Consider the following 60948-nt stretch of genomic DNA (forward strand, 5'->3'; position numbering starts at 1 on the left):
AAATTGACAAATTTGCTGTTTTATGTTCCAAAATTTTATAATTTGATAATAGTATCTTATGTAAATTTATGACTGCTTTGTTGAATTTTTGATTGAACACATATTTGTTACATTTGGTGATTTTATTAACTTTAACACGCTTATTGACGATGCCAAAATAGAAAATTGTTGAAAAAAGAGCAGCAATTTTGTAAAATTTGTTTTTGGGAGATTCAAAATTTTCTCATGTTTTGCACTAAAATACTCTTAATAATAATACTTAAAATTTAGGTAATAAAATAGCGAAATTTGGGGGTTTTACTGACTTCTACCCGTTTATTAATCTACCAAATTATAAAATAAATATTTAAATAAATTTTTATTTTGAGGACGAATCAAAATTAGGTAACATATGTAATTATAATTTTGATGATACAATAGTGAAATTTGGATGTTTTACGAATTTGAAAACCCTCATTAACCCTGCGAAGTTTTGGAATTTTAGGACAAAAACAGCAATTTTGGAAATTTTTATTTTTTGAACGAACCAAATTTTTTTAATATTTTTTATTAGATACCGTAAATCCTATAATTGTGATGATACGTTAGGGAAATTTGGGATTTATACAAATTTTAACACATTTATTAACCCTGCCAAGTTATAAAATTTTAGGAAAAAAACAGCAGTTTTGGAAATTTTTATTTGCAGGACGAACCAAAATTCTGTATTGTCTGTTATTTGATACTGTAAATCTTCTAACTTTGATGGTACAAAATGATATTTAGGGGTTTTACAAAACTTAACACGCCTATTAACCTTGCCAAGTTACAAAATTTTTAATACAAAAACCCGCAGTTTTGGAATTTTTTATCATCAAAACAAACCAAAATTTTCCAATATTTTTTATTAGGTACCGTAATTCGTATAATTTTAACCGTACAATAGTGAAATTTGGAGATTTTTACAAATTTTAACACGCTTATTAATCCTGTGAAGTTATGGAATTTTAAGACAAGAAAGCAACAATTTTGGAAAATTTTATTTTATGAGAAAACCAAATTTTTTTAATAATTCTGATAATTTTGATAGTAACAATAGTAAAATTTAGGATTTAAACAAATTTTAACACGCTTATCAGCTTTCTCAAGTTATCAAATTTTAGGACAAAAAATAGCAATTTTGGAAATTTTCAATCAAATCAAAATTTTTGAATATTTTTTTAAAAAAGCTTCTTATAATTTTGATGATGCAATAGAGAAATTTATGAGTTTATTGTTTTGAATCCTTTTATTACCTCTGTCAAATTATAAAATTTTAGAAACAAGAACTGCAATTTTGGAAATTTTATTTTTAAGTCGAACCAACATTTTCTTATGTTTTGCATTACACACTATAACTCTTGTAGTTTTGATGAAACAATAGTGAAATTTGGGGGTTTTATAAATCTCAAGACGCCTATTAACCTTGCCTCGTTACAAAATTTTAATACAAAAAACAGCAATTTTGGAAATTTTTTATTAGGTATCAGGACAAACCAAAATTTTCCAATATTTTCTATTAAATACCGTCATTCTTGTAATTTTGATGATGAAATAGTAAAATTTGGATGTTTTAGAAATTTTATAGCGCTTGTTAACCCTGCCAACTTTTGGAATTTTACGACAAAAAAAACAGCAATTTTAAAAAGTTTTATTTTTAGAACGAACAAAATTTTGTGAATATTTTCTATTAGATACTGTAATTCCTATAATTTTGATGATACAATTGTGAAATTTGGGGGTTTTACAAATTTCAACACGCCTAATAACCTTGCCAAGTTACAAAATTTTAATACAAAAAACAGTAATTTTGGAATTTTTTATTATCAGAACAAACTAAAATTTTCCAATATTTTCTATTAGATACCGTAATTCGTACAATTTTGAGCGTTCAATAGTGATATTTGAAGATTTTACAAATTTTTACACGCTTATTAACCCTGCAAAGTTATAGAATTTTAAGACCAAAAAACAGTAATTTTGCAATTTTTATTATCAAAACAAACTAAAATTTTTCAATATTTTTTATTAGATACCGTAATTCTTATAATTTTGATGATACAATTGTGAAATTTGGGGGTTTTACAAATTTCAACACGCCTAATAACCTTGCCAAGTTACAAAATTTTAATACAAAAAACAGTAATTTTGGAATTTTTTATTATCAGAACAAACTAAAATTTTCCAATATTTTCTATTAGATACCGTAATTCGTACAATTTTGAGCGTACAATAGTGATATTTGGAGATTTTACAAATTTTTACACGCTTATTAACCCTGCAAAGTTATAGAATTTTAAGACCAAAAAACAGTAATTTTGCAATTTTTATTATCAAAACAAACTAAAATTTTTCAATATTTTTTATTAGATACCGTAATTCTTATAATTTTGATGATACAATTGTGAAATTTGGGGGTTTTACAAATTTCAACACGCCTAATAACCTTGCCAAGTTACAAAATTTTAATACAAAAAACAGTAATTTTGGAATTTTTTATTATCAGAACAAACTAAAATTTTCCAATATTTTCTATTAGATACCGTAATTCGTACAATTTTGAGCGTACAATAGTGATATTTGAAGATTTTACAAATTTTTACACGCTTATTAACCCTGCAAAGTTATAGAATTTTAAGACCAAAAAACAGTAATTTTGCAATTTTTATTATCAAAACAAACTAAAATTTTCAATATTTTTTATTAGATACCGTAATTCGTATAATTTTGAGCGTACAATAGTGAAATTTGGAGATTTTACAAATTTTAACACGGTTATTAACCCTGCAAAGTTATGGAATTTTAAGACAACAAAAAAACAGTAATTTTGAAACTTTTTATTATCAAAACAAGTTAAAATTTTCCAATATTTTCTAGTAGATACCGTAATTGGTATAATTTTAAGCGTACAATAGTGAAATTTGGAGATTTTACAAAGTTTAACACGCTTATTAACCCTGCGAAGTTATGAAATTTTAAGACAAAAAAAACAGCAATTTTGGAAATTTTTATTTTTAGAGCAAACCAAAATTTTTTAATATTTTCTAAAAAAAAACTTCGTATAATTTTGATGATGCAATAGAGAACTTTATGGGTTTTATTACCTTGAAACCTTTTAGTATCTCTGTAAAATTATAAAATTTTAGGAAAAAGAACTGCAATTTTGTAAATTTTGATTTTTAATTCTAACCAACTTTTTGTTATATTTTGAAAATTCTCATTATTGAAACTAATAGATAAATAAAAAATTTCGAACTTTTTATGAGCACCAACTACTTACTAAGTACTGTAATTTTGATGTAACATTATTGAAATTTAGGTGTTTTACTAACTTGTAGTCTCTTATTAACTCTGCCATCAAATTTTAGAACATAGAACAACAATTTTAGAAATTTTTAATTTTAGCACGAACAAGTAATAATTTTTGTTTTAGAACAAAAACAATTTTGCGAGTTTTATTTTTCGCGCATCTTCAAAATACAACAAATTTTATAAATGTAGTCTCTGAAATCGTCCACTAATATAAATTCCCGCTACTACCTATTTTACATCTTTTCATTTCCTTATAAAGATCCTTTGCAATTTCTCAGACTCTTTGTAACCGAGCTGAAAGGGAGTGACATTCAATTACGTGATTATGATTAATTGCCACCAATCGTTAAAGTTATTGGCAAATATTTGTCCCTTAATTAATAACATTTCTAAACAATTCCATTAGACAAAAAACATTTCCTGACCACCCATTCATCATAGAAATACAAATTGCATAACCGACCACATGAATATTTTATCACATAGAAAAACTTCTCCCCCAATTTTTCTGATTGCTTTTATCTATTGAATTTTTCATGCCGTTGTTAATACAAAACGTGCAGCAATAGTTTGGTTTCCATCTCACTTAATTGCTACTAATCAGTTTGGTTTGAACGAGTCAATTGCACTGTATATTATGCAAATTTGCTGCTATATTGCTGTGGGTTTGAATGGGTTTGATGTGGTTTTATCCTTCCTAGTATTGCTTTTAACTAAAAAGTAGATGTGAAACGGTTTTAACGTAATTAAATTTTCTTCTTTACCAGTAATTGAACATTAAATAAACGCCTTACTCGGATTTTCCTGTTTATTTTGAAAGCTTTCTATCATAACTTCAGTAATAATTTACCCCACGTGTTGAACCCTTTCCTGCTGTGAATCTCATCAATGCTAAATTAATTCCAAGGTTTCCAGGAAAATAGTTGATTAGAAATTAATTTTGAATGCTGTCTTTTGAACGAAATATTTATAGTCATTTTGTATCAAGGGAGAGAAGATGGTTTTTTGACCCGAGCGTTATCATTTCCCGAGATCCGAAGGATCGAGGGAAATTAGAACGCGAGTATTTATTGAATTCAAATTTCTGACCGAAAACCAATAATTATAATCATTTTTATTTGGTTTAATGTAGGCAACCCACAATCCGCATATCTTTGTTTAGTTGTAGGAGCGAAATTTAGTTTCACAGTTTATTTAAACATAAAAACTTTGAACGAGTCTGTGCATACAAATCGTCAGAAATGCGAATCTCGCCATGTCAACAAACCCAAAATCCAAATAACTTTATTAATAGACCCATGAATTTAATATTAACATTTCTCTCTGTATTTCTCTTATTTCGCATCGTAAAAACTAACACCGAATTTACTGTTTGTCTTATCAATGATTTACGTCCACCACATTCTGACTATCGTAATCTTTTCCTTCTTTTAGATCATAAGATGATAACAACTGATCGTGAAATGAGAATGTTCGATGAAAGCGGAGATCCCACTAATATATTTGTTGTGAGGACATTTTCAGGAGTAATGTAAAATTAATTGATAAATCTTCATGGAATGTGGAAAATATATCTCTGAAACGTGAGCGAGGGGGATAAAATCGGCGTGGACGTGCTTAGTAGAGCCTGAAGTAGTGTAAAAGTAAAATTGTGTTGAAAAAAATGTGAGGGAGAAGTGCGCTGAATAATTTGTACGAGGCGGATATGGTAAAAATCAATGAGTTGTTACGATTTATTAGGTTTTAATTTTATTGTAAGATCAATTCCGGTTTAATAAAAATGGACTGGTGGAAGAAAAAATTAAGAAGGGATTTTCTTTTCTTTGTTTACTCGTCTAGAAAGTTTACTGAACAATTTTCTTCTTAAAAGTGAGCGCCTTATCACATTTACTTCTGAATCAAGCCTTTTATTTTCTTAGATTTCCTAAAGGAATAAACTTTTGGAAGATCTAAAATTAAAAAAAAAAGATTATTTACAGGAGTTTTGAATTCTTGCAAAGCTCTGCTTTTCTCCGCTGTCAAGATTTGTTTTCAGATATTTTTGATTTTATTATTTGATTTTATTTTTGCGCAATCAAATTATCAATGTGCAGAAAATTTCATTCGGATTTTTTCAAGATTTTCTATTTTCCAATTTTAAAATACGACCATTTGTCTCATTTTTGTTGCCATTGCAATACATTTTTTTTTAATTTGGCTGCACGGAAAAAATAACGACAGTTTTAGATTTCTTAAATAATAATTTATCTATAAGTTATCTAAATATAGTTTAAATTTAATTCTCTTAAAAACGTCCAAAGCCAAATATCAATTTTTCAAGAGCCGATTTTTATTTTTTTTTTGTTTTTTTTTAAGTGATTGAGTTTTTTTCTGCTTAAGTACCTTAAAATATACAAGTAGAGAAATTTGGATTCTAGTGTCTCCACTATTTTCCATAATTTTGGAGTTTGTTTCCCTTTGGTTTGGTAAAATCAGAAATTAATGGAAATTATTATAAATAGTTTTAAATGTGGTCTTCAATATCTTTTAAATACGAAAAAAATAAAGTCAATTCTAAATTCTTTGAATAATACTGTATAAAATTGTATCGTTTTATTAAAGCAAAACCTAAATTTATTTGATTTAGAATAATCAGAGCAAAATATCAATTTTTCAATGCCTTATTTTTAAAAAAGTTTTCTGTTTTTGTTTTTCTTTAAAAGCAATTAATCTTTTCTTACTGGAAAACGATTGAGCACGTGAAAATGTACATTTGGAAAAATGTTCACTCTAATTTTTCCCCTATTTTGGAAAATACAAGAGTTTGCCTATGTTCTGTAAAGTTTCAAAAATCGATAAAAATTGTAATATTTTTTTTAGTTTAACGTTCAATATTTTTTAAAGTAGTGATCGCACGAAAAAGATGGAAACCGCTCTGGATTCAGTAAATAGTTTGCTATGAAATGGTGTCATTTTATTAAAACAGGGTCTAAATTTAATTGATTTAGAACGACTAGAGCTAGATATCAATTTTGCAAAACATCACTTTTAATTTTTTTTTGAGTTTTGTTTAAAACGATTGCGTTTTTTCAGACGGAAATCGAATAAGCATATCAAAATTTACATGTGTAGATATTTTCAATCAGTTTTTCTCTATTTTCTAAAATGCAAGAATTTGTTCAATTTGACACAACTTTTTTGAAATTTGACTTTTATTATATTCTAAATTAGTGGTCGTACCGAGAAATTAAACCTAGTTCTGAATTTCTTGACTAATTCTCTATAAAATGGAGTCATGTTATTAATATGGAGTCTAAGTTTAGTTGATTTAGAACGATCTAGAGGCAAATTTCCGTTTTTTGCAGCTTTAATTTTAAAACGATTTCTCTGGTTTGACTTTAAAAGCCATTGAATTCTTCCTGCTGGAAATAGAAAGCGCACATTTAGATCTACAAGTGCGAAATTGTTTATTCTAATGTTTTCTCTATTTTCTATTTTTATATTGCCGCAGTTTTATATAATATCAGAAATAGATAGAATTTTTTTTTCTCAAACTTAGTGTTCAATATCTTTGAAACTAGTAGTCGTACAGAAACAAAAAAGGCAGTTCTAGATTCCTTGAACAATTTTTTTTATAAAATGGTGTTATTTTGTGAAAATAGAGCATACATTTGATTAATTTATAACCATTACATTAGCTAAACATCAATTTTTCAAAGTTTTATTTTTAATTTTTTTTTTTTAGTTTTTTTTTATAAGTAAATAAGTTTTATTTTCTGAAAATCAATAGAACACATCAAAATCTACATGTTTAGCAATTTTCATTAGAATATTTTTACCATTTTCCAAAACCCAAAAATTTGTGTCAGTTTTGTAAAATATCAGAAATTGATGGCAATTGTCAAACTTTTTTCAAATTTGGTCTTCAATATCTTCGAAACTAGTGGGCCTACAAAAAAATAAAAACAGTTCTAAATTTCTTAGAAAATTCTCTATAAACTGGGCCATTTTAACAAAATGGAAAATTTAATTAATTTAGGACGATCTAGAGCTAGATATCAATTTTTCAAAGCTCGACTATTAAAACTTTCTCTGTTTTTTATGCGATTTATTTTTTCTTGCTGGAAATCAAAGCAGCACATAAAAATCTGCATGTGCTAAAATGTTCACTCTGATTTTTCCACAATTTTCCATAGTACAAAAGATTATCTGATTTTTAACATATCAGAATATTGACGAAAATTTTAAAAGTAGTTTCAAAAATTAATATCTTGGAAAATATGACTAAGACAAAAAATAAAGACAGTTCTAAATTCCTTGAATAATTCTGTATTAAATAGTTTTATTTCAACAAAATGGAGTCTAAATTTATTTGATTTGCGACGATCTAAAGCTAGATATCAATTATTCAAAGCTCCACTTTAAAAATATTTCTATAGTTTTTTATTACAAACAATTGCATTGTTTCTGCTGGAAATAAGAGAAACAAATCTAAATCTACAGGTGCAGGAATTTGTTTTTGGATTTTTGTTATTATCCAACGTACGACAATTTAATTCAATTTTTTAAAATATCAAAAACCTATGGACATTTTATTTTCAATATTTTTAAAAATTGTGATCGTACGGAAAAATAAATACATTCGAATTCCTTCAATAATTCTTTATATAAAAGTGTAATTTCATCAAAATAGAGGCTAAACTTAATTGATTTAGAACGATATAGAGCTAGATATCAACTTTTCAAAGCTCGACTATTAAAACTTTCTATGTTTTTTAAACGATTTATTTTTTCCTGCTGGAAATCAAAGCTTATAAAAATTTAGATTTGCTGAAGTTTTCACTCTGCTTTTCCACAATTTTCTAAAATACATGAGTTTGTCTGATTTTTAACATATTTGAATATTGAAGAAAATGTTAAAATTAGTTTTAAATTTAAATATCTTGGAAAATAGGACTAGGACGAAAAAAGTAAATACAGTTCTAAATTCCTTGAATAATTTTCTATAAAATAGTCTTATTTCAACAAAATGGAAACAAAATGCATTTTATTTGCAACGGTCTAAAGCTCCACTTCAAAAAAATCTATAGTTTTTTATTACAAACAATTGCATTGTTTCTAGTGGGAATAAAAAAACAGATCAAAATCTAGAAGTGCAGGAATTTGTTTTTGGATTTTTTGTTATTTTCTAAAGTACGACAATTTAATTCAATTTTTTATCAAAATATCAAAAATTTGTGGAAATTATAATAGTTTTTTGCCTATTTTATTTTTAATATTTTTGAAAATTGTGATCGTACGGAAAATTAAGTACAGTCGAATTCCTTCAATAATTCTTTATAAAAAAGTGCAATTTCATCAAAATAGAGGCTAAACTTAATTGATTTAGAACGATACAGAGCCAAAGATCGATTTTTAAGGCACCCATTTCGCACATTTTTTTCTGCGTGTGCAAACATTTTCACTCGATTTTTTCATTATTTTACAAAATATGTACATACATCAAATTTTAATATATTTTTTTAAATTTAGTTTTCAATATTTGTACTTTCGAACTCTGTATTTTTCTCGCCAAACTGCTCAAAAGTAAAGTAAAAAAAATATAAAATAGTAAAATACATACAGAACAGAACCTCTTGAAGTAATTGGATTCTCTAAAATGTGATGATGCTGCTGTAATTTTTAAATCTTACACCTTAACAGACACTTTCAGTTGCGTGTGCACTTTTCAAGAAATGAATTACACGCCCGATATAAAAGCACAACGGCCGATGTACCACAACTCTTTTATATCAGATAGTAACTTGTGTTTAGCTCCTCCATTTCTAATAAATTCTGATAGGTTATATGAACGGAGGCTGTAAGATGAGATTCCTACAGCAAATGCGGCTATTTCATGTTAGAGAATGAACGATATTCCGTGCGACACGCGTTACATTTCCAAACATGAGTACACCCAAAGGACATTGCTTTTAGCGTTTTTACAAATTACTCTAATTAATTGCGTGGTTTTGCGTGTGCTGATTTGGTTACGGGAGTGTTAAAACGAGTGGATTTGAAAAATTTAGAGAAAATTAGAAAGCGTTTTAATGACCGGCTAAAAACTTTCTATGTTTTTTAAACGATTTATTTTTTCCTGCTGGAAATCAAAGCTTATAAAAATTTAGATTTGCTGAAATTTTCACTCTGCTTTTTCAAAATTTTCTAAAATACAAGAGTTTGTCTAATTTTTAACATCAGAATATTGAAGAAAATTTTAAAACTAGTTTCAAATTTAAATATCTTGGAAAATAGGACCAGGACAAAAAAGTAAAGACTGTTCTAAATTCCTTGAATAATTTTCTATAAAATAGTCTTACCTATTTTAACAAAATGGAAACTAAATGTATTTTATTTGCAAGGGTCTAAAGTAGATATCAATTACTCAAAGCTCCACTTAAAAAAAAATTTTCTAGTTTTTTTAGTACAAACAATTGCATTGTTTCTGCTGGAAATAAAAAAAAACAGATTAAAATCTACAAGTGCAGAATTTGTTTTTGGATTTTTTGTTATTTTGCAAGGTACGACAATTTTATTCCTCTTTTTAAAATATTAAAAATCTATGGAAATTATAATGCTTTTTTGCCAATTTTATTTTCAATATTTTTGAAAACTGTGATCGTACGGAAAAATAAATAAAGTCGAATTCCTTCAATAATTTTTATAAAAAAGTGTGATTTTATCAAAATAAAGGCTAAACTTAATTTATTTAGATCGATATAGAGCTAGATATCAATTTTTTAAAGCTCGACTATTAATTTCTATGTTTTTTAAGCGATTTATTTTTTTCTGCTGGAAATCAAAGAAGCGCATAAAAATTTGGATTTGCTGAAATTTTCACTTTGCTTTTCCACAATTTTCTAAAATACAGGAGTTTGTCTGATTTTTATTTAACATATCAGAATATTAAAGAAAATTTTAAAACTAGTTTTAAATTCAAATATCTTGGAAAATAGAACTAAGACGAAAAAAGTAAAGACAGTTCTAAATTCCTTGAATAATTTTCTATAAAATAGTCTTATTTCAACGAAATGGAGACAAAATGTATTTTATATGCAACAGTCTAAAGTTGATATCAATTATTCACAACTCCACTTGCAAAATTTTTTTATAGTTTTTTATTACAAACAATTGCATTGTTCTTGCTGGAACTCAAAATTGCAGATCAAAGTCTACAAGTGCATGAATTGGTTTTTGGATTTTTTGTTATTTTCCAAAGTACGACAATTTAATAAATTTTTTAAAATATCAAAAATGGATAGAAATTATTCCAATTTTATTTTCAATATTTTTGAAAATTGTGACCGTACGGAAAAATAAATACAGTCGAATTCCTTCAATAATTCTTTATAAAAAAGTGCAATTTCATCAAAATAGAGGCTAAACTTCGATTTTTTCATTATTTTACAAAATGTGTACATAACATTTTTTTTTAAATTTAGTTTTCAATATTTGTACTTTCGAACTCTGTATTCTCTTCGCCAAACTGCTGAAAAGTAAAGTAAAAAAAATGTAAAATAGTAAAATACATACAGAACAAAACCTCTTGAAGTAATTGGATTCTCTAAAATGTAGTAATTTTTAAATTTTACACCTTAACAGACACTTTCAGTTGCGTGTGCACTTTTTAAGAAATTAGAAAGATAATAATAATTTAGAAGAAATTAGAAAGAAGTTCGCGTTTTAATGACCGGCGAAGCTCGAATTTTTTAGAATGAATTGGATTTTCTGAAGATTCCACTCTCTTTTTGTGTTAACTTTTATTTCTAATATCTTTCTGAATTAAATAAAATCTCGCAATCTTAGCAAATTACTCCGCTTAGAGTCCCCGACAGATCTCTCTTGTTGCCAATGAAAAAATATTGTTTCTTTGTTCCAAAAACTGAAGAGCGCTATTGAATTTTTCCATTTCAATCTCCTAAATGCACCCTTTGTTGTATTTGAGTATATTTAGGGCATATTTCCAAACATCCGTTCCGCCATGTTTCACTAATAAAGAAGGGAAATTTGTGCCGACGTATCGATCCGGTTAATTATGTGAGGCTGAAGTAAGTTCTCGAAGCAAATGGCAGGATCATACTTGGCATTATCTCTGGTCTGCGGATGCGGATATCTATAATAAAACAACGTTCCGTCATCTCGGGCGAAATTGAACACGCTATGCTACGTGTGCAGAATTTACTGAGGGAGGTCCTCATGATATGGGAGCATCATCGAGCGCCAACTTACAATAAACCTCGATATGTGTTCAATAAACCCAATAAATTAAACGGATAAACGGATAGCTTTCTCTTATAAAATCATGAGGGAGCTGGCTGGGAATTTAAGTAAAGTTTGATTTTAATGCGAATTTATGGAGTTTGAAACTGCATCGTTTTTATTATTCGGATTTTATTTTATACGTTTGTGCCACATTAGGTGCTCAATACTTTTAAGCCGATTTGGCCGGGCGAAGAAACTGTCTTAGTTCAGCGGCTACTGCAAATATAAACTCTTAAGTGGCTCAAAGTGAATTCTAGAATTTTGAAAGTGATGGGTTGGAAATTAACACTTGTTGCATAGTGTGGATTTGACAGGATTTGCAGATTCAGAATCTTCAGGTTCTTCAAATTAATACCAACTTTTTGGAGAAATCAATTTAAAAAAACAAGAGATTTTTTTTGAAAAGAGGTGAAGCGCCTACAATTATACTTATCGTACACGAAGAAAGAATTTTGTATCCAAACAAGAAATTTTGAAAATTTTATGCCGAAGGCCAACCAAAATTTTTCATTAAATTGTAGCGCTGGTAATTTTAACGCTATAGCAATAACATTTTGAGAGATTAGTTGGATTAGCTTATTAACAGTGTTAAATTTCTAAAAATTTATGAGAAAAACAGAAAATATTTTGGAATTTTTATTTTGAAAATTAAAAAAATTAAAAAAATGTTTATTAAAGTTAGTAACTCTGATAATTTTAACGTTACAGTAATCAAATTTAAGCGGATTAGCAACTTCAGGTTACTTATTAATTGTGTCAAATTCCAAAATCGTAGATCTAACAAAATAAATTTTTGATTTTTTTATTTTGAAAAATCAATACAGCTTGCAGTTTTGGAAATTTTTATGTAATTACAATTAAAATTTTGAAAGTTACTGATTTGAATTAGTTACTAACTGTGCTAAGTTTCTAAATTATAGAGCTGAAGTGACAGAATTTAAATTTTCTTATTTTTTGGAAGAATCAAAATCTGGAAAATTTGTTAATAGAGGTTATAACTTGGATAATTTTAACGTCACATCAGTCAAATTTAGGGAGATAACTAGTTGTAGTTAACTGTGTCAAATTTCGACAGAATGGAAAAATAGAACAAATTTTGGAATTTTTATTTTAAAAATTAAAAAAAAACTCGAAAAATGTTTATTTAAAGCATGTCACTGGTAATTCTATCGCTACAGTAATCAAATTTAAGAAAGTTAGCAACTCCAGGTTATTTATTAATTGTGTCAAATTCTAAAATTGAAGGTCAAACAAGTTAAATTTTGGAATTTTCTTGTTTTGAAGATGAACGAAAAATTTACAAAAAATTGTTAACGCTTGTAACTTTGGTTATTTTCACGCCAGAGGAATAAAATTTGAAGAACTAACAAATTAATACTGATATTATCGATATTATCTGTACTAAATTTCGAGATTATAGAGCAAAAATTACAAAATTTATTTTTTTTTATTTCTTTTCAAAATTATTGAGCGGAAATTTAATTTTGGAAGAATCAAAACCAGCAATAATTGTATTAGGGGTTGTAACTTGGGTAAGTTCAACGCCACAGCAGTCAAATTTTGGAAGGTTACAAAGTTGGATTTGGTTATTAACTGCGTCAAATTTCAAAAGTATAGAAAATTTGAACAAATTCTGGAATTTTTATTATGTAGATGGAAAACAATTTTGAAAAATGGTTGTTTAAAGCTTGTAACTGTAGTAATTCTAACACTACAGTAACCAGATTTGGTGAAGTTAGCAACCTTGGGTTAATTATTAGTTGTGTCAAATTTCAAAATTTTAAATTTAACAAAATTAATTTTGGATTCCTTTGTTTTCAATTTGAAAAAAAAACTTGTAAAAAATTGTTAAACCTGGTAGTTTTGTAAATTTTAACGCCATGATAATGAAAATTTGGAAGATTACTGATTTGGACTTAGTTACTGACTGTGCTAAATTTCAAAATTAAACAGCAAAAGTTACAAATTTCAGAATTTTTTGTTTTTTGGAAAAATCGATATTTGCGATAAATAGTATTAAGGGTTGTAACTAAGGAAATTTCAACTCCACATTATTTAAATTCAGGGAGATTAGTAACTCGAGCTTACTTATTAATTATGACAAATTTTAATATTGTGAATATAATAAACATTTTGAAATTTTTTATTCTGAAAATAAACTGAAAATTTACAAAAAATAAACGTTAACGCTTGTAACTTTGTCAATTTTAAGGCCACCATGATGAAATTCAAGGAGGTAACTGACTAATGCTTGTACATTAACTGTACCAAATTTCGAAAATATAGAGCGGAAATGACATTTATTTTTTTTGAAGAATCAAAACCTGCAAAAATTGTGTTAGGATTGTAACTTGGGTAATTTCAACGCCACATCAGTCAAATTTGAAGAGATTACTGAGTTGGTGATTTTTATTAAGTGTGTCAAATTTCAAAGTTATGCATAAAATAAGACAAATTTTGAAATTGGTTATTTCAACTCAAAGGAGACTTTCTAAAAAAATATTAAATTGGCAAATTAAGCGGCACAAAAACAAATTTGAAAAAGTCAGCAACTTTGGACCGCTTATTAGTTGTGTTCAATAACAAACTTGTAGGTCAAATCAAATATTTTTTAAAACTTTCAAAAATTTTATTAATGCTTGTAGCTCAGGAAATTTTAATGCTACAGTAAATAAACTTATGAATGTTAGTAATTTAGATTTAGTTACTATTTGTGCTTAATTTTAAAATAGTAGACAACTGATGACAGATTTAAAAAAAATTGAAAGAACTAAAATTTGCAATAATTTTATATTAAGTGCTGTAACTCTGGTAATTTTAGCATAAAAGCAACTAAGTTTGGGCAAATTACGCACTTGGACTTGAGACTTAAAAGCAATCATAACAAATTTTTGAATATTTTATTATTTTGATATTACATAAAAGTTTTCAAAATAAAAGTTAACTGCTTTATCTCTGGTAATTTTGTTACCATAGTAGGCAAATTTATGAACATTAGTATTTTGGACTGGCTCATTAATTGTACGAAATTGTAGAATTTTACGTCAAACAAAAAAATTTGGAAAATTGTAATCTGAAGATAAAACCAAAATTTCCCAAAAAGGTTTATTAAAGCTTGTAACTTTGGTAATTTAAGCGCCACAGCAATCGAATTTGGAGAGATTAGCAAGTTTAAGCTGCTTATCAACTGTGTCAATTACAAAATTGTTGGTCAAACAAAATCAGTTTTAAAATTTTATGTTTTGAAAATAAAGGAAAATTTTCCAAAAAAAGTATTAAAGCTTGTTGCTCTAAAAATTTTAACGCCATATTTGCAAAATTTAAGGAGGTTAGTAATTCAGACTCAGTTAAAAACTGTATCAAATTTCAAAATTATTTAGCCGAAGTGATAGATTTTATTTTTTGCCACAGCAGAAATCGGCGATAATTTTTAAGCGTTGTGATTGGTAATTTAACATCAAAGTAACTAAATTTAGAGTGGTTTTAATTTAAACTTGGTTAAAAATTTTGCTAACTGGCAAAACTAGAGTGAACGCGACAAATTTTGAAATTTTTTACTTTGACGATAAACAAAAATTTTCTAAAAAATTTTATTAAAGCTTGTGACTGCGGTAATTCTAACGCCACAGCAATAACATTTGGGGAGATTAGTAACTTTGAGTTGCCTATTAATCCTGTCTAATTTCAAAATTATAGATCAAACTAGATAAATTATGGATTTTTTTGTTTTGAGATGAAGGTAAAATCTCCAAAAATCTTGCTAATGCCTGTAACTTTGGAAATTTTAACCTTGCAGCAATGAAATTTTGGGAGGTTAGTAACTTAAAGTTGCCAATTACCTCAGTCAAATTTCAAAATTATAAATCGAAGAGAACAAATTTTAGAAATTTTGGTTTCAAATTCTCAATGCCTTTTATTAAATCCTGCAAATTTATTGTTAAACTTCCGTAAATTTTAATAAAATTTACGCAAAATCTGTTTAAGCTTGTACACAATATTCTATTTTTAGATTACCTGATAACAAGTTCAGCTTAACGACAGTGCTCTACTTCCATTCAAATTTGATCTCCTTGTATTATACAGCATGTACATCTGCATTACCCAAATGTACAACAACGTATCCCGCAGAGAGTACTCTCTAAGTTATTGTAATTCGCAAAGATGGGATTATAATTCAGCAACAATGTACGAGTATGTCACAGTGTCTCTACAAGCTCCTGAATATTTAACACAACTTTTCGCCACCTAAACTCACAAAAGTGAAATTCTTCCTAAAAGAATTTTTTCTTCCGAATTAAATAAATTCAGCTGAAGTCTTCCGAGCCGATTTAATTTACATAAAATTTATTCCTTTCCTTCTATAAAGAAGATCGCCGAATTTACAACACCATTTACGACTCGCCTATTGGCAAAAAATCATCCCAAACATTTACCAGATTAAAAGTTCGATTTTCCCGATAATTTATAACGAATCAGCAGGAAGCGGGCCCTCGTATTACAAACATGCGGGAAAAACAGTTTTGTGTATTAATTATACACAAGTCTCCGAAGGAAAATTGCTTGGGCAAGCGTACATCAAATTAATTTTTGTATAAAAAAGAGAGCGATTAAAAACACCCGTGATGCAGTCAGTTCAGTCAGGCAATTTAATTAGGAACGCAGTCAACAGTAAACAAAACGTAAAGCTAATGTTGGTTGAAACAACACGTTTTTTCGGTTCACTACGTTGAAAAAACAAATGTGCAATATGGAAAGGGAGTGTTGATCTTTCTTGGAAAAATGTTGCTTTGAGGTGAAAAACTAAAGAAAATTGGGGGCGGATGCGACGGTGAAATTGTCTGACTAAATCTATTCCGGGAAAACGTGGCAGAGTCAAACTGTTTTATTATTTTTTGATAATGTAAAAGAAGCAAAATGTTTCTAAACTTCTGCAATTCAAACATTTTTTGAAAGAAATTTTTACATTTTACATTGGGCAGTAATTTCTGTCATTTTCATGTGGAAGCGATAAAATTAGAGAATGATACAACATTAGAATTGTTTTTGAGCTGTGTCAAATTAGAAAATTGTAAAGCGTCGGATACAAATTTTAGAAATCTTTGTTTTTGGGCAAATTATAACTTTTTTTTTACACTAGAGCCACTAAATCCTGTAGTTTTTATGTTAGAGCAATGAAGTTTAGTGATGCTTTTACTTTAAATTTTTTATCCATATCTGCTTACATAAAGTATTTAAAAAAAAATTAATTTTGCTTTTCAGCACAAACCAAAAAATTCTAACTTTTTACCTAAGAGCTTGTAAATTCTGTAATTTTTATGCTGAAAAGTAAAGTTAAGTTAAGTATGTTTTTATTTTTGATGTTTTATTCAACTGGGTTAAATGAGAAAAATTTAGAGCATAAAAGAAAATTTTTTTTTTCTCGGACGGACCAAAAATATGAAACATAGTTATGAAACTTACATCATTGCTTAAAATGTTTGTTTTAACTGGGTCAAATTTTAGAACAAGTTAGAAAATTTAAAAAAAAATTTTTGTCACGAATCAAGAAACTCCAATTTCTTTACTTAATAGTCTGCAAAGTCTGTAAATTGCATGCTACACTTATAAAATTTAAGCATTATATTGTCTTAGATCTTTTATTTGATTGGGTTAAATTTGAAAATTTCAGAGCGAAAAAGAGAAATTGTAGAATTTTTTTTTTTAGGACAGAACAAAACATTTCTAAATTTTACATAAGAGCTTGAAACATCTATAAATTGTATGTTGGATTTATGAAATTTAACAATGTCATTGTCTTAGATTTTCTCTTTAACTTGGCCTAGTTAGGAAATTTTAGAGCTAAAAGAAAAAAAATTGAAATTCATCGCTTCAACATGAACCAAGAAATTTCAATTTTTTTCATAAGAGCCTGTAATTCTATAATTTTTATGCTGGAATGATAAGATTTAAAGATGTTATTATTAATTGGGCCAAGTTAGTAGATTTTAGTGCAAAAATAAAAAAAATTAAAAATTCTAAAATAATTTAAATTTTTACATAATAGCCTGTAATTTTTTTGCTAGAGTAATACAATTTAAGGATATTATTATCTTATATTCGTTTTGTAACTGGGTTAAGTTAAAAAAATTTAGACCAAGAAAAAAAATTTTTAAATTTTTTTTAACAAACTAAAAAAATTCAACTTTTTACATAAGAATCTGTAAATTTTGTAATTTGTATGCTAGAATAATAGGATCTAAAGATGTCATTATCTCAGATTCGTTCTCTAACTGAGTCAAATTAAAAAAAAATTAGAGCAAAAAGAAAAATTTTAGGATTTTTTTTTAACACGAATCAAGAAATTTAAGCTTTTTACATAAGAATCAGTAAATTCTGTAATTTTTATGCTAGAATAATAAGATTTAAAGATGTCATTATTTCAGATCCGTTTTCTGACTGAATTAAATTAGAAAATTTTAAAGCAAAATAAAAATTTTAAAAATTTATAACATATGACATGAACCAAAAAAAAATTAACTTTATAGGTAAGAGCTTGCAGTTTCTGTAATTTTTATGCTAGAGTAATACAATTTAAGGATGTTATTATCTAATATTTGTTTTCTAACTGGGTCAAGTTAGAAAATTTTAGAGCAAAATAAAAAAATTTAGAAATCCTTTTTTAGCACGAACCAGAAATTTCAACTTTTTACATAAGGACCTGTAAATTATATAATTTTTATGCTAGAATAATAAGTTTTGAGAATATTATTACCTTAGATCCGGTCTCTAACTGAGTTAGTTAAAGTTAGAAAATTTTAGAACAAAAAGAAAAAAAAATCGAATTTTTTTTTACACGAACCAAAAATTGAAATTCTATATTTTTAATGTTAGATTAATACAGTTTACAGATGTCATTATATTAGATATTTTCTTTAAGTGGACCTAGTAAGAATTTTTTTGAACAAAACAAAAAAATTTTAGAAATTTTTGTTTTCAACACGAATCAATAAATTTATAATAAATAAAAAAAATAAAAATAAAAAAAAAATTATAATAAATAAAATAATGTAATTTAAGTACGACATTGTTTTAAATCTTTTATTTAACTGGGTTAAATTTGAAAATTTTAGAGCAAAAAAGAAAAATTGTAGAAATCCTTTCTTTTAGGACAGACAAAAAAATTTGAATTCTTTACATAAGAGCCTGTAATTTTTATGGTAAAATAATGAAATTTAAAAATGTTATTATTTTAGATCCTTTCTCTAACCGGCAAAAAAAGCAAAAAAAATGTAGAGCGAGAAAAAGGAAATTTTTATTTTAAAGACAAAGCAAGAATTTTTACTTTTATATTATAGTCTGTAATTCCTAGAATTTTTGTGTTAGAATAAAAAAAAATAGTAGTGTTACTATTGCAAAGTAGCTTTATAACTGTTCTAAAAGTCAAAATGATAGAACCAAAAACACAAATATAAAAAATTAGCTAAAACATTTAAATTGACATTTAAGTCTGAAATTTAAGAGCAGTAAAATTATGGCAAAGTAAAACATCAAATCTCAAATTTTTAAAGTATTTTTAGAATCCGAACTATTTAAATTATTTATTCAAGCATGCAATTTTGGATATTAAAACAATAAAATTTTGGAAGAATGCGGTCCCCCAAAGTCCGAAGTTTAAACAAAGAAAAAATGATTCTACTAAAAGCAATTTTAAAAATTCATCTGCAATTGTCACAGTATAAAACCAAAAGTTCCCGAACTTTCCTTTCAAGACATTAAATAATCAAGCTAAACTTAGCACGTAAGTGGACATTTTACATTTGACTGCCTGTCCTAATTGATTGGATTTAGGTAGATAGTCCGGGACAACGAATGAAACTTACTTTATTGCCACTTTCACGTAATTTAAATCGAATCGCAAAAGCTTTTAAACTGGAGGACTCTTCAAAACCAATTAAAAGCCTTGATCTTGATCAGATACAAATAAATCTCGCCAATAAATGGCGAAGTCGAGCAAAATTAGAGATGCTGCAGGAATATTGAAAAAAGGACGATCTTTGCTCTTCCTGTTGAACTTAGTTTAGAGATTTATTTTAATCCAAGTATTAATGTCGAGTCTCGGGAATTCCGGGCACAGTTTTATAAAATATTCAGATTTTTCCTAAAGCTTGTGTAAACAGTTGATATTTTTCTTTAATTCGCCTTTGGAAAAGCAATAATTACCGCATAACCGATCAATCTTCCATAACAGCCTCTTATCGTTTTCTCCACATTGTCGCCGAACCGATCGATGGCTTAGATCGGGATCAGTTGCTCATTTTGTGAGCCATTAGTCGGACACAACCTATGTCCTTGTTTTTGCCCCCACGTCCTGTTCCAGGACTAATCTCCGGGTCCCGGACCCACCAATTCCGGGTTGTTAATACGTGTATTCCGTTTTCTTGCTCTCCGGAAAAAAACTATCGATTTTATAATAAACACAACCTTGTCACTCATATTCATACACGTTTTTCTCATCTCTGATTCGAACGCCACTTTGTTTTTATTAAATAGAAAAAAACTGAACACAAAACAAATTGCTTTCTTTGAAATGAAGTCTTTTTTCGCTCCTCCGATTCCAATAAAGATGCTTGAAGTGGAAAAGTGTAGTTAACTATATTCGAAATTTGGTGCAAGTCGTGTTTAAAACGCTGGAAAGTTTTAATGATGGAAATTCGGCATTGCACTGGGATGTAAACATGTGCAATTTTAAACTCTTTAAAAATCGTTTGGTAATGAAGAAGTCACCCCGGAAAAAAGGGCGATCGTTGAGCATTAAATAATATAATTACATTACAACGAACCCACCCTAACGTCATGAAACAGAACACTCCCTAATTAAGCGGAGTGATAACAGCAATTATAATATAAAATGTGTCGGGGGATGCTATTAGGTCGGTGGAGTCACTCCAGGGCGTGGTGCTGTTCTGTTCTGTAAAGTCACATGTGACACGAACTTGGAAATTGCTGACCTTTATTGTTAATGAAACAAAGGATTTGAACACGAAAAAATCTTTTATTTACATTCGTTCATTATCATAAATGGTTTTTCAACTTTTATAGAGGGGCTTAACAAATTTGCTAAATTTTGTGTCTGAATTTCAGACTGTTAAGGGCTAAAAGTTAAGAAAATGAAGTTAGATATTTTTATTTTTGCAATGATGAATACGAAACTATTAACGCATCTCTTAAACCGAATCTGTTGAAATAGGAAATTCTATTTTTCAAAATCGCTGATTTAATTATCATGCAATTTTGGACGTTTTGCAGTAAAACCTGGATAAATTGCTAATTATGTCTTGTTAATTAACTTTCTCTTATTTTAAAAATTTACACTATGTTTAGAAATTTTCAGTTTTAATTCAAGACAAAAACTTCTAAAATATTATATTCATGCATGTAACTGCGTTAGGTTTGATACTGAGGCTATCAAATTAGGTCAAATTGCTAATATCGACTTGTTAATTAACTGTCCTAAATCTCAAAGAAATAGATCAATGTACAAAATATTAAAGAATAAATAATTTATTTTTTTTTGTGGAAATGGTTAAATTTTTTTAATTTTTTTTATTTAAGCCATCAATTTTCGTAGTTTTTATACTAAGGCAGTCAAAATTGGAGAGAATATTTATTTTAAGCTGACAATTTGCAGATATTTTTACATTTTATGCGAGCCAAAAATTTCCAAAATTTTTGATTTAAGCTCGTAACTTTATTAGTTTTGAAACTCAGACAATCAAATTTGAAAGGATTGCTAATCTTGACTTGTTAATTAACTGTCTTAATAATTAATTTAACTTTTAAGAAATTTTTATATTTATGACGTTAACATTTTCTATTCAAACCTGTAATTTAAGTAATTTTTATACAAAAACAATAAAAGTTTACATTATTACTTACTAACATAAATTTGACAAGTCTAGATATACAAAAACAAAATTCAAATTTTAATTTTTAGGACATGGTCAAAATTTTCCAGTTTTTTTGTTTGTAAATTTTGTATGCAGTCAAATTTAAAGAAATTGCTTGTTTTAACTTATTAATTAACTGATCTAAATTCTAAAATTTTTAACTTACCCAGATAGGCGTATTTTGTTGGAATTTTTAATTTCAACACGAACTGAATATTTAAAAAAAAAATTATTCAAGCTTGTAACTTTAACAATTTTAATACTAAACCAATCAAAATTAAAGAGAATGTTAATCTTGACTTGTTAACTGTCTTAAATCTTAAAAATCAGAAAAATAATGACTATTTTAAGAAATTTTATGTTTTAGACCATAGTAAATATTTCTAAGATCGTCTATTCAAACAATTTTTGAAGTTTTGATACTATGGCAGTTAATTATTGTGAATTTACTACTTTTGACTTGTCAACTAACTGCCCCAAATTCTAAATATTTAGACTAACAAATTATAATAAAAACAATTTCTTGTAAAACATGTTAAAAATTTAATAAAATTTTCTATTTGAGTCTGATATGTTTGTAGGGTTTATGCTTATTCATTTTTACTTATTAATGATTTGACCAAAATTCCAAAAATTAAAATCAGCGCAATCAATTTGTAATTTTTTTTATTTATACTACGACCTAAAACTTTCCAAAATTTTCTATTTAAACTTGTAACTTTATTAGTTTTAATACTAAGACAATCAAATTGGCAGGGATTACTAATCTTGACTTGTTAATGGACTGTTTCAAAATCCAAAAATGTAATGCAATGCAGTCAATTTCTAGAAATTTTTAGTTTTATTACGAGCTAACAATTTTCAAAATTTTTTATTTTAACTTGTAATGTTGGTAATTTTGATACTAGAGTAACACAATTTTGCAACAATATCACTTTTGACTTGTCTTACTACATTAAATTCTAAAAATTCTCTAATTTTAAGTCTCTAATTTTAGTATTTTTGATATTAGGGCAGTAAAGCATAGAGTGATAAATTATTTTGACTTTATAATGAATTGGACTAAATCCTTAAATCTTAGAGAAACCTAGAAAATTTTTTAGAAACTTTTATTTTCAACACCTGCTAAAGAATTCTAAAATTTTCTATTCAAGCTTGTAATTTTCTTATTTTTTACACTAAGACATTGAAATTTAGAGCGTTTACAAATTTTGACTTGTTAATTATCAGTACTAAATCCTAAAACTTCAGAGCAATGCAGATAATTTTTGGAAAATTTAATTTTTAGATCATGGTCAAAATTTCCAAAATTTTTAATTTAAGTCTGTAATGAAAGTAGTTTTAATTCTAAAACAGTCACATTTGGAGAGATTAATTATTTTGTTTTGGTAATTAATTGTTCCAAATTTCAAAAATTTAGAGCAACACAAACAATTTTTAACATTTTTTAGTTTTAGAACGAAACTAAAAGATCCAATATTTTGTACTTAAGTTTGTAATTTAGTGCTAAAACTATTTAAAAAAATTAGAAAAAATAGTCAGTCTGTCTTATTAAACGAGTGCTTTAAATTTAGAAAATTTACAGCAATAAAGATTTTTTTAATTCGAGCTAAAATTTTTAATATTTTGCCTGTAAAATTGGTAGATTTGATGTTAGGGCAATAAAATTTGAAAAAATTAGTCACTCTAACTTAGTAATTAAGTGTTCTAAATTTCGAAACTATAGAGCAACAAAAATAATCTTAATTTTCTCTTTATTGTTTTCATTTAGATCTTTTGATTATAGAGTAACACAATTTTGCAACATTATTACTTTTGACTTGTCTACTTACTACATTAAATGCTAAAAATTTAGTTGTAGCAAAGATAATAAAAATTTTTAGAACGTGTAAAAAAAGTGCAATAAATATCTTCTAATAAAGTCCGTAATTTTAGTAGTTTTGATACTAGAGCAGTAAAGCATAGAGAGATAACTTATTTTGACTTTTTAAAAAATTGTACTAATTCCCTAAATCTTAGAGAAACGTAGAACATTTTTAGAAACTCAACACCTGCTAAAGAATTCCAGAATTTTCTATTCAAGCTTGCACTTTTCTCATTTTTTACACTAAAGCAATTAAATTTAAAGCAGTTACTAATTTTGATTTGTTAATTATCTGTATTAAATCCCAAATATTTAAAGCAATGCAGACAATTTTTGGAAAATTTAGTTTTTAGAACATTGTCAAAATTTCCAAAATATTTAATTTAAGTCTCTAATAAAAGTAGTTTTAATACTAAAACAATCATATTTGAAGAGATTAATCATTTTGTTTTGGTAATTAATTGTTAAAATTTAGAGCAATACAAACAATTTTCAGAAATTTTCGGTACGAAATGAAAATATCCATTATTTTGTATTTAAGTTTGTAATTTGGTGCTAGAACTATAAAATTTAGAAAGAATAGTCAATTTATCTTATTAAATAAGTGCCTTAAATTTGAAAAATTTAGAGTAATCAAGAATTTTTTTTAAAGATTTTTTTAATTCGATCTAAAATTTGAATATTTTGCAAATAAAATTGGTAGATTTGATGTTAGGGCAATAAAATTTGACAAAATAGTCATTCCAACTTAGTAATTACGTGTTTTAAATTTTGAAACTTAAGAGCAACAAACATAATTTTTAGAAAATGGTATTTTGAAACTAACTTATCTTTTTATATTCTAGAAATTTTACTTACTTTTTGATTTTTGTTATCTCGATTTTCTCTTTATTGTTTTCTTTTAGATCTTATTTCAATATTATTTTTAAAAAGAAAAATAAAGATCAGGTCAGTCGGAATATTAAAGACAGAATTGAAATAAAGACTAAAATAATAATAACAATGACAACTAATAAATTTGATAAAAACGCAGACGCCCTTAATCGTCGAATTAAAAATCTCCACCTCAGCCCAGCAAAAACCATTTTCCAGATCAATCCCTTGTTAACCCCGAGCTCGCTCTTACATTAGCCACCATAAAACTCAAACCAGAACCCACCTTTAAGATCCCTACTTTCTCTCCACCCTCGTATTACCCGATAATCCCTCGTCGCCCTACGCGCTCATCCCTTCCGCAAAGGTGGTGACACGATAAAAACTCCGTTAACATAAAGATCCCGAGGGCGGCGGCTTCCCTGAATTGAACAAATTCACTGTTGCTCGTTCTGGTCCCGATGCAATACGGTCTTTTTGATTTGCACCAGTGATAGGTCTCCCTAGGGTCGGCCGTCTTCGTGCCCATATCGTCCCAATATTCCAGGATACAGCCACGATGGGATTAAGGCTTGTCGTAATTTGTTTTATTAGCTTTTTCTAGTTTGATGGTGTTTTTAACTCGCTGGAGTCACGCTGGGATGGATTTGATAAATAAATTAGACGGTTGCGCTCACTAAATTCCGGGAATTGCGTATTTATAGGCAATGAAAAAAAGGGTTGGGTTTTATTTTAGTGTAAGTTCTTATTGACACATCAGTGGAGCTGATGAAATGGAGGGAATTTCACCAGGATGCTGCGCCTGCACATCGCATACAAAATTATGTTGTGGCGTCATCTATTAGAAAATTTAAAAAATGAAAATACCATTGTTGAAACATTGTCAAATGAACGTTTATAAATCTGGTTTGAATAGTTTATCCGTCAAAAAACTTTTACAAAACTTGCGCTGTAAGAATTTAGGTCTTTTTAGCAAATGCCGCCTGAGTCAAAATTTGTGAAATTTAAAGCAGCAAGCCAAACGACAATCTCTTTCAAATTTCATTGCCCAAGCATCAAATCTACTAAAATTACTGACTTAATTACAAAACAATGAAAATTTTTAGTTCGAATTAAAATTAAAAATTTCTAAAATTTGTTTGTGTTGCTCTAAATTTTTTAGATTTTAAACAAGTTGACAAGTCAAAAATAGTAATATGACAATATTTCATTGCCTAATTTTTAAAACTACCAAATTATGGGTTTTAATAAAAAAAATTAAAATATTTCTCATGTGTTAAAATAAAAATTTCTAATAATCTGCGGTACTGTAAATTTTTGAAATTTAGAACAGTTTATTGACAAGTCAAGGTTAATCATTTTTTTAAATTTGATTGTTTTATTTTTAAAACTAACAAAGTTACAAGCTTAAATTAAAAATTTTGGAAATATTAACTCTAATTAAAAATTGAAATTTCTCTAAAGTTTAAAATTTAAGACAATTAATCAATAAGTTAACGTAATAAGTTATTTCTTCGAATTTTACTGCTCTGCTATCAAAACCACCAAAATTACGGTTTTAAATAAAAAATAATGTAATTTGTGCTCTAAAAATAAAAGTTTCTGAAAATTATCTTTGTTACTCTGAATTTTTAGGATTTAGTGTAGTAAATAGACAATTCAAAAAGAGTCATGTCGCCAAATTATATTACTCTTAGTATCAAAACTACCAAAATTACAGCTTAGAGTAGAAATTTTTGGGAATTTTTTGGCTTGTAACAAAACTGAAAATTTCTAGAAATTGTCTGCATGGCACTACTGTTTTGTAATTTGAGATAGCTAATTAACAGGTCAAGATTAGCAATCTCTTCAAATTTCATTGTCTTAGTTTCAAAACTAATAAAGTTACAAGCTTGAATAGAAAATTTTGGCAATTTTGAGCTTGTATTATTAGTAAATACAAATTTCAAAAAATTTATTGCGTTGTTTCTAATTTTCGGGATTTTGGTCAGTTCATTAACAAGTAAAAATAAGTAATTTTTCTAAATTTTACTGCCTTAGTATCTAAACTACCAATATTACAGACTTAATAAAAAATGTAGTAATATTTTACCATGTTCTAAAAAAAAAATTTCTAAAAATTATCTTTGTTATTCTGAATTTTTAGGATTTGCTATAGTAAGTAGATAAGTCAAAAATAGTATTGTGGCAAAATATTATTATTTAGTATTAAAACTACCAAATTACAGGTAAGAATTAAAAATAAAAAAAAAAACCTCTCGTAATTAAACCGAAAAATTTTAGAAATTATTTGCATTGCATTTTATTTTTGAAATTTGGGGCAGTTAATTGACAGGTTAGCCATCTCTCCAAATTTGATTGTCTTAGTATCAAAACTAATCAAGTTACAAGCTGAATAGAAAATTTTGGAAATTTTTATTTAGCTCGTATTATAAATAAAAAAATTTAAAAATTGATTGCGTTGTTCTTAATTTTTGGTATTTAAATAAGTTTATTAATTACTAAAATTGAATAATCCCTCGAAGCTTTACTGCCCAAGTATTACGCACTTAAATAGAAAATATTGTAATCCTAATATTTTACCATTTTCGAAAAATAAAAATTTCTAAAAACTGTCTTTGTTACTTTAAATTTTTAGAATTTAGTGTAGTAAGTGAACAAGTTCAAAATAGTAATGTAGCAAAGTTTTATTACTCTAGTATCAAAAATACCAACATTACAAGTTAAAATAGAAAATTTTTGAAAATTTTTGGCTTGTTATAAAACTGAAAATTTTTAGAAATTGTTTACAATGCACTACATTTTTGGAATTTGGGACAGTTAATTAACAAGTCCAGATTAGCAATCCCTACAAATTTTATTGTTTTAATAACAAAACTAAAAAAAATACAATCTTGAATAAAGAAATACAATTTTGGCTCCTATTAAATTGAAACTTTTTAAAAATTGTTTGAAGTTGCTTAAAGTTTGAGTTAAAATGAGCAATCTCTTCAAATTAGTGTCTTAGTATCAAACTCATGGAAATTACAGACTTAAATAGAAAATTTTGGAAATGTTTACTATGTTCTAAAAGTAAAAATTTCTAAAAATGTTTCTTGCCACTTAAAATTTTTGAAATTAATGACAGAAAGTTGACAATTCAATAATAGTAATATCACAAAATTTTATTGCTTTTGAATCAAAACTACTAAAATTATTGTTTTAAATTAAAAATTTTTAAAATCTTTATCATGTCTAAAAAATTGAAATTTCTAAAAATTGTCTACATTGCTGTAAACTTGTGCGATTTATGACAGTTAATTAACAAGTCTTGATTACCAATCTCTCTAAATTGGATTGTCTTAGTATCAAAACTAATGAAGTTACAAGCTTGAATAAAATTTTGGAAATTTTTAGCCCGCATAAAATGTAAAAATGTCTGCAAATTGTCAAAGACGCTCAAAATTTTTGGGATTTCTGACATTGCAACGACAGATTAAAATAAATATTCTCTCTAATTTTGACTGCCCTAGTATAAAAACTACGAAAATTGATGACTGAAATAGAAAATGCAGTAATATTTTATTATGTTCTAGAAAAAAATATTTTAAAAATTATCTTTGTTATTCTGAATTTTTCGGATTTCGTATAGTAAGTAGATAAGTCAAAAATAGTATTTTTGTAAAAATTTATTGTTTTAGTATCAAAATTACCAAATTATAGATAAAAATAAAAAATTTTGAATTTTTTTTTCTCGTAATTAAACTGAAAAATTTTAGAAATTATCTGCATCGCATTTCATTTTTAAAATTTGGGGCAGTTAATTGACAAGTCAAGATTAGCCATTTCTTAAAATTTGGTTGTCTTAGTATCGAAACTAATGAAGTTACAAGCTTAAGGCTCTGTCCTACCCCGGCCGAAGTGCATAGGAAATAGCGCAAAACGCCATTACTTTTTACGGCCACAAATTAAGAGTTGGAGTTTTGATTTTTTTTGTACGTGTAGACAATATTGAAATGTACACGGGAAACTCTGTGATTTTCAAAAATTCTCAATAGATTTATTTAAAAAAAATAAAAACTGAAAAAACGCCATGTCGTTTTACGGGTAGAGTTTTAGGAATTTTTGCTTGAACTACGACTTGATAGATAGAGAATTGTATTCTACACCCGGGAAACTCCTTGATTTTTTTCAATTATGAATAGTTTTTTTAGAAAAAAATAAAATGTAATGTAAAAATGGTCCTCAATTTTCTAAAAGTCGGCAACCAACACTTCAAAATACAAATGATTTACAACCCCTCACAGCAGGGGTCTCTAATCCTAATGACGGTTCGACGACTACGGCTCGACCGAGTCGGGATTGACCATTGGAACCCCAACCAGATACCTACTCACTACCGAGAGCTAAAGCTCATGAATCCCATAACATTTTAGTCTTATTCTTATCAAGATTATTATTACTAAATTTTCTTGTCAGGCATAAAGCTGGTCCAATTACGAACGAACGAAAATTGTAATTATGTATCAATTAAATTACACTCAATTAAAAAAATAAAGAAAATGATAAAATTATAATACCCCTCTTTTTTTTTAATTATCTGGTTTACCCCTTCGGATTGACACATTTCTAAGAAGTAAAATTATGGTTTGCTAATGTTATTTGCAATCAGTGTTTACAAATATTTAATACTTTTAAAATTATCTTTAGTACAGAGCGGTATGATCTACAGTCAGTTCCTTGCAATATTGAAAACACTGAAAATTTTGAAATTAAAAAATTATAACTCAAAATTGACAGTACAAATAAGTAAGGTTACATATTTTAAGTGGGGTTTTACACCATGCGACAATTAAATAACATTGACGTCTAAGATTTTTTGTCCGCGGCTGTATATGTATGTACAGGTGTCCGGAAAGTGGCACACCATCTTGAAAGGACGTAATTGGGTGGTCCCCCAGAGTACTAAAAATTTTTTAAAAAAAGTGCAGACTCTCTATTTTTGCAGGAGGACTTAAAGAAAATTAGGAAAATGGCAACATTGCTGAACTGTTCCCCCAATAATTTAAATTTCTAGTATTCAAAGCCATAGTAACGTTGCTGCAGTATTGTTGGCGTTAGTCAGGTTGGTTCATGAACGAGTAATGTAACTATGGTTTCATGTGAACGATGTCACACTGATAGAGAATGTTCATTACAAATTCTTATAATAGTATATTATGAAAGGCGTTTCATAATGAACATTTTGCCGCACGCACGTTTTTAGGACACGACGAGCGCAGCGAGTAGTAGTAAGTAGTAAGTAAAGTAAAGTAGTAAGTGCGGCAAAATGCATTATGAACAAGTATCATACGCTATTTTTTCTATTTCGCCTTATTTTAAACGAAAAAACTTGATTTCGAAATCTAGGGAATTTTAGGGTGGTTGGCATTTGCAAAATGTTCGGGAAAAAAATTTGAAGTAGTCAAATCCAATGTCCAATGACAGTTGTGACGTTTTGAGGTAAGGGAGCCAAGAGAGCAAAGATGTTGATCATGATCATGATGGTTCTCTTGCATCCAAAGAGTTTTTCTCCGATGAATTATTAAGCCAAGTACAACAAGAAATAATAGTGTATTGATTGATTTATCAAGGTTATTCAAAACCAAAATCTAAATTGTCAACGTTGACGACAGGTTGACGGTACTGCTGCAAACGTAAGAAAAATTTATGCTCCTGGAAATATTGGCACGGGATTGGTCCATTACGATACCGAAATACGCTGAAACGCGTATCGAAATATCTTCATTATGAACGCGAAATAGAAAAACAGTTTTCTGGCATTTCTAACAAAATTTTTTCGATTTTTTTTTGCACTATGCCTTTGCGTAAAATGACCTTTAGGTAAAAAATTCTTTTGAACCTAAAATTACTGCACAGAAATCGTTAATTTTGGCATTAAACTTTTCCTCTTTAATCCATCAAAACTCGAAAAATTGAAGACATGATTTTTTTTAACATTTTTCCGGTGATCTATGGCATTATGATACAGTTGGGTTTGTTTCTTTTGATTCTGTCATGTGAAATGTTGGTTAATCACATTTTAAAGACAATTTAATATAATACTTGGAATTCTTCTAGAACGATGGATTAGCTTTTTTGCTTTTAGGACTCTACCTGAAAACTGGTAATGACTATGCTTTCTTCGCAAACCTCACTCTAATTTCTCTACCTGTCAAAGCACATTTACACAGATTCTAAAACTAATTTCGTTTTCCAAAATAGTTTACCTGAAATATTTTGTTTTATTTGGAAGTGCTCAAAACACACATGCGCCAGATTTTTAAATTTGTTGCAATGGATTTTATTAATAACAGCGTAAACATTCAAGCAAAAGAAATACATCTTTATTTTATTCATTTTAAATCATTAATGGTAATTTTCCAATACATTAAATTAATTTCGAGGGACATCGTATTTCGAAATAAGAAAAATCTATGAAACAAACTCTGAACCAAGGCAAACTTATCTGCCTGGTTTATTGCTGTACTGCGGTAGAAAATATGCTAATTTTACAGACGATTTTCACCCTTATGGATGATTGACATGTGTCAAATGGTTAGTATGTTGGGTTGCATATTTTTCAAAACACGAATTTTAGTTGAGGGGTAGAACAGCCTTAAATAGAAAATTGTAGAAATTTTTAGCTCGTATTATAAATAAAAAAATTTAAAAATTAATTGCGTTGTTCTTAATTTTTGGTATTTAAGTAAGTTCATTAATAATATAAATTGAATAATCCCTCGAAGCTTTACTGCCCTAGTATCGAAACTACCAAAATTACACACTAAAATAAAAAATATTGTACTCCTTATATTTTACCATGTTCGAAAAACAAAATACTTCTAAAAATTGTCTTTGTTGCTCTAAATTTTTAGAATTTAGTGTAGTAAGTAGACAAGTCCAAAATAGTAATGTCGCAAAATTTTATTACTCTAGTATCAAAAATACCAACATTACAAATCAGAATAGAAGAAAAGTTTAAAGCTCGCATTAAAAATAAAATTTTTTTAAAAGTTCTTTGTCTTTTTTTAAGTTTTTGGAATTTAAGACAGTTAATTATCATGTCAAAATCAGCAATCTCTCTAAATTTGGTTGCTTTAGTATTACAATTGCCAAAGTTACAAGCTTGAACTAAAAATTTTGAAAAATTTTCAGTTCGAACTTAAACTGAACAATTCTAAAAATTGTTTGTGTTGCTTTAAATTTTTGAGATTTTATGTTAGACAGTAAATTAAAAAGTCTCAAACTTCAGTCTTTCATCAAAACTATAAACAGAAAGTTATCAGAAGTTTGACAACATTAAGAATTTGAGATACAAAACATGAAGAAGCAAAAAAAAATAACACAATAAACAACAACAGACTAAAACAATTTATCCTTTCATCACATATTTTCCGCTCTTTAATAACAAACTTTGTACTTACCTCATTTTGTCTTAAGCTCCTTGTTTGAAGATTGTTCAAGAATTAAATCACTCCGTTAACAAGATCGCTGAACCCCCTTCAGCACTGTTATTTCTTAATTAATAAGAGTCGGATGACGATATTTCAAGGTATAAAGTCGTTAGCAAACTTTTCCATGTAAGTTTCTCTACTTGTAAGTTCCTACATTAAGTTAATTCCCCGGTACAAGTAAGTTTGTTGTAAAGATGTTAAAGGAAGTTGGCTAAAAAATGAAAGCAAAATAGGGGAGCAACTCCATTATTGTAAAGCTTAATTTACCCCTTTTGTTGCATTGAATAGTAATGGTGTTAATTGTGGTCGCAAAAGGATAATGGTCGCTTAATCCGATTCCCGGGGAAATTTTCAAACTCGAAGGGGTGAAACCGAGCGAACGATTTCTATAAATAAACTGACAGGGCGAAACTGTGTAAACATAACGATTTTATTATAGTATATCACAGATAACAATTTTCTTAATTGTCAACAGAAACCGGACGTACAGAGGGTGAAAAAATTTTCACGAATTTAGCGCGTGATTGTCCGTTCGTGAAAATTTTCGAATTTTCTAGATGTATAAAAGTACATAAAACTTAGTCTAAGTTTGAATTTCCAAGAGGCGAAAATTGTTGGTGTCATGATGCACGCCACTAGTTTGCAACAAAGAGTTGCCGCAAGGTAATCGATAGAAAATGAAGATGAAAATGAAATTTCCACCACCCCCAATGTCACTCCGAAGTAAAGTTAAACCTAATTTCTTTTTCATCCCTCAAATTAGCGTTTCCTTGTCCGATTTCCCTCCAAATCTGACACCAACAACTCCCCCTCTTTAAACTCGGCCGAGAAATAGCAGCACGCCGACCAGCAGCCCCACACTCCTCCCGCCGCCTCCGGCCGAGTCCAGCGCACTCACTGAAATCATCGAATTACCACCACCTCCAGCTAAAACTCGCAAGAACTGACCTTTTTCAGGGACGGGATTCCGCGCGCTGGCCAACTCCAGAACGGCCTCTTCGTGGTAAATGTCAGCGACCTGGGCCACACACCGCAGGATTAGTTTTCCACGGTTGAAGTGGTACTCTTCCAGGGGGAGGTCAAGGAAGAGGTCGCTCCACTGGGTCTCCTGGGACAGGCGCGGGCTGAGATTGGGGGTGGCAGCCACCTATTAAATTATTGAAAGTGAAGGGTGAAAAGGTGGATTTTTCGTACCGGCAATTCGTTTAGGATAAACTTGAGTCTGGCGGCGGGCCGGGCTGGGGGTGAGGTGCAATTTGCACGGAGGGTGTCACCGTAGTCCAGAGGTTCTCGTCCTACGCTTATTGTCGGGGGAGATTCCGGCAGCTCTGGAGTCAAAATTGAGATTTATGCAGTGGGGATGAACATGGAAAGACAAATTTTAGCGGCTGAAATATTGTAGTGGGCGCAATTTGCTGTGGATCTGAAGGGTTTATAGGCTTGGGAAAAAATGCGGGGGATGAAGTGGCAAACAAATTTCAAATGTTACAAAAAATTTTTGATTTTCGTTTTTCGTTTTTTTTTACTGATTAAATTCCTGCAAAGTGAATTTTAACGCATAATTTTATTTTTTTATGTTTTATTATGTAGTTTTTTGAAATTCAGTGTGATTATGGTGTTGCCTCTTACTAGTAGATCCTACAAATTTTAACTGCGTAGCTCAACAACTGTCTAATTTATGAGATCAAACATGACTTTTTGGAAACAATTTGAAATTTTTAGATGATCATTGAAAAATTTTTTAAAATTTTTGGTTATGTAGCTATCAGTTTTTAGTGTTCCGATTGTGCCTATTCTGGCTAGCAATTCATAAAAATTTCAACCCAACAGTTTAAAAAATGTCTAATTTATAGATCAAAACATGACATATTGTAAAAAATGAGAAAACATTGAAGTATTAAAAAATTAAAAATTATTCAAATTTTTGTTTGTCTTAATAAAAATTTGAAATTTGGCTTGCTTAATACAGTGATTCTGGATAGTAAAACTTGAAAATTCTGAAAATTTTACCTACATATCTCTAAAACTGTTTAATTTATGACTGATACTTATAACATAACATTTTGTGAAAAATTTTTAGTTGTTTTAGTCATTTTTTTCAAATTTTTCTTTATGTAGCTATAAATTTGAAATTTTGTGTGTTTATTGTAATGATTGCGTCCAACAAATTCTTAAATTTTGTAGTCGATAACTCACTCACAAACTGTTAATTTAACAATGTTAACAATTTATGGAAAAAAAAACGTCGTTCCGCAAAAAATTTAGTCGATGGTGCAATTTTTTTTTTAATTTTTATTTGTTTTACTAGAAATTTGATACCTGCTCGCTACAGTGATACTAGATAATAAATCCTAAACCTTTCAACTCATATCTCAAAAACTGTCTAAATTATGAGATAAAACATGACTTTTTGAAAAATTTGAAGACTATCATTATCTCAAAATTTTTAAAATCTTTGTTTATATAGCTATACATTTGATATTACGTGTGCTTATTGGGGTGAGTTTTACTAGTAAATTTTGAAAATTTGAACGTCATTGTCAAAAATTGTTTAAAATATCGGACAAAACAAGACTTTTTGAAAAAATTTTTGATAATTTTCAATTCATGATCGTGAAATCAAAATTTTTCAAATGTTTGTTTATGTCGCTAAAAATCTGAAATTTGGCATGCTTAGTACCGCGATTCTGAGTCATAAATCTTCAAAGTTCTAACTCCATAACTCAAAAACTGTCTAATTTATGACTTATAACTTAATATTTTGTGAAAAAAGTCGTTTTTAGATACCTAATCATGGCATTTTTTTTCTATATAGTTATAAATTTGAAATTTTGTGTGCTTATTATATCTATTCTGGCTAGCAAATCCTAAAAATTTCAGCCCTACAGCTCTAAAACTGTCAACTTTATATATCAAAACATGACACATTGTAAAAAATGAGAAAACATTTATGTTTTAAAAAATTAAAAATTATTCAAATTTTTGTTTATCTCAATAAAAATTTGAAATTTGGCTTGCTTAATACAATGATCCTGTATAGTAAATCCTGAAAATTTTAACTACATAACTCTAAAACTATCTAATATGGCTCATATGTTAGTAATAACGTTACATTTTATGAAAAAAATTTTTCTTTATGTAGCTATAAATTTAAAAATTTGTGTGTTTATTGTAGTGATCGTGTCCAACAAATTCTAAAATTTTGTAGTTGATAACTCACCAACTGTTTAATTTATGGAAAAAAACATGTCGTTTCGAAAAAAATTGAAAATTTGTAGTCGATGGTGCAATAAATTTTTTTTAATTTTTATTTGTCTTACTAGAAATTTGAAATATGGCGTGCTTTCTACAGTGATCCTAGGTAATAAATCCTACAACTTTCAACTCATTAACTCAAAAACTGTCTAAATTATTTAAAAAAAAACCTGACTTTTTGAAAAATTTGTAGACTATCATTATCTCACAATTTTTAAAATTTTTGTTTTTTATAGCTATTTTTTTGATATTACGTGTGCTTATTGCGGTGAGTCTTACTAGTAAATTTTGAAAATTTGAACGTTATTGTCAAAAATTGTTTAATATATCGGACAAAACAAGACTTATTGAGAAAAATTTTGATAATTTTAAATTCATGATCGTGAAACCAAAATTTTTCAAATGTTTGTTTATGTCGCTAAAAATCTGAAATTTGGCATGCTTAGTACCGCGATTCTGGGTCATAAATCTTCAAAGTTCTAACTCCATAACTCAAAAACTGTCTAATTTATGACTTATGACTTAATATTTTGTGAAAAAAGTCGTCTTTAGATACCGAATCATGGAATAATTGAATAATTTTTTTTTCTATGTAGCTATAAATTTGAAATTTTGTGTGCTTATTGTATCTACTCTGGCTAGCAAATCCTAAAAATTTCTCTCTTACAGCTCAAAAATTGCCTAATTTATATATCAAAACATGACACATTGTGATAAATGGAAAAACTTTTATGCTACAAAAAATAAAAAAAAAAATTCAAATTTTTTCGATACAAATTTGACATTTGGCTTGCTTAATCCAGTGTTTCTGAATAGTAAATCTTGAAAATTTTATCTACATATCTCTGAAACTGTTTAATTTATGGCTCATACTTATAACATAACATTTTGTGAAAAAATTATAGTAGATTTAGTTATGGATTTTTTCAAATTATTTTTTATGTAGCTATAAATTTGAAATTTTGTGTGTTTATTGTACTGATTGTGTTTAACAAATTCTCAAAATTTGTAGTCGATTACTCACAAACACTCTAATTTATGAAAGAAAACATTTCGTTTCGAAAAGAAAAATTTTTAGTCGATAATGAATTTTTTTTTTATTTTTATTTGTTTTACTAGAAATTTGAAATATGGCGTGCTCTCTACAGTGATCCTGGATAATAAACCCTAAGACTTTAAACTCAATAATTCAAAAACCGTCTAATTTATGGAAGAAAACAAAACTTTTTGGAAAATTTTTAAACAATCATTTTCCCAAAATTTTTTAAATTCTTGTTTATTTAGCTACAAATTTGAGATTACGTGTGCTTATTGAGGTGACTCTCGCTAGTAAATTATAAAAATTTGGACGCCATTGCTCAAAAACTGTTTTAAATATAGAACAAAACAAGACTTGAAAAATTGATGATTTTTATTATACAATCGAGAAATCAAAATTTTTCAAATTCTTGTTTGTCGGTAAAAACTTGAATTTTGGTATGCCTAATACAGTGATTCTGGGTAGCAAATCCTCAAAGTTTTAACTTCATAACTCAAAAACTCTCTACTTTATTGCTCATAACATAACATTTTGAAATAAAAATGCGTTTTTAGATATCTAATCATGTAATTTTTTTTATGGAAACCATCAATAGTCAAAATTCTCATAAAATGTTATGTTATAAATTAGCCCGTTCTTAAGAGGCAGGGTTCAAATTTTCACGATTGACTATTCAAGATCAGTTTATTTCGCACAGTAAATTTCAAATTTCTATCTGCATCGAAACAAATTTGAGAATGTTTTATTTTGTTTTTTAATTAAAACCGATCTTGAGCATCCCGGTTGAAATATTTAGAATTTAATAGTCAAAACCAGAGTAATTTTCCAACATATAGCTGCGCCAAGTCGAATTTCAAAAATGTTTCAAAAATGACAGCAAAAACTGAAGCGCTGTTGACCACGCACCCCCAGCGTTTAAACTCCTTCAATAAAACTTTAAAAACCCGCCCTGTAATTTTTCCCCGGCACCAATAAATTTTCCACTTCGGAGGCACTTTTCCTTAATAATCATCCATCAGCTACTTTTCCATTTAATCTCCAAAGTTGATATTTCCAGTCGCATGTCCCCAATAACATTTTTATAAAAGTTAAGTTGTTAACAAGAAAATATGAAGTTGCCGATACTTTCCCGCTTTAACTTGTGCTCTTTAACACTGCATGCACTTTATATCAATCTAAATTGAGGATTTGAACTCGACGGAAAGATCGTTTGAATGCTAAACAAGCTGTTTAAGTTAGTGTCAACTTGGAGAGAGCGCTGCATAAATTAACAGACTTCTAAACAAAACGTGGATAGAAAATAATCATCGTGGATTATAATTAAACAACGTTCCTTTCGAGCAAATAGTTGCTCGAAGCTTGATTATTTTTCTTCGCAATTTAACGGGTGCTATCTTGTATCGAACATCGCAAATTGGGATTACAACTGAAGTTGCAACGTTCGCTCCCAAGTGTCTTGTTGCTGCAGTCATGCACGTTGCATCCAAAGCAACATTGCTTGAACAAACTTCCAGTTTCGGATCTCCGCGATTTTAATTTTTTCGTTTTCAATTCGACAAGGAACAGCTCTGAAAGTGCCACCAGATGTGACGACTTTCATCGATAACCACTTAAGCGTATCATTGGTCTATTTTTACAATTTTTGTGGCAGTTTACAAGATAGAAAGATAAACTTCTAAAGTTGTGGAAATCTGCAATATCATCAATCATTCTTGGACCAAACAGAATTTCCTGGTACGCGCTAAACTTATTAAAATTTTTATCGAAGAGATGTTTACTCTGCGTTTATTGTCAGTGCTGCCAATTTCAGACTTGTCTTGTTCGATTTAATTAAAAAAGCGGGAGAATGCGAGTTTTATAACGTCTTGGAGACGAAGAAAAGCACGACACAGAGAAACACAATTAGAGGAGTCTTATGAAAGTGCATCTGTTGGGTGCTTTATTTTGCATCTTTTATTCGAAGCAGAGCACGCCAATTACGAACAATTGACAAGTGGGCGATATTACAATTTTGGGAAAATTTCATTTTAGTTTGTTTGAATTTAATAAGGAAAGAAACAAAAATTGATCTTAATTTTTTTTTCATCGGTTTATATCACTATATTATTAATTTTGTTGAATACACTGCTTTTAACTAGCAAATTCTGAAAATTTCAACTAGCAAACTAGATAAATTATGAGACAAAATATGAGGTTTTTCAAAAATTTTGACCATTTGTGGATCTTAGAACAAATAATTTTCAAATTTATCATAATGCAGCTACAAATTTTGAATTTACGTCTCATATTATATTGAAATTGACTAGTAAATCCTAAAAATCTTAACCCAATAACTTAAAAACTGTCTGAGTTATAAAGGAAAATATGACGCTTGCTGAAAATTTTGACGATTTGTAGCTGATCATGCAATCGCATTTTCTCAAATTTATTTTATTTCAGCTACTAATTTGAAATTAACTTTGTTGAGTGCACTGCTTTTGACTAGCAAATTCCGAAAATTTCAACCTTGTGGCTTGCAAACTGGATAAATTATAAGACAAAATATGAGGTTTTTCAAAAAGTGGTTGGTCTTAAAACATTGTTTTTTTTTAAATTTATAAAGAAGCAACTACAAATTTGAAATTAACGTTTTATATTATATTGAGTTTGACTAATAAATCCTAACAATTTTGACTCAATAGCTTAAAAGCTGTCTGAATTAGAAACCAAAATACAACACTTTCTGCAAATTTTGACGATTTGAAATTAATCAGGCAATCATTTTTTTTCAAATTCGTATTGATGCAGCTACAAATTTGAAATTTACTTTGCTTAATGCATTGCTTTTGAGTAGTAAATCCTAAAAAATTCCAAACTGTAGCTTAAAAACTAGATAAAATATGAGACAAAATATGAGGTTTTTCCAAAAATTTTGACTATTTGTGGTTGATCTTGCAATTACAATTTTTTAAATTTATCATGATGCAGCTACAAATTTTTAATTTACGTCTCATATTATATTGAGTTTGACTAGTAAATCCTAAAAATTTTAACTCAATAGCTAACACACTCTTTGAATTATAAAGCAAAATATAACGCTTCCTGCAAATTTTGACGATTTGTAATTAAACATGCATCGGAATTTTTATTAATTTGTTTTAATGCAGCTACAAAATTGAAATTTACTTTGATTAATGCATTGCTTTTGAATAGTAAATCCTGAAAATTTCAACACTGAAGCTTGAAAACTGGATAAAATATGGGACAAAATATGAGGTTTTTACAAGAATTTTGACTATTTGTGGTTGATATTGCAATTACAAATTTTTCAAATTTATCATGATGCAGTTACAACTTTTAAATTTACGTCTCATATTATATTAAGTTTGACTAGTAAATCCTAAAAACTTTAACTTAATAGATTAAAAACTGCCTGAATTATAAAACAAAATAAAACGCTTTCTGCAACTTTTAACGATTTGTAGTTGATCAGGCAATCAATTTTTTTCAAATTTGTTTTGATGCAGCTACAAATTTCAAATTTACTTTGCTTTATGCATTGCTTTTGACTAGTAAATCCTGAAAATTTCAACACTGTAGCTTAAAAACTGGTTAAAGTATGAGACAAAAATTTTGACTATTTGTGGTTGATCATAATAAAAATTTTCCAAATTTGTATTGATGCAGTTACAAACTTGAAATTTACTATCTTAATATACGTATTCTGACCACCAAACCTTAACAATTTTACTTTTGTATCTTAAGAACTCGTTAATTGAAAAGACACAAGATATGCAGTTTTCTGGAATTTTAGAGTGTTAATGATAAGCCATGGAAAAAAATAATTTAAAATACGTCTTGATGCACCTACAAGTATAAAATTTACTCTGCTTAATATACCGATTCTGACTAATAAATCCTGAAGATTTCAACTTCGTAACCGAAAAACTGTTTAAGTTATGACTCAAACTATGAGTTTTTTTAAAATTTTGACTATTTGTAGTTATTCGTAAAATCTTAAACTTTTAAATTTGTTTTGATTTAGCTACACATTTGAAATTTAGATTGCTTAATGCAATGCTTTTGTCTAGTAAATTTCAATACTGTAGCTTGAAAACTGTGTAAATGACGAGACAAAATATGAGGTTTTTCAAACATTTTGACAATTTGTGGTTGATCTTGCAATCACAATTTTTCAAACTTATCGTGATGCAGCTACAAATTTGAAATTTACTCCTCTTAATGTACTAATTTTGACTAGTAAACCCTAAAATTTTTAATTTTATATCTTAAAACTTCTCTGAGCTATGACCCAAAATATGACTTGTTTTGAAAAATTTGACTATTTATGGTAGATCTTTTTTTTCAAATTTGGCTTGATGTAGTTACAAATTTATAATTAACTGTGCTTAGTACACTGATTATGGCTCGTAAATCCTGAAAAAATTATCACCGTACCTTGAAAACTGTGTAATTTATGAGACGAAATATGAGCTTTCTTAGTTGTTTGACTATTTATGGTTGATCATAGAATAAAAATATTTCGAATTCGTATTGATGCAGTTACAAACTTAAAATTTACTATGCTTAATATACTAATTCAGACCACCAAACCTTGAGAATTTCAACTCTGTAACTTAAGAACTGGATAACTTATGACAAAAAAAAAGAAATTTTGACCATTTTAAAATTTCTCTTGATGTAGCTACAAACTCTAAATATATCCTGCTTAATTTACTAATTCTGATTTGTGCATTCTGAGAATTTCAACTTAGTTAGTAACTTAAGAAGTGGCTAATTTAAGGGAAATATATGACGTTTTCTGAAATTAACTTTTAAGCCTTGGAAAATATATTTCAAATACGTCTTGATGCACCTGCAAGTTTAATATACTCTGCTAAATATACGGATTCTGACTTAATAAATTCTGAAGAATTCAACTTTCTACCCTAAAAACAATTTAAGTTATGAGTCAAAATATAAGTTTTTCGAAAATTATGACTATTTGTGTTTAATCGCAGCATATAAAATTTTTAAATTCTTTTTGATTTAGCTACAAATTTATAATGTACTCTACTTAAAGTACTAATCTTGGCTCATAAGTCCTGAAACTTGAAACTTTATTGCGTCATTGGAACAGTTCAAATTATGGATCAAAATTCACGTTTTGAAAAAATTGGCAATTTTTGCCTGATAATACTAAAATTTCTGTTTCTGCGTCAATTAATTTAAATTTCTCAAATACTAACTCCCTTAATAAAAAACTTAACGATCAACAACCTAAACACTAAAACGCACTCCAATCACAAGAATCATTTACTAAAATCACCCCCATAAACGCAAATGATGTTTAACCACAATAAATTTTAACTGGAAGTCCGTCCAAACTATCAATTACCTAATTCGCTATTCCACGAAAATAGCGCCCATAAATTACATCCAGCAGCGAATTTCCAACACGCGCATATCCGACAAAATAAAAAAAAAACACTTACGTACGACCAACATTGAGCGCTGATCCGTCTCTGTCCAGACCGGATCTTCTGCCGTTGTAACTTCACAAGTGAAGTTTCCAGAAAGTTGAAAATCTATGTCTTGAAGAACAACCTGAGTGCTGTTGGAGCGGTCCACCTAAAAAACAGAAACGTGTTTTGTACAATAGTTTTTCTACGTATTGCCTACAACTTTTTATCCACTTACATCGACGTTGATCCCCGTCAAAGGAAACAGCTTTGTCTTCGGATTCTCACTGGGGGTGTATCGGTAGAACTCATGGTTCCCCCTGTACCACTTAACGTAGTACAAATTGGCTCCTTCCAAGTCGTAGGAGCATATCAATGCGGCGTCACTCAACCGCTCCACGATCTGTGGTCGGATAGTCAAAATGACTTCCCTCAACGCGGAGACATCTGCAACAGGATGGCTCTATAAATGACCAGGACAATAGCAGGGTTAGGAGGACAAGATAAGTTGGAGGGTGTAACGTTCCAAGAGCTTTGTTATGTGTTCTTGAGTGAGCGCAGTAATGATGTAAAAACTCTTGTAGTTTCAGTACGAAACAGTTTTATGCCTCTGGGAGTGCGATTCGATGTTGAATGGGGTTGTTAGTGGACACGTTCTTCACTGAGACGTTCGAGAGGTAATAAAGTATACAAAGAGACTCTATTCATTATGAGCAAAAAAAATAGGTGGCCCTTGAAAGTCCGCGGATCTCAAAATTTAGTGGACCTCGCATTTTTTGTGTCCCTCTATTAATTATGGGCAAAAATGGGGCTTGGAGCTGTTAATTCAATAACAAGTAATGACATTACAGAGCAATAACAAAGTTTAATATATAAAATTAGGTAACACAATAAAGGTTTAATGGCACAACAACTCGATAAAGTTTAGTGTTCGAAAGTTTGCCTTTACAACTCGGGTAATTCCCACCCTGCATGTGCCGATCCAAACTTGCCCAATTATACGTATTACGAATTTTGTGCGACATGTTACAATACGTATTGTCGTTGGCGGTGTTAATTTAGAACAGGAAATTTCGACGCGGACGCTTTTTGTCATCAAACCACTTTTATTATTCTGTTCACTACTCCAATATTTATAAACTATGTTTTATGAAGTTAAAATGTTTGGATGGAATACAAAAAATTTCTATATACGATAAATCCTGCAGGATTACATATTGAAATAACCGCCACTGCGGATGAATGGATTTAAATTCTGATGTAGTGGTGCATTTTTTAAATTTTTTTCTAGGTTGTTGGCATGAAGTTAGTGATTTTAACTCGGTTTTGATAACAATTTGTTAAGGGTTGAGGGCAAACGAAGGGATCAGATTTTACAGGTTTTTTGTTTTCGTTGATTTTTCTGTTTTTTTTCACATCGCTTTGATGTTTTTTTCTGAAGCTACAAATTTGAAATTTGCTGTGCCTGATATGACAGTGAGGCTAACACATTCTCAAAATCTCAACTATATAGCTAAAACATTGTCAAATTTATAAGACAAGATACGACATTTTCTGAAAAACTGTTTATTCACCACGAAAAAAAAATTCAAATTCCACTCATTGCAGCGACAAATTTGCAATTTGGCGTACTTAGAATAGAGATGATGACTAATAAATTCTGAAAATTCAAGCTCTATATCTCAATAACTGTCTAATTTATGGAATAAAGTCCGATACTTTGACAAAAGTTTGATAATTTGTTGCGGATCATGGAATAAATTATTTTTAATGATTTTTTATTCAGATAAAACTATAAAATTGTTGTTTTCTTGATATAGTGATCCTGACTACAAGATATTAAAAATTTTAATTTTATAGCGAAAAAACTGTACTATTTATTAGATAAAATTTGACTTTTTAGAAAAAAATTGGGTTGATCATGCAATAATTTTTTTTTAATAGTTTTTGTGCAGCTATAAATTTGAAATTTACCATGCTTAAAAATTTGATCGTAACTAGTAAATCCTAAAAATTTCAACACCGTAGCTTGAAAACTATTTGACACAAAATATTTGGTTTTTTGAAAATCTTGACTATTTGTCGTTGATCATAAAATAAAAACGCACAAATTCGTCTTGAAGCAGCTACAAATTTAAAATGTACTATACTCAAAATACTGATTTTGGTCAGTAAATCCCAAAAATTTCAACTATGTAGCTTGAGAACTGACTATCTTATGAGACAAAATATTATGTTTTCTGTAAAGTTTGATCATTAATGGAAGATCGTGGAATTTTTTTTTTCAAATTTGTCTTATAACAGCTACAAGTTTAAAAATTACAATGCTTAATTTACTAATCCTAAGCAGTAAATCCTGAAAATTTCAATTTTGTAGCGAGTAAACTGTCTGAGTTATAACACAAAATATGTCGTTTTTTTGAAAATTTTGACTATTTGTGGTTAATAATGCAATAACAAAAATTTAAAAATCGTCTTTATGCAGTTACACATTTAAAATTTACTGTACTAACCATACTGGTCCGAGCTAGTAAATACTCAAAATTTTAAGTCTGTAGCGTTAAAACTACCTAGGCTATTATGAGACAAAATATGAAAATTTCTGAAAATTTTGACTTTGGTTGATCAGAAAATACATTTTTTCAAATTTGTTTCTACTACAGCTACAAATTTAAAATTTACTGTGCTTAATATATAGATCCTGGTTAATAAATTCTCAAAATTTCAAGTCAGTAGCGCGAAAACTGCCTAGTCTAAACGATTTATGGTTGATTATCGAATAATATTTTTCAAATTTCCCTCACTACAGCTACAAACTTGAAATTTACTCTGCTGCTTTACTAATTTTAGCCAGTAAATGCTAAAAAATTCAATTTTGCAAGTTGAGAACTGACTATCTTAAGAAACGCAATCTTACCGTCTTTTGAAAATTTTGTCAATTTATCGTAAAACATTAAATACATTTTTTTTAAATTTGAGTCAGTGCAGTTACAAATTTGAAATTTGCTTTATTAATATGCTGATGTAGACTAGTAAATCCTAAAAAATTCAACTTTGTAGCTTGCGAACTGTTTGAGTTATAACACAAAATATGACGTTTTTTGAAATTTTTGACAATTTATGGTTGATCATAGAATAATCATTTTTTAAACTCGTCTCAATGCAGCTACAAATTTGAAATTTATTTTGATTATGACTAATTGTGACAAATAAATCCTAAAAAATTCAATCATTTTGTAATTGTCTGAGTTATGATACAAAATATGACGTTTTCTAACAAATTTTTGACGATATTTGCTTGATCATGGAATAAATATTTTTCAAATTTGTCTAAATAGAGTTACAATTTTGAAATTTTCTTTGCTTAATTCACTGAAACTGGCGAATAAATGCTGAAAAATTTAACCTTGTAGCTTGAGAACTGGCTGTCTTAAGAGACGAAATATGACGTTTTTTGAAAATTTTGACAATTTATTGTAGAACATGAAATAAAAATTTTGAAACTCGTTTTTTGCTTTTTTAAATATGATAATGTTAACTAATAAATCCTAAGAATTTCAGTCGTGTAGCTTGAAAACTGTCTGAGTTATGACACCAATTTTAACGTTTTCAGAAATTTTTAACGATTTGTGGTTAATCATAGAATAAACATTTTTCAAATTTGTCTTGATGCAACTACAAATTTGAAATTTACTTCGGTTATTAAACTAATTTTGAATAGTACATTCTGAAAATTTCAAGCATGTAGCTTTAAAACGGTCTAGGTTACAAGACAAATATGAAGATTGGTAAAAACTATCTATGGTTGATCCTGCAATTAAAATTTTTTAAATTTATCTCTACGCAGCTATAAATTTGAATTTTTTTGAGTTTAACAAACTGACCCTGGCTAGCAACTTCTAAAAATATTACCTCAGTAGCTTTAAAACTGCTAAGATTAAAAGACAAATTATGAGGATTGTTGAAAATTGAAAATATTTTTTTTTCAATTTGTCTTTATGCAGCTACAAATATGAAATTTACTTTGTTTAATATGTTAACCCTGTATGACAATTTCTGCAAATTTCAAATTTGTAGCTATACAATTGTCTGAGTTATAACCAAAAATATTACGTTTACTGATAAATTTTGACTATTAGTGGTTAATAAAGCCAAAAAAAGTTTCCAAACTTGTTTATTGCAGCTGCAAATTTGAAATTTGCCGTTTTTGATATACAGATCCTGGCTAATCAATTCTGTAAATTTCTAGTCTGTAGCTTAAAAACTGCTCTTATGAGATAAAGTTTGACGTTTTCTGAAACTTTTGACTGTTGTTAGTCAGGCAATAAACATTTTTTCAAGTGAAATTTTGAGATAAAAAAGTTATTTCACTATACTTTCAGTAGTCTAAAAGTTACTGCGAATAAATAACACTTTGTACATTTGCTCACATGTCTACAAAATAAGAAAAAAAAATTCTTTGTTGCGCAAATTTATTTTATTTTAGAAAAATCTCGGAAATGATACATTGTGATGTGACCCTCGTCTTGGATGTAGAATCGAGAAATCCAATAAAATGGAGTTTTCCATTAAAAATAAGCGAGTTGGCTACAACTTCCGGCGTAACCGGAAGTGACACGAAAACGTGAAAACTTTTATTTATTATTTATACCTTTTGAGAAAAATACCGCACCGTGGACCACCCTGTACACGCCACAAAATTAGTGCATCTAAGCTAGTTTTTGTCTGAGAAAGGAAGAAAATCGTAAACACCACGATCACTGCAAGAAATCGGGGTGTAAAGGAAACTACTTAAAGTAGACTCTCAAAGCGTGAAAAGGAAAAACAAGAATAGTTGTGAAAAATTCGGGTGGATACTTTGTTTTAAAAGAGCGCTCCCTGGAAAAATTTAATCTGATTGAAACGTGAATTTTTAAAGGGGGATGAAAACGGGGAGGATTTAACCATAAAGGTATAAGCATGGGAATGTGGTTATTAAATAGACTGACCGACGGAGTGAAATTGGTTATTCATGCAGATATTCAAAATGCAGATTTGGATGCATGGAAAAATTATAAATGGATATTATGTAACGAGGACGATAAAAGGCGCATTACGCAAAAGTATTTAATTTAAACTATAGAAACCAGAGCTGGGGTTTCCTCCAACTCGATCGATTTTTGTTTATAACGACAATTTTGTTGGACTTCCTGGGAAGCTTGATAAACGAATATTAAATAAAGTTTGCTTGCTCTACATGCTATTTACAGAACAAATTAAATGTAAATTAAACATTGAATATTCTATTTTGTAGTAATAAAAGGAATCAAAAAATAGATCTTTCATTCTAAATTCACGTTAGTTGAATTAATGAAATAATTAAACAATTAAGCTGAAGCGAACATTAAACGAGATATTCAAATTTTCAATATCGATTTGGCAGTTTAAACAGGTCTTGCATCTTGACTATTACCAGTAAATCAAATATAATTAAAATTTTGCTCAAACTAGCATTCAATTTGGCATATAGGTTTTATTACTAAACGATTTTTAGTGATTTCTTATTCTGACACTAAAATCGTGATGTAATGAACAATTTTTAAACGATTTTTTGTCACTCGGCGCGGCTTGTTTCTTTTAGATCAACGCTCGGCACGCCTCGCAAGTTTTCGATCAACGCTTGGGACGCCTCGCTGGATTATAATTAATGCTTGGCATGCCTCGCTGTTTTGCTACCAACGCTCGGCACGCCTCGCTGGTTTATAATTAATGCTTGGCACGCCTCGCAAGTTTACAATCAACGCTCAGCACAGATTGAAAGATTACGATTAACGCTTGGCACACCTAATTTAAAAATCAGCGGTAAAAAGACTATAAAAATCTATTTCTACTGAACCAAATATAATTCAAATTTTGTTTAGTCTAGCATTTAAGTTGGCATATAGTCTCAATTACTAAACGATTTTCAGTGATTTTTTATTCTGGCACTAAAAATCGTGCTGTAATGAGCAATTTTTAAACGATTTTTTGTCACTCGGGCTTGGCACGCCTGGCAAGTTTACGCTCAACGCTCGGCACGCCTCGCAAGTTTTCGTTCAACGCTCGGACCGCCTCGCTGGATTATAATTAATGCTTGGCATGCCTCGCTGGTTTGCTTCTAACGCTTGGCGCGCTTCGCTGGTTTATAATTAATGCTCGGCACGCCTCGCCAGTTAACGATCAACGCCCAACACGCCTAATTTAAAAATCAGCAGTAAAAATACTACAAAAATCATTATACTATGCTTAGACTAGCAATTAAGTTGGTATATAATTACCTAATTAATCTAGTACTAAACGATTTTTTAAGCCATTTTTAAACGATTTTATGTCACTCGGTGCGGTTATAATCCTCGATCGTTTATAATTAATACTCGACACGCCTGGCAAGTTTACAATCAACGCTCGGCACGCCTAATTTGAAAATCAGTAGAAAAGACTATAAAAACCTGTTTCCCTTGAATCAAATAATTTAAATTTTGCTCAGACTAGCATTTAAGTTGGCATACAGTATCAATTACTAAACGATTTTTAGTAATTTTTTAATCTGCTACCAATAATCGTGCTGAAACAAGTCATTTTTAAACGATTTTTTGTCACTCAACGCGGCTTGTTTCTTTTAGATCAACGCTCGGCACGCCTCGCTTGTTTATAATTAACGCTCGGCACGCCTCCCAAGTTTACGATTAACGCTCGGTCCGCCTCGCAAGTTCTCGATCAACGCTCGGACCGCCTCGCTGGGTTATAATTAATGCTTGACATGCCTGGCTGATTTGCTATTAACGCTCGGCACGCCTCGTTGGTTTATAATTACTGCTCGGCATGACTCGCAAGTTTACGATCAACGCTCGGCACGCCTAATTTAAAAATCAGCAAAAAATATTATAAAAATATATTTCCATTGAATCAAATATAATTCAAATGCTCAGTCTAGCATTTAAGTTGGCATATAGTCGCAATTACTAAACGATTTTTAGTAATTTTTTATTATGCCACCAAAAATCGTGATGAAATAAGTCATTCTAACGATTTTTTGTCACTCAACACGGCTTGTTTCTTTTAGATCAACGCACGGCACGTCTCGCTTGTTTATAATTAACGCTCGGCACGCCTCGAATGTTTACAATCAACGCTCGGCACGTCTAATTTAAACATCAACAGTAAAAAAAACTATAATAATCTATTTTCATTAAATCAAATATAATTTAAATTTTGCTCAGGCTAGCATTTAAGTTAGCATATAGTGTCAATTACTAATCGATATTTAGTGATTTTTTCTTTTGACACTAAAAATCGTGCTATAACAAGTTATTTTTAAACAATTTTTTTTCACTCAGCGCGGCTTGTTTGTTTTAGATCAACGCTGGGCACGCCTCGCTTGTTTATAATTATTGCTCGGCACGTTTTGCAAGTTTACGATTAACGCTTGGCACGCCTCGCAAGTTTAAAATTAACGCTCGGCACGCCTAATTTAAAAATCAGCAGTAAAAAAACTATAAAAACCTATTTTATTTTGCTTAGACTAGCATTTAAGTTAATATATAATCTCTATTACTAAACGATTTGTGTTTTTTTTATTCTGACACTAAACATCGTGCTGAAACAAGCCATTTTTAAACGATTTTTGTCACTCAGCGCGCCTCGTCGGTTTTCTATCAAGGCTAGACGTGCCTCGATGGTTTATAGTTATAGCTCGGCACGCCTCGCTAATTTACAAATAACGCTCGGCATGCCTCGTTGGTTTGCTATTAACGCTCGGCACGCCTCGCCGGTTTATAGCTAATACTCGGCACGCCTCGCAAGTTTACTATTACCGTTCTGCAGTAAAAAACTTTGAATATCAAAAGAAAACAAATTTTCCGTAAATATTATTTCCACATACTTTCAAATCCTCTCTGATTGATTCTAGTTTATTTCTTCAATAAAAACTAGGCGAGCTTATCTGTGTGAACTGATTTAACAGTAATAATGTTTAAACCAGCCCGAAATATCTTCCGATTCTAAAATTTCTTCATAAATATCCACATAAACCTGAATAAAAGATATCCGTTATCTGTTCGCTTTGAAACTCGAAAAACCACGGCATTTTCTTTCCAACAAAACTACGGAGTAATATTTCTCATCAATCGAAAATCTATTTCGGAAAGTAGCGAGAAGGTCGGTATTACCCGTTCCTCCAAATAAAACCAGTCTGTGCACTATTTTAGAGAGAAATATCGAAATTTCCCGAACGAAACCTTCTTGTGATCCATTAAATAATTTGATGAACATGTGTTCGCATCTTGTCTTTTACGTGTTTACTTTCATACTAAGAGCCGAGTCAAAACAAACTGTTCAAGCTGTAAATTGCCTTGACTTTCACTTCCATTTAATTTTCGTTTTCCCTATCTATTAATTGGTGTTAGCGTAGATAGGTGCGAAATTTGATTTCAGCCGTATCGTAACGAATATCAGACTAATTGCTTTCGATGTAATGAATGAAGCTCCCCGAAATTTATCGCAGCCACTTACACCTTTATGAAAACTGATCACCGCTACGAAATTCCCTCATAATTTATAATAGGAACGCCGGTATCAACGGATAATTTTAAGCGAGCGAGGGCCGCGGATGAGGGAGGTCCGTCGAAATCCAGGGGCCACCAAAAAAAATTTTACAAATCGCGCTCGTAATTTAAGTTATGTCGTTGCGTTAAATAAAAGCTTCATCTCGGATTTAATGTACACTTGACCCAATCTTGCTCAATGGAAACCAAGCGAGGGTTTGTATTGCTTCCATTATTAGGTTTATTTCTTCTCTAGATCGTCAGCTAATAGGGATTTATTCAAGGTTCATTGTTGTTCACTTAGCTTTACTGCTTACCGAGGAAATTATTTACAGGGAGCTGTTCGTTTAATTGCTGGCGCACTTCAGCACTAAAAATGAAGTTTTAATTAAAATAACACTCGACATAGGCAGTTGTGTCTTCAAGACTAAATTAGGGTAGTAAAAGATAAGTTTAGAGCGGTGGAGATAATTTCGCCACGTAGAAACTTTCACGAATTTCAACGAATTAAATACACAAATAAACGGTGGATACGAGCAGACGACAGATTTATTAACAGAAAAAATGTGTAGATACTTAATTTGTGTGTTTGTGCGTTTGTTCACACCAATTCCGCGGAATCTCAGAAGTAAAAATAAAAAATCGAATGGGGTCTTCAGGTGTAAACTTTTTATTTTATGGCACACAGTTGGGTAAATATTTGCTGCGGAAATTGTGGCTAATTGAAGATCTTGACTAATTTGCCTTAGAATAGTCGTGTTGAAAAACGCATGTTTTGTTCTATAAATTCGACAATTTTTGGATTATATAATTTTTAGAATTTAATCGCTTTTGCACACAAAATTATAAATTTTTATCTGCATCAAGAAGAATTTGAAAACTTTCTATTGCATGATCAACCACACAAGATCAAAAATTTCAGAAATCGTCAAATTTTGTCTCATAAATTATATACTATTGAAGCTACAAGACTGAAATTTTCAGTATTTACTTACTAGGATCAATACATTAGCCACTGTAGATTTTAAGATTGTAGATGCATAACGACGAATTAAGAAACATTTTATTGCTTGATTAACCATCAATAAATCCAATTTTTAGAAAACGTCAAATTTTGTTTTATAACCTAAGAGCTAACGACTTAAAAATTTTAGAATTTACTAGCCAGAACCTATTTATTAAGTCCCGCAAATTTCAAATATGTAGCTGCATAATAAATTTTTTTTTAAAATATGTAATATTGCTTGATTAATCATAAATTGTCAAAATTTTCAGCAATCTCGCAAAATTTTGCCTTATATCCTTAGTAGTATTAAAGCTACTTAATTAAAATTTTTAGAATTTGTTAGCCAAGATCAGTATATTAAACTCAAAAAATTTCAAATTTGTAGATAAATAGAGAAAAATTTGAATTTTTTTTATTGCATAATCAACCACAAATAGTCAAAATTTGTACGAATCGTCATATTTTGTTTTATAACCAACACAGTTTCGAAGCTACAATGTTGCAATTTTCAGAATTTATTGGGACGATTAATGTTTTACACAGCAAATTTTAATTTTGTGGCTGAATAGAAACAAATAAAAAAATAATTTTTGGGGTCAATTACAAATAGTAATAATTTTTAGCAATTTTCATATTTTGACGCGTAATCTAAGCAGTTTTAAAGCAACAGTCTTAAAAATTTTTAACACGGCAAATTTAAAATTTGTAGCTGTATAGTAACAAATTTAGAATTTTTTTATTGTTTTATTAACCACCAATCTATTAAAAAACGTCAAATTTTGGCTCATAACTTAGACAATTTTTTAGCTACAGACTTGGAATTTTCAGAAATTATCAAACAGGGCAAACTTAATAAATAAAGTCAATTTTAAGATTGTATCTGCATAAAGACGAATTTAAAAAATTTATTTGCATGCTCTCATAGTTTAACATTTTTGAAAACCCTCATATTTTGTCTCATAAGTCAGACAATGTTTAAGCTACAGAATTAAAAATTTAACATTTATTAAACAAAATCATTATATTAAACAGAGTAAATTGAAAAGAAATTTTTAAAAATATTGTTTTGCCATAAATAGTCAAAATTTTCCCAAAATGTCATATTGTGTCTAATATATTTGCCAGTTCTTAAAATACAGGATTGAAATTTGTAATATTTATTAGTCAAAATCAATTTAATAGACACAGCAAATTTCAAACTTGTAACTGTATTTAGACAAATTTAAAAAAAAAATATTTTTTAATCAGTCAAAATTTTTATAGAACGTAATTTTTTGTCTCTTTGATTGTAAAGTGTCGCCGCTATTGAGTTGAAATTTCTAGGACTCAGAAGCAGTATATTATGTAACATAAATTTCAAATTTGTAGCTCCATAAAAAAAATTATAAAACGTTTAATCCATGATCTACAACAAACTGTCAAAATTGTCCAAAACCTTCATATTTTGTCTCATTACTACAAGTTTTTAAATTGCAGAATTGAAATGTTTAGGATTTACTAGTAAAAATTAATATAATAAGGAAAAAAAATCAAATTTGTATCTGCATAAAAACAAATTTTAAATAATTTAATTTAAATAAAAAAATTTTTTTTTCATATTTTGTCTCGTAAACTAGGCAGTTTTAGCGCTACAGACTTTGAGAATTTACTAGCCGGAATTTATACAAGGTCCGGCAACACTTGTGTCCACCCCCAAAATCGTCTTTAATTTGAAAGTTACAATTTTGAAAATTTGCATACGCCTGTAGTTCACAAAGCTCTAGAAACTGAGGGAAAAATTTGTTTTTTATCCCGGTTTGGTTGGAGTCGCGAAGCCTAAGAAGTATAATTTTTAGCGATTTTTCAGTTTTTGCGGAAATATTCGCGAATTTATTTTTTTTTCAACATAACTGTGATACAAATATCTATGTTTTTATTTTAAATCTAATGCAAATTGTGTTTAAAATTTGCGAAAAAAACGCTGCTTTCTCATAAGTAATATAACGAGTGGGCTTGAAATTGTCAGAAAAAAAATTTCCCACAATTTCTAGCTCCCGAGTTATATTTGTCATGAGAATTCAACGAACTGACAAGCAACTGACAGCTCGCGTGGTATTTTCGCGTGGAATTGTCACTGAAAATTTCACTAGTGAAAATTTCCAAGAAAAGTTTGCTGTGATTGGTTTATTTGAAAAAATAAATGTCTGTTATTGGTCGAATCTATGGTGAGTTGAATTCTCTAGTTAGTTTTCAAAATTATGACGGCGCAGTGGCAAACTACGTTTACACCAAAAGTCACTTTATTCACTTTTATAAAGGTTAATTTTGATTAACACGGGCATGTTGCACTTTATGGACACTAGAAATCGTTAATTAACATCGACAAAGCGACAATTTCACCAATTAAGACATTTGTTGCAATCTAAAGCGAGCCAAAGGATAGATGTCATTTGTGACACAAGATGTTGACAGATGAGTGTAAACGTAGTTCCCAATTTTGACGTAATGAAATTGGAAACTAACTTGATAAAATCGCATTTTTTTCTCAAATTTTGAAGACAATTTGCATTGAATCTAAAATAACAGCTGAGATATTTTTAACGCATTTATATTGAAAAAAAAAAAAATTACTGGTTGATATCACAAACTCTTACAATTAACTAAAAATTACATTTTTAAGGCGTCGCGACGCCAAAACTATTAGTGATAAAAAACAAATTTTTGCGTCAACTTCTAGAGCTTTGTCAACTGTGAGCGTATGCAAATTTTCCCTGTATATTAAGCACAGTAAATTTTAAATTTGTAGCTGTAAAAAAACAAATTAAAAAAAATGTATTCTATGATCAACCAAACAAAGTCAAAATTTTCATATTTTGTCTCATAATAACCTTGGTAGTTTTAACGCTACAGACTCAAAATTTTGGGTATTTACTAGCCCGGACCAGTATAGTTAATAAAGTAAATTTTATGTGTGTAACTGCATAAAAACAATTTTTAAATTTTTGTTATTTCATCATTAACCACAAATAGTCAAAATTTTCAGAAAACGTCGTATTTGGTGTTATAACTCAGACAGTTCTTAAGCTACCAGATTGAAATTTTTAGTTTTTACTAGCCAAAAGCAGTAAATTGACTAGACTAAATTTCAAGTTTATAATTGTTTTCAGACAAATTTGAAAAATGTTTATTCTATTATTAACCAGAAATTGTCAAAAGTTACAGATAACGTCATATTTTGGGTCATAACTCAGACAGTTCTTGAGCTACAGGGTTGAAATTTTTAGGCTTTACTCGTCAAAATCAGCATTGTAACCAAAGCAAATTTCAAATATGTAGCACCAGTAGAACAAAAAAAAATTGTTTTATAATGTAATAACATTTAAAATAAGCAACTCGACTACATCCGGAAAAATCACAAAAATTTAAATATTTTTATTCGATTTCTCTTATTCTCTTACTATTTTTCAAAACTTCAAATTCTCACCCCATGGTGGCCCACCCTGTATAAAATATGCATTGTACCTTATATCTCATTTTCTTCTAATCCACTCTCTCCATTTCCCGGGCAGAACGCAATATTTCCCGGTTATGAAAATCGCAGCTAAGCCATTAAAGTTGTTTCGTTTTAGTGTCGGGGTGGCTTTTTTATTAAACGTTATATCTAACTGTGTATTTATAGGGCGTGAAAAGAATTAATGTAGCGGAGTGCGTACAATATTTTTAGAACGAGCGTTGTCTTGTGTGAACATCTGGGATGAGATAAATTACATTCGAGTACTCTGGAAATATACGTGAGGAATTGCATTAACACCTGCAACTTAACTTGGCGGTTTCAGCGAGACAGTGCAGGAATCTAAACTATTTTCAGGGGAAAATCGTAATTTGGTTGGTAGCGCTCAAGTCGATTGGATTAAAATTCAGTTGCAACAAATTTTATTGCTCATATTTTTTATGAAATTTTTAGCGACGGGCACTGGAAATTAAGTTAATCAAAAATTCGGGTGATGAAACATTTTTTGCCGGCTTCAGGTTAGACCAATTAGGTGTAATCAACATTTTTAAAATGTTCGCATTATCGCGGGTTCCTTTTAGCTCATCCCTTGGAAATTACTGTTAAATGTGGTCGATATAAATTTTATTTTATTGTTAATTGAGTGAGTGTGGTAATTTTTTGGGGAACTTTATTTTATTACATTGAAATTTATTACGACACTAATGATATAACTAATTATGTTTTGTAATTTTGCTGAATTATTAAACAAGTTTGCAAATTTTATTGTTTTAGCGTTAAAACTATCAGAGTTATGGAATTTAATAAACATTTTACAGGTTTTGTTTTATCCTAAAAATTAAAGTTTCAACAATTTAAAATCTAATTTGGCAGAGCTAATAAACATGTCAAAAGTAATGCAGTTTTCAAATTTTATTGTTTTAGCATTAGAACTTCAAAAATTATGGGAAATTCGAAAGTTCTTGTTTTATCCAAAAATATAAAATTTCAAATATCAGTCTTTTTTTTGTTTAAAAAGTTTGCAATTTTGTAGAATTATTAAGCACATCAAAGACAGCAAAGTATTCAAGTTTAGTTGATTTATTCTCGAAACTATGAAAGACAAAATTTAATCAAAATTTTGAATTTTTTGAATTTAGTACTTTATTATCAGTTAATAAATCAAAGTAATAAATTCTTCTAATTTTATTGTTTTAGGGTCGAAAGTGTCGTAGATATGGAATTTAGAACATTTTTTTTCTCTCAACGTAAAAATTAGAATTTCTAACATTCATATCTCTTGTCCAAAAAGGTAGTAATTTGGCAGAATCATTAAGCACGTCGAATATGGCAAAATATCTAAATTTCATTAATTTATGTAGCTTTAAAACCATTCAAGTTATGCAAATAAATCAAAATTTGATATTTTTTTTATCCAAAATGCATATACAAATTTTTAAATTTGTATTTCTTGTCCAAAAATATTGTAAATTGACCAGAATCATTAAGAACGTCAAAGATAACAAAATGTCAAAATTTCAAAGATGTGGCTTAAAACTATCAGTTATGGAAAATAATCATTTTTTTTGTCCGAAATATGTTTATTTAAATTTCTTAAATCTGCCTCTCTTGTCATAAATGATTGTAATTTTGTAGCTTTATTAAACTTTTTAAAAGTAGTAAAGCCTCAATATAGCATTGCTTTACCGTTAAAAATGCCAGAAATGTAGGAAGAATTTTCTTTACCATAAAATGCAGATCTTCTAAAATCTATCTTTTTTGTCCAAAATTTTTTTAATTTATCAGAATTATCAAGCACGTGAAAAGTAACAAAATCTTCAAATTTTATTAATTTAACTTTAAAACTGTCAGAGTTATGAAATTTTATTGCAGTTTAAGAGTTTATGCCTCATCTTCGAAATTAAAATTTCTAAAATGTGTCTTTATTGTTTTAAAATAAGGTTATTAAACAAAATTATTAAAGTTGAAAGCAATACGGGTTTAAAATTTTAGTATTTTAGCGTTTAAACCGTCAGCGTTATGAACACTTCTGAAAGTTTTTTTTTAATCTAAAAATAGCGATTTTCTAAATTTTGCAATTATTGGTCTAAAGTTTCGTAATTTGTCAGAATTATTAAGCACGTCGAAAGTAATAATGCTCTCAAATTTAATTGTTTTAGCGTTAAAATTGTCGGAGTTATGGAATTTAATAAAAATTTGAAGGGTTTTGTTATACCGAATATTAAAAATTTCAAAAATTTGTTTTTATTAACCCACAATTGTAATTTGACAGAGTTAATAAACATACTAAAAGTAATCAAGCCCCCAAATTTTATTGTTTGCTTATTAAAATTGTAGGAGATGTGGAAGTCTTTTTCTCTCAACCCAAAAAAAAAATTAATTCTTTTATATCTAAAAATGTTGTAACTAATTGTATAATTGTTAAAATGGTCAAAAGTAGCTAAGGTTCAAAATTTCATTGTTTTACCGTTAAAACTGTCAGAGTTATGAGAATTTAAAAAAAAAAGGAAAATTTTTGTTTATTCTATAACATAAATTTTCTAAAATTAGTTTTTTTTGACTAAAAATTTTGTAACTTTGCAGAATCATCAAGCACGTCAGAAGTGTCAGAAGGCCAAAGCCTTTAAATGTCATTGATTTAACTCTAAAACTGTCAAAGTTATAAAGTTTAATTACAATTTTATGAGTTTATGCTTCATTTTCAAAATTAAAATTTTTAAGATTTGTTTTTATTGACCTAAAATGTATTTTTTCCGAATTAATAAACATGCTAAAAGTAATAAAATTTTCAAACTTCATTGTTTTAGCCTCAAGAATGTCAGAGATATGAAACTTTAGCAGAAAATTTTGCAGATTTTTTTTTGACCCAACGCAACATTAAAATACAAATTTCTAAAATTTTGTAATTTTTCAGAATTATTAAGCACGCCGAAAGTAACAAATCCCCAAAATTTTATTGTTTTATCGTTCAAATTATCCGAGTTAAAAAATGTAATAAAAATTTGAAGGGTTGTATTAAAAAACATTAATTATTGAATTATTGAAAATGTAATTTAGCAGAGTCGATAAACAAGTCAAGAGTACTAAAGCTCCCAAAATTTATAGTTTTGCTGTTAAAGATCGAAGATAAGGAAGTTAGAAGAAAGTTCAAGAGTTTTTTTACGATCTAAAAAATATAGAAGTAATTTAAGAAATTTGTTTTTGTTGTCTAAAAATATTGTGATTTTGTGTGATTATTAAAATGGTCAAAAGTAGTAGAGGCTCAAAATTTCATTGCATAACCGTTTAAACTATCAGAGTTAAGAAAATTAAAAAAATCGGAAGCTTTTTATTTTATCCAAAAATTTTGTAATTTAGAATTGTCAACCACGTCGAGTGACAAAGCCACCAAATTTTATTGATTTAACCTTAAAACTGTCACAGTTACAAGATTTAATCGAAATTGGAAAATATAAAAACTGTAAACGAATCTAAACTCTGAACTATAGTACCTAAAATATGTATTTGGAAGCCTAAAACTGAAAAATTTAGTATTCATGACTGGGAAGCTGAAAACCTTATTGGAAGTTTCCTAACCTAAATCCCTAAAGGGCTTTCAACAAAAACTGAACCTGGAAACCTAATCCTTTCAAGACCTAAATCAGCAAACCTAAAACCCGAATATAAAGATAAAGATGCAAATAAAGCATTAAACTTAAAAGACTGAAAGCTGAAAGAGTTGTCCAACCTGAAAACTTGATGAGGGATCCGAAAACGTGGGAAATTCGGAATTTAGAATATAAGAATTTCATAATCCAGAAACTTGAAACCTGAATATTTAATCTTGAATGTCTAATTTTTAGAATACACTCCGGAAATTGATTCTTTAGATTCCCTTTGTCTCACATTTTCTTTCATTTCTTTGTGGAAATTCGAAAACTCTTTCTTTTTAAATTGGACTGAAACCATGACTAACACCAACATCTGAGACATTTTAAAATTAGAAAATAATTAATTATTCTAAGGGAGGCTGACGATTCGTCCCCAAACTATATATTTATCTTCCAGACAAGTGGAAAAATCTTTTTTTAACAGCACTGCCATAAACAAGCTTTCTTTCTTTCCCCCATATTAGACAGAATTTTGATCAACCCCTAAAACCAAATCAATCATAATTTAATAAAAATCTGAAATTTCGACGTTAAAATGATAGATATTAATGGGAAAGACGGTAAACTATTTCCCGGAATCTGTAAGTCTGCAGACGGTTAACAAAGTTGTTTACGTTGCAATAAAAGTTCACTTCCTTCATTAAAAGCTCTTTTTATATAAAATTAGAACAAGTGGTCAGCTCTTAGTAAAGTTAACAAAAAATTCTTTTTTTAGCAGAATTGGAAGAAACTTTACCTTGAAGCAGAAGGAACAACAACATAAGCCACTGATTAACAGTCATCGTCTTCACATCACTCTCCACTGCACTTCTTTCAAACAATTACCTCCACCAGCATGTGTTCGGCCCGGATTTTAGGTTAAATCTCGCGATGCGACAGGATGAAATTTGAGTGCGCGTTCTACAGACCGTGAATCAGAAATAAAGGAACATCCCTCCAGCTGGAGGCGGCTGCAGGGTGCGCAAGCGTTACTCAACACGCTGTCGAAGTTATGTTTATCCGGAAAATTCATTGGAGTCGTAGATTTACATGAGTTAAATAAAAACATCCTTTCAAGACGGGGGTTATTTAAATGCAAAGTTGCGAGATGGAGGGTAAAATTGATTAGAGTGGTGCTGTTTGAATAAAAAATTTTAAGAGCAATGTTTTCTTAAAGTTGAATAATGACCAAAGTTTTTACTTTTAATGATTGAGTTTGGCTGGATTTGCGGGGGTGAGAGCACGCGTGAAGGAAATCGATACGCATTTCTGGTGGAATTGACGGGACTTTTACAGCGATGTCACTAAGTATGCAATTCTAATTCAGTGTTGATTGCATAATTAATCGCTTCTAATCTTATCCTAATACTAATACAAAATTCGCAGATTTTTTAATTATTTTTTAACAACACTTTCAAAACTTGTTTAAAATTTTGCAGGTAATTTAGCAAATTTCAAAAATTGGTTTTCATTATGCAAAATTTTTATAATTTAGCAAACTTTATTAAACGTGGCATAAGTAAAACAACCCCTAAATTGTATTGTTTTGGCGATATGATAAGATATAGAATTTAACAGAAATTTCGCTTTTGTTTGTTGTAAAATTTAAACTTTTAAAATTTGTATTTCTTGACAAAAAATCTTGTATAATTATTAAGCTTATGGATGATAGTAAAACTTCAAAATTTTATTGTAATTAAAACCATTAAAATTGTCCGAGTTATAAAAATTTAAAAAAAATTGAAAATTTTTGTTTTATTCTGAAATATCAATTTTTAAAAATTACTTTTTTACCACAAAAAAATTGTAGTTTTGCAAAGTTATTAAGTGTGGTGAAAGACATAAACTCCCCAAATTTCTTTGTTTTAGCGGTAAAATTATGCGTGTTATTATCAAAATTAAAATTTCTAAAATTTATCTTTATTGTCCTAAAATTTTGTAATTTATGGTAGTTAATAAACATGTTGAAAGCAATGATTTTTCTACAATTAATCATTTTAGCGTTAAAACTGCCAGAGATCTGAAATTTAAAAGAAATTTTATAATTTTTATTTAATCTGAAAATCAAAAATTCGTCTTTATGTATTTGTCTTTATTGTCCAAACTAGCGCACTTTTGCTTAATTATTAAACTGATCAAATGTCGTAAATTTTCAAAATTCTATTCTTTTACCGTTGAAACTGCCAGAGTTATGTAACTTAAAAAAAAAAACAGAAAAAATTTATTATTTTTAAAATATAGATTTTTAAAATCAGTTTTATTTTGTCTAAAAAATTTGTAATTTTGTAGGAATATTGAGCTGGTTGACGGTAGTAAAGTCTTAAAATTTTATTGTTGTAACGTTAAAACTCTCAAAGTTATAAGAATTTAAAAAAATTGGAAAATGTTTGTTTTATTCCAAAAAATAAATTTTCTAAAATTAGATTTTCTAATCTAAAAAAATTGTAATTGTGCAGAGTTAAGCACGTTGAAAGTGATAGAGTTTCTAAATTTGATTGTTTTAGCTTAAAATTATCCGTGTAAAATTTGTAATGTGTATTTCATTATTTTTTTGTTTCAATCTCAAAATTAAAATTTCTAAAAATTTTTCTTTCTTTTGAAAAATGTAATAATTTGTCATAGATAATAATCATAAAGAAAGTGAAAATCTCCCTAATTTCATTGCTTTAGCGTCAAAACTGTCAGAGATATCAAATTCAGAAAAAAAACATTTTTTCTTAGAACCCAAAAATCAAAGTTTCTATAATTTGCCCTTTTTGGTCAAAATTATTGTAATTTC

The 60948-nt window shown here is 28.8% G+C and overlaps 1 protein-coding gene across 1 annotated transcript; it reads right to left on the minus strand.

The window, feature by feature from the left end:
• Positions 1 to 32196: 32196 nt before the first annotated feature.
• Positions 32197 to 59106, minus strand: LOC148176192 (uncharacterized). Its single transcript, XM_088034661.1, has 6 exons — positions 58927 to 59106; positions 41722 to 41930; positions 41517 to 41652; positions 32943 to 33076; positions 32697 to 32895; positions 32197 to 32645 (listed from the first exon to the last, which is right to left on the minus strand). The coding sequence occupies exons 1-6, from the start codon at positions 58970 to 58972 to the stop codon at positions 32563 to 32565; spliced, it is 807 nt and encodes a 268-aa protein (XP_087890787.1). The 5' UTR covers positions 58973 to 59106; the 3' UTR covers positions 32197 to 32562.
• Between the last annotated feature and the right edge of the window lie 1842 nt (positions 59107 to 60948).

This window comes from Gnatocerus cornutus, chromosome 4, assembly GCF_029298725.1.
Source record: "Gnatocerus cornutus isolate USDA-ARS CGAHR chromosome 4, icGnaCorn1.1, whole genome shotgun sequence".
NCBI classification, from domain to species: domain Eukaryota; kingdom Metazoa; phylum Arthropoda; class Insecta; order Coleoptera; family Tenebrionidae; genus Gnatocerus; species Gnatocerus cornutus.

What these genes read in the sequence shown, in the direction of transcription:
- LOC148176192 (XM_088034661.1), bottom strand. Translation starts at nt 58,972, where the DNA reads ATGACTGTTAATCAGTGGCTTATGTTGTTGTTCCTTCTGCTTCAAG. An exon ending in GCGCTCAATGTTGGTCGTAC is followed by an intron (nt 33,077 to 41,516) that starts GTAAGTGTTTTT and finishes TTTTGACTCCAG; the next exon opens with AGCTGCCGGAATCTCCCCCG. An exon ending in TTATCCTAAACGAATTGCCG is followed by an intron (nt 32,896 to 32,942) that starts GTACGAAAAATC and finishes ATAATTTAATAG; the next exon opens with GTGGCTGCCACCCCCAATCT.